Source organism: Helianthus annuus, chromosome 17 (genome assembly GCF_002127325.2).
Source record: "Helianthus annuus cultivar XRQ/B chromosome 17, HanXRQr2.0-SUNRISE, whole genome shotgun sequence".
Taxonomy (NCBI): Eukaryota; Viridiplantae; Streptophyta; class Magnoliopsida; order Asterales; family Asteraceae; genus Helianthus; species Helianthus annuus.
This window is the reverse complement of record NC_035449.2, coordinates 176516106-176588194: the sequence shown is the minus strand read 5'-3', so window position 1 is coordinate 176588194 and position 72089 is coordinate 176516106. Positions and strand designations below refer to the sequence as shown.

Here is a 72089-nt window from a genome sequence, read left to right as displayed (position 1 = left end):
AACAAACGACACATAATATCTAGTCTGTCCGCTTGCTTAATAGAAGTATTTCGAAGGTATCGGATAATCTCTGGCCACTTAGGATTACATGTCACCGTAATGAAAAAATCAGGATATCCAAACCATTTGCATATAGCCATAGCATCTAGATAGTTTTGCTGCATATACCGAGAACCACCAGTAAAAGATGATGGTAGTACTAACCGTACCCCAGTATTAGATAGATCCTCTTTTCCTTCATTCTTAAATTTCTGAAGATTTGTGTATGTTTCAGACCTAAGATGTTTCTGTTGAAAACGGATATAATTAAGTCTTTCACTCTCGATCATGGTATATGCATCAACCAAAAATTGCTGGAACAATCTGCGAGCATTTAATATTAGCGAAAATGAAGTTGATCGATCTTGGATTCTATAAGCAAAGAATTCTCTCATTGTACACTTGGGACGAATTTTCTTTAAAGTACTTATACCATCCCTATGAGGAATGTCTATTCTATATCCGTCATCACCATTGGGAAAAAGAATTGGATACCGAAGTGCAAGATATGATGGATGAAGTTCACTTATTCGTTGAAGAGCTTCAGTGTGAGACTCAACAACAATATCACGATGGTCAACTATTTCTTGGATACCACCAACAATCAATGCAGCAACTTCAGAAGATGAAGGCAAGTTGTAAGTACGACCATCAAGATCTCTTTTGTAAATGATACGAAGTTGAAGTTTTCATTAGGATTATCATTGAAGTGGTTTCTTGCTATTCTGTAACTTTTAACCAACTGATTATTATTATCCAGGAAGTCTTTTATAAACTTTATGAGATGAAGATCTATTTGCTTTAAATGCAAGTCGGACTTATTTGTGGAGTCACTGTGAATTAAGAAAAACGTGTTAAGTAAATATAGCACATAACATAACATCTATATATTGGTAAATTACAAAAACTAAAAAGAATAATAGTTGGTATGAAATACCTGAACAACTTATTTCGATTTGAAACTTCATTCTCAGTGTCATAAATATAAAGCTGGGAGAACTTTGGCTGTTTTCCAGGTCCAGGTACCAAACCACCTAATGAATGAAAATTCTGTCCACTTATACGAAATACATATGGTGCCCTACCACTATTGATGCTCGAATCTACTTTTCCACCCATGGATGTGAAGGCGAACATAGAATTATATCGACGGATATTCTTTAGAAAATACTTGCTGTTTTCATTAGAATTTGCAAATGGATCCTTGTATATTGAAGAAGGCTCTTTCAAATCCGGAAGCTCCACTTTTCCATAACCACAACATAAGCTATAGGTTAACTTACCCAATGTAATTCTCCCTTTACCACCTTCGTCAGTCCATAGCAATGAATCACACATCTCACATTTAAGGCTTTGATTACCATGATCCAAATAATCTGACAAAAAACAAATTGATCACTCAATAATGAATAAATTAAGGAATACAGTTTATTTAACTAATAAATAAAGTACTAATAATCAGAATTATTATAACCTGTCGAGACACCCTTAGAAGGGTCTTGAATGGGAACAAAGTCTACATTCTCATCATCAGAAGTAAGATCTAACATTGGAATAGGATCAATACGGCGTTTCTTAGGTAAAAGCTTTTGTTTACCTGAATTGAGCTTTGTTAACGTTGAGGAAGATTGACCAATGGAGTTACTGTTTTGTGTAACAATGTTTGAAACAATAGAAAACCGAGAACTTGTAGAAGGGTTCAATTGGTTATTCAAAGTAAGACCACCTATTCAAGAAACACATAATAGCTAGTGAGATATATTTAACATTAAATTGACTATAAAAATATATAGACTATAATAAGAAATAAAAATTGATGAGATAACGTACCGGTCGTTATGGTACTTGATGATGCTGTAGTGGTTACATATTTCAAGTTCCGCACTGTGTGAAAATTATTAGATGATGAAGGAATATTTGGATTATAATTCTCTTTGTCAATGACCTGAGATCGATTAACGACTTTTGAGCATCCTCTACTAAATGGACCAGTACTTTGTTTCTTTGAATTCGATCGTTTGCTATCTAGATAAAGCTTGCGCATTTTTCTTCTTTCTTTAGCAAGTAATCCTGAAATATTCAATTTCATAATATTATATATATTAGACCCTATTCGTATAACAAACTAATATAACTACGTAAGAAGTGTATTCAATGAGATAACACATATTAAGTTACATTAAGATAGGACATACCATTTGAGTTGTAAGTTAATGAAACTGTATCATTTGTACCTAAGAAATTATGTATATAAAAAATCTATAAGCACAACATACGATATGCAATCATTAAATAACTTAAAATAATGAAATATAAAAGATACCAATAACTGTTTGAGGTGTAGGAGTGAATGATATACCTAGATTAGTGGTTCAAAAAAATAAACAAATTAGAAATATATTTATATTGTACAATAAATAAATATAAATTGATCCAATAATAAATAAATACTTGTAATATGTCAAATTTACCATTGGAAATATTGGACAACGGTGTTCTCGGAAGCGTACCTATACAAACATTTTGTAACGTATGAGTATATATAGATATTAATATCATATGGCATACATGTAATTGTAATTGTTAACAAAATCAATTGTATTAAAATAACTTACTGTTAGATGATTCCCCAACTAAAGTATTATCAATCAACTAAAGTATTATCAATCAACGGTGTATTTTTAAATCTTCTCTTACTTGCCATTTGCTGTATTCTTAAGTCAAAATAGACACAATATGTTAAATTCATAATAAAAAGATATAAAGAAATAGCGTATGTTAAACATTATGAAATACAAGCACCGCCTTTTACATTATAATACTATTAACCATATGGTAACGATAATATAGTCGTTGTTTAAGAATCACCACAATATGTTCACATAAAACAATATCAATAATCATTACCATCTATTTATTGAAAGTAATTAGTAGATACATAATGTCTATAATGATGTTAATGCAGGTGGTACCTTTTCTATTTGTTACGCAAAAAAGCTTCATTCATTGAAGATAAAAAATTTGGATGGGAAAATGATGGTTAACAAAATCAAAATATAAAAAAAATGTTAAATAGGTCGGTTACGCAATTGTTAAAAGGGCTAAATTTATGTCTACAAATCGTCTGAAGTATGATTACATTCTTTACTTCACGTTTGTTACTTGAAAACAGTAGTTGAGTTAAGAAATGTGGATCGAACCTAATAAAACTGAGAAGAAGAAGGTAATAGGTGAGTCAATTGGTTTAGTGTCATGCAGTAAGGTTATGGTTATTCCGTGATATGCATAAATTTGCATATGAACATGTTAGTAGTACTTACGTAACTGTGTGTTTTGCTAATATGGAATGATTGGATGATGTAAGGTGATGATCAGGAATCTGTATTGCATTCAACTAAAAAGAACAATATTACGCGCATCGGATATCATAATTTAACATTGTTTAAAACATGAACATATAACATAATAAGAGTTTTGCAGATACCTGAGAAATGAGGTTATGTAGAATCTTTGGTATGACAACGAATAAAAGAGAAAGGATAGCTAAACACGTAAGAAAGATAGTGTTCGATGCTTTGACAAGGAAGTGAATATAATAAGTGATTATTACTTTTATTAACAATATGAATTTATTTATAGAAAGTAGGTAGCATAACTAATAATTAGAATACATTAGTATATAAGGAAGTAAATTAAAAGAATTAAAAATCATATAAGTTACGTAATTAAATATAGGTGATGATTCGTTAAAATTTTGTACTGTACATAAAGTATTAAATACTTGTATTTACAATTACTATAAAATAATAGATGTCAATTTTTAAATTAAATAAGGTTTTCCATTCTTTCCATACAGTGTGCCAATTATCTATATATAACTCATAGGGTAGTTTGACCAAGTACCGAAAACATCAACATATTTATCTTTCATATTATAAAATTATAAAATACGTAATATATACATAATCCATACTAATAGTCTTTCCATACACATAACGTCAAACGTATATTCTGTTAATCTGTTAATGGTAGTACGGAATAATGCAATAAAATTTAACAAATATTTTAGAAAAATAAAAGTCGATTGAAAATCTATTTATAGAGTGATTTTATATATTTTTAATAAAATAATGCAAAAATTATGTAAAATTTATAGTGCATCAAGTTTACAAAATTAAGTTTACATAATGGGTAAATTAATTTGGTTGGTGAATTTGTTTATTTTTTTTTCTATTGGATCAAATGGGTCTATTTACATACGTTGGGCTATGATTGATTATTTATAAATGTTATAAAGGCAAAAATAGTGTTTTCATAATGGCTCAACTTCCTTTTGACCCACACAAAAATTGATATGCATTATTTATTACTTTCTGATAAAAAATTTAGAACATATCTGAAAAAAAATTCCGATATAAGAAATTCATGACATTGTATTAAGATAATGAAAACATAAAACACCGAACATTGTGCAAACTTAAACGAAAGAAATAAGTACGATATTATCCATAAATATAAAAAACAGATATTTATTCAAAAACCCCAGAACACAATTCCATACAAATTACGGCCCCCTCATATTATCAGATGAGATACGGATCAGGATGAATGCCTTGTTCAAGAAGTTCTTCCTGTTACAAATATCGAAAATAGTGTGACAATTACTATAAGCAGTGTTAAATATAAATATGAATTTAAATTCATTCGATTTATTATATGACAAAAATATATTACCAATCTATTGTTAACGCGGGTGCAATGCTTCATCAGAAATTCAAAACTTCTTAGTGCTTCATACCAATCTTTACATACAGTTCTGAACCGACCAACTGATTTGAGAGGGAGCCTAAAAAAAATTTCCATGAGCACCAAATCGAATGGGATATTCTCCATGATACAAGCAAACCTAGAAAAAATATACACATATAATAACCAAACTAAATTACTTCTTTATCATACATCAAAAGAGAGTAGGTATTAAAAAAGATATTTCGATAATACCTTATTGAAGAAACACAAAAACAGTAAAGAACTTGATATGTATTGAAGGGAAATATTGTTGTTAATTTATATGAAAAAAGAATTATAAAAGGAATGATATATATATCATTGATTACACGATATTAACAAATATGTAGGCGATATAATTGGGATAGATATATGATAGGCATATGTGAGATGAGACCTTAATTATTATGTTTATTATAAATCTTTAATAAGTTAAGAATATGTTTGGAAATTATTGAAAAATATGTTTGGAAGTTGTCATAATTGTTGACAAATTGATTAGCTTGATCATAATTATTTTCCATCAATAACAAAACTAATTTACCGAAATTTAAAACTTTTCAAAAATGAGCACAATAACTTTTAAATTATAATTAAATTTGGCAGTTATTGAGCATAAATTTAATTTTGGAAAATAAGGAAAAATCTATATTATAAAATTAAACTTTGTAATGATATTTACAATAAAATCGTAAATATAGTGAGCTCAAAATATTAAACTTTAAAAATATATATTAAATGTATATTAACATTAATTTTAAATGTATACCTTGAATTCGTCATTTAATTAAATGTATATTAACATTAATTTTAAAAAAAGGCCATAAAAAATATAGCAAGCTAAATTTACTCGGAAATCATTGTAGACTTTAGAAAAGATTGGATGTCTTATAAGTTTAAAACATTAGTTGTTGATATTCTCCATAATTAATTAGAATATTACAATATTTACAATATGATACTAAGTTTAACAACCTAGCAATTATAAAACAGTTATCATTCATACGATCATGATTGAAACATTCCAAATTAGTAACGTTAACAGATTTACAAAACATGATCGAGAAAGTTGGTAAGCGAAGATACTAAAACATGTACATAACATGCAAAAGTTACTAAGTTAACATGTCGTTACTGAATCTGAAGTAGCAGACCAACAAAAACAGCTATTGTACTAACCACTAAACGCAAAGATCATTATACTGTTTTTAACCACCAACACATCCGATCTACCTTCACCACGTCAACGGTAAATCAACATACCTTTACTTTTGACATAAACCATATGAAACTCGGAACCTCTGACCAACTGTTTGTCTCGAACAAAATCCTTCATACCAGTCACGTTATAGCGCGGATATCCTTCAGAGTGCTCGACACCAATGGACACGTCCCAAGTCAAACCAGCGGAGTCCTTAATAATCAAATCCCTCTTACGATCCAAACCGTGCAATTGTGCCCACTTCTTTTTTAGTCGCTACGAATACCAATAAAATAATTAAATATTTAAAGTGGTTATTATGGGGTCATCGAATTATAATGAATACAAAACAACACATGCATTAGCAGTATGAATATGTAAATTTCAAAAACTTACATAATGATTGTCCACGCGAAATACAACCGGTACTTCATCATCCGTATTTTCTTCGACACCAACTACCGGAATGGGATTAGGCAAATCATCATCAGAAACATCAATCACCTCATTTGTAGGTTCTTTTTTGATAGCACAAAGTTCTGGTGGTAGAGTTAATAGGGTAGGTTTGCAACAGAAAACACTCATCTCATAGGTCCTCAAATCAACCATTTCAAAAACGACCAAATGATGATCAGTAATACACATCTTCTTCTTGATTCGACTCCAACCAGTTGTAATATAGATGTCATTGTCAAAAATATCCATACGGACGAACCATTTACGATTACCAGACGAACGTACCACAACAGGATATAACGGACAAGTATCAAGCATCTTGTGATGAACAAACAACCTACTCACATACTACACGTGATATGCAAACATATATAAGTTCAGATGTTCAAAATAAATAGTCAATTCAAAATTTTAAACAGATAGAAGTTAAAATGGGATAAGTACCATGCAATTATCACGGTCCCAAGGATTTCCAGGTTGGTAGTAGAAATACTCAGACGGCGCAAGAGATATGTCTTGATAAAAGTAGATGAGACGAAATGAAGATAAAGCTTCTTCAAATTGGAAAACCACCCATGCATATGATGGTAACTTCAAAGAAGTGACCATATCAAGCCACCCGTTATAAAGAAAGTAGTCGCCTGCAATCTTAATAATTTTTACTTTAAAAATCCTCCCATCGACAGTGCGGATGACAACATTCTTATCCGGGTAGTTGAATGTTTTAATCCAGTCGCCATATAATGCCGGAAGTTTCTATAAAGAAACACAGTATGTAATGTTAATGTTAATTATAAGATGAATAATCAACGACCATTTATTAAAAAATAAATTATTCTGGTCCAAAATTTTATAAGATTAAAACTAACCAACGATTTTCTGTCGTTGTTATGGACACGAGCAGCAAATCCATAAACCATTTCAGCTTCCTACGTATGCCTGGAACATGACACCATTAGATTTATATTTAAACAATCAAAACATAATAGTAAAATTTTAATATTTCAAACAGGATCTTCAAAGAATATAAAAAAAAAACATTAATAAAATAAAAAATATGTAGATAAAATCACCAAATCTAAACATTAACAGTAAACCTAATCAAAACAAAATCCATTAATAAAAACATCAAATCTTAAAATTAGTTTATGTCAAACCCAATAGTTTCGACCACTGTATAATAACAATATAAACAAAATATCCTTGTACAAGATTGAAGACATAGATTATTACACTAAAGAACAAACAATATCGAGTATTGTTTCGGTTTCCGGTTTAATCAGAGATAAAACATCAAGAAAAACATAATATCCAAGTATAAGATTGAAGATATAGAAACAAAATCCTTGTATAAGATTGAAGACATAGATTAGTACCCTAAAGAACAAATAATTTCGAGTATGGTTTCTGTTTCCGGTTAAACCAGAAATAATAGATCAAGACAAACATAAGATCCTGGTATACGATTGAATATATAGATACAGAATCGGAGATGGAATCAAACATTTAAAGTAAATAACATGAAAAAAATACACCAAAAACATATTAGCTATGAAAAAGTATGAGATTACCGAAGAAGATTTTGATGTAGGTTGATGAACTTGTTGAAGATCAAAGGATTCCTTGGTTTTCGTGTTGAAGAAAGAGAAATAAGTGAGATTTTGTGTTTATTGTGAATAAAATATCTATTATATATGGTCCGGTCACTTGAATGGGCGGGTCGGGTTTCTTGCCATTCTCGTGGATGAGATAAAAAGGTGTAAGTTTTTGTAGGGATAACCAATATCAAGAACCCTATGGTGATGCCATCTCATTATCCAAGGCCTCATAACATGACACATCAGACCTTATATATAACTCTATCAAGTTGGGAGACGGGGTCAGTTTCTAGTAAGATTTATCGATTTGTTTTTAAAAATTAGTTTATCAGAATTATATTGAAGGCAAAAATAGTGTTCTCATAATGGCGCAACTTCCTTGTGACCCACACGAAATTGGTTATGCATTATTTCTTACTTTATGATAATTATGTATTAGTGAAATAACTTTAGACAACAAATACAAACATAAAAAAATTCGTTTAAACAAACACTATACTTTTATGAATATGTGAAATGGTATTCAAGTAGTGATTCTTAAAAAGTCTCAGTGAATCAACAAAAATTTAACTGATTGAGGTTACTTAATGTTAATCAACACGAAAATATGAATATAAGGTGATATTCAAAACACCTCTGATACTACATTTTTTAACGAACAGATGTAAATGATGAACCATATAATATTAACTTCACATAAAAAGAAAGTTATGGTATATGAAATAATACACAAATCAATACTAATAAGACAGTTAAAAGGTATGACTGATACATAAGAATAATAACCAAAGATACAAAAAATATAAGAGAAATCACATTATAAAAACCGTCAAGAAACATAAATATTCATTATAATGCCAAACAAAATCCTCAATAGCATACTTATGTTTTATTAGGTATGTTGTTTAGTTTTAAAGTTAATTTAGGAACTGATACAATATGAGTGAATATATTTTGGACTGGCGATGATAAATAATAGTCTAAAATGTTTGACTAATAAAAACACTTTTTAATACAAGATTCAGCACAAGGAAAACCAAATGCCAATATAAAAAACCTTAGTTAATTCCAAAAATATTCAAAATCAATTCCAAAGAATGATCAATAGCATATAATGCCTTATTCCAACACATAAGTCTTAAAAATATGTAAAAGGGAAATTCATATCGAGACCATGGGCAGATTCCTTCATTTCTCTAACTTTGGGGTGATGAGGTCAAACTTGATAACATCTTTTATTTCAACATTCCCAGGAATGTTCGGACGTTTAGTAGAAGAGCTGTCAACAGCATCAACATCATAAACTTCTTGAAGGTTACGTTTGATGTTTTCCAACTTTGACTGACCATGATCGGTAACATCAACATGTTCTGGTGTAACATTGTCACCAATTACAGAATGTGATTCCTGCAAAGAAATAAAAGAATAACTCTCAAATTTATTTTGGATGGTTATTGTTGTATTAAGTAAAGTTACACTGTGCAAAATTTAAATGTTACCTTTGATATGAATTTGACATTACCGACCGAATCAGACAATGATTGAACATTTGACTCAGACTGATCAAACTACACCAAAAAAAATATATAAACAAAGTTGTATATTATGGATAAGGGTGATGGGGGCACCCGCAGGGAGGGTGATCGGTGTTATAATAAGATGTTTACATTAGAGATATTTTTTGGGTACTACTAAATTACCTCATTAATTTTCCATTTATTCTCTAGCGCTGAGAGTATGTCGTCATCAGAAGATAACATAGAAATTCCATAGTTTTCCGACTGGTTAGCAATGTTATAACTGGAAACTTTGATTTGAAAAGCAAACTTTCTGTTGATCAGCGTATCAAACTCAGTTGGAAGTGTTTGAAAGGCTCCTTCTGTGGAACTGTCAACCTATTTAAAACAATGAATTTTGTATCAGATATATGAACTGAATACATTATAATTACAAACCTAATAAAATTGAGGATAATTAGTTAAAAGGTGTACCTTTGTATAAACATCCAGGAGTTGTTTGGCGGTTTTCTTAAAAAGCTTAATAGCTTCATAATCAAACAACGTACAAGACACAGTCCCTGTCGAATCCTAAACCCTTAGCGGTATCTTGTATCTATTAGGTAGCAATAAATATATAGCCAAACATGCAATTAGATTATATGTTATGGCTGAATACAATAACAATTAAATAAAAAATATATATTATACCGATGAATAGGGGTAATGTCAACAGCCTCGCAATCACCGTTTGTACACTCAATGATATTCTGATCTAAAACGTGAAAGCTGCCGTCCTCTTTTTCAACCAGCTGAGATCTCTCTTCAATTTGTTTCTTACAATGATTGCATGCTAAATAGTACCAAGGCTATGATTTGATATTGCAATAACAGTACCAACAATGACAATCTTCTTCTCCTATTATTATAAATTATTAGAATATAAGTGATAATTAACAAAAAAATATTATATGTAAGAAATGTACCTTATCAATGGAAGAAATGAAAGCATTGAACACAAAGTCACCAGCATTAAGAAACTGATCTTCAACATTGGATATCACTTGAGAACATGATTGTTTACTGGAAGACGATTGAGAAAACTCCTTCTCCACATACCTATAAGAGGAGTAATATTTAAAAAAAAAAATCAGTTTAACTTTAATTGGAGAATTACACAGAAATACCTGTCTTTGAACTCTCTTATCTCATCAATATCAGAATTAATGAATAGACGACTTGCTTCAAACATATTGGTAAGGCCAATTTTTTCTGTATAATGTTATACAATTTGCAAAAACATACATAGCAGATTTATTAAATCTATATATATATAAGAAAATAAAATAGCTGAATAATATTATGTTTATTCATTAAATATATTTGAAATGAGTACCTTGATAGATGTTTACCGTGCCAAAATGCACAAGAAGAACCACATGATCTTCGCGGTTCTTACCATTCATGTAATCGGACATCTCGATTGCATAGTTTTCCCATAATGTAAGACTAATCTTGGTATCACTGTACAATAAATATTTTAAATTTATAAATCCAAACTTATACAATATGAAATCTATATATATCTATATATATATAATGTATTTAAAGTGACTACTGGAGATCTTTGAGAGTTAGGTTCATTTGTTTGGCTTTAGTGCCATCCTTTTTATCCACATCCTCAATAGGATAAGACACAACCACGTAACCAACAAAATCTACAAAACATAACAATGTATTAGTGTAATAGACGTTTCACCTATTTAAAAAGTATTAACATATTTTCGATAAAGATAGAAAACAGTTATATAAAACTGGTGAATAATCCATACCTATAGGAGTATTAGCTGGAACTTTTTTGGTCAACACAGATTTAAAATCAGTGAAACGAAAATAGTAGCGAGGCCCAGACCAATTCTCTATTTTCAGAACAGAACTGAATGGATACAAAGATAGCTTCTGATATTTTCCCGTAACCTTTATCTTTGTAGTATCTTTTGCAAGTGATGGTTTGTGAATCAATAAACAGTCATCAACAACCAAATGCTTGAGGAACCGTTTGAAAAGTTTGTTCAAACAGCTACATTGAATAAATGAACCCTGAAATCAATAATACATAATGTATTTAAGTTCATCAACATGCATAACCAATAATGTATAAGAAATTATTAGGAAGTTTCATTAAAAAACCAAAAAATGTAACCTCCTCATCCATCAACAACATATCAACTCGATATATTTGCTTATCATCACCATTCATTTTTTTATGCCACAATGATATGATCTTGGCCTTGATGGTGTAGTTAGTTAAGTGAGCATCGAGTGACCGGAACATAGTAATCTTATTGTTCTCCATTGAAGTGGTATAAAATTATAAGTGTTAAATCCGTAAACTAATTTATATACTACATAACGTACATGTTTTGGAATGATTGTTAACTAATTTTGGAAGTTTCAAAAAGACCATCAATCAAGTTTATTTACAGAAATGATTGTCGGTTACATTTTAAATTTGGAAGATTCAATTTCCTTGTTTTTTACGTTTGGAAATTTTTAAATAAGAATGCCATTAATATGAGATTTACAATCTATATTATAATTACATAGCAACTTACATTACATCTATTATAAATCAAAATTTAGTATCATTTAGAATCTAATACATTAAAAAGTGTATCAAACTTTTATAATACCAGGAATTGGGAACACATAAAAATTATAATTACATAGCAAATTACATTACATCTATTATAAATCAAAATTTAGTATCATTTAGAATCTAATACATTAAAAAGTGTATCAAACTTTGATAATACCAGGAATTGGGAACACATAAAAAGTAACAGCGGACTGCAAAAATTGAAAATAACAAATTGTAGAATTGCATTTGGGTACTGTCTTATTAGTATTCAAAAACACCTCTGATACTATCTAGGGTTTAACGAACAGATGTAAATGATGAACCATATAATTTACCTTCACATAAAAAGAAAGTTATGGTATACGAAGTAATACACAAATCTATACTAATAAGACAGTTAACAGGTTTGACTGATACAACACCATACCTGGGGGATAAACAACACCATACTTTGTGATTTTTAAATAAATAAAACATAGGCTTCAACAAAATCCAAAAAACATCAGACTCAATCAACGGATGTAAAACCTAAATACATTAAAAAGAACAATGAGTGGTGAATATCTGGTTTAGGATATGTGAAATAAGAATAGGAGAAATCATAAGTGAATGCAAATACAAAACATACAAACCTTGAATCAGTTACGATTATCAAGAATCAACGGATGTAAACCCTAGATACATTAAACATAACAATGGAAGCTGAATACCTGATATAGGATATGTGAAATAAAAATAGGAGAAATCATAAGTGAATGCAAATATAAAGAATACAAACCTTGAATCATATAGGATGATCATGAATCAACGAATAGAAGATAAGATTGTGTGAGATCGAGTAGAAAATACTGAAAGCTGTCGATCTAGATTGGAGAATTGATAGGTTTCATTGAGTTAGGGTTTTTGTTTCATTCTTTATATACTCGGGTCATCAAACATAATACGGATACCCAACACGGGATCCGAATGCGAAAATGTAATACTTCCCTATTGTTTCCCGCCCAAACATCCAATTGGTTGCACGATGTAAGGACACGTGTCCCACATCTAATTTATTTATTATATATATAGATATATAAAGGGGTTCATTCCCCACCCCCTAGGTTCATCCCTTTCAAGCCGAGCCTACGTGGCGGCTCATCCCCTCCAAGCCCATCCTCTCCATACCCTTTAGTCTTAGAAGATAGTTGATTTTGTATGTTTATATTATTATGGATTTGGTTCTTACTTGTGAGAAATTAATGATTTGTTACCAAAAGTTTGTTACATTATAATGTGTTTGGTAGTCGGTGTTGAAAACAGTATCATGTTGATGTGATAATGATAGTTTACCTTTTTTAGTAAAAAAAAACTACCCACACCTTCTACCGTCGCCTATGCGTGGAGCACTACTAAAATATTTAGGAGTAAGCAGGGGCGGACTTATGTACAAAGTACGGGTTCCCGGGAACCCAGTCGGTTTTTAATTTTTAGTGTAAATATATATAAGAAACTGAAAAGGAACCCATAAGTAAATTATAAAGGGAACCCATAAACAAAAGAAGCCTTGGTTCGGTTATGTCCGCGCTTTTCTTCCTAACTCACCCGAGTTCGAATCCCGTATCAACTCGTTTTTGTTCCGTTTTTTTTTATTTCTCTTTTTTTTCTTTAATGACCCATTTAGGGTTATATCACAAAACATACGCCGTTCAAGCCACAAAACAAGTAACGAACAGTCGAACAGAGTGAAACAAGTCGGACAACATCAGCAGCTCCACCTCTCCGCCGACTCGCCGATTGCTGCCGTCTGCCGTCGCGACGTCCATCCTCTTCGCTTCTCGGCTGCTCCGCCTCCGCCGATTACTTCCGACACTTTGTTTTTCTTATACGAATCAGGCGATTAAGGTTAGAATTTTGATTACATCAGTGATTTATGATTACAGTTTGTTATACACTTATACATCTGCTTGTTTTAAGTTAATATTGGTGCTGAAAGTTTCAGTTTGTTATACATCTGAATTGTCAATTTGGTAGTTAATTTTGGTAGTTAAACTTGAATTGGGGTTTTTAAACTTGAATTGGGGTTTTTAAACCTGAATTTGTCAGTTTGTTATACACTTATACATCTGTTTGTTTTATTTAAGTTAATATTGCTGCTGAAATTGGGTTTTTGAGTTGAGAATAAACAGGTTTTGATGTATGTTTTAAACTTGAATTTGTATTTTATTTGTAAAGACTATCGTATTTTATATTATGTGTTTTTAAATTTCTAATGACGATTTTCTTTTCATCATTGTATCTTACTTTTATTATGTGGTGAACCTTACCCGATCCGAACTATCGAACCGACCCAAAATTCTTTATGTTCAGTCACATGAAATTGGATTATCTAAAAAAGTGAACCCAGAGAAAAATATTCCTGGATCCGCCACTGGGAGTAAGTGTAGATCGACTATAGATTCTCCAACAATGTCAAGTGTACAAAGGAAGATCTGTCAAAGCGACTGCATCAAGTTTCTCTTTATGCGTTGGTTTAGTTGCAGGTGGATATAGACGATGAAGAGGTATGGTCCCAATTCCCGGCCTACATGGCAGGGACCACACCACTTTTCGAGCATACATGGCGCCTACATCAGCAAAGCAATCCAGAAGCTTCTAGAAACTTCTGGAAGACGCCAAGGTGGCACCAAAGATGCTCCATCCGACAAAAAGGACAACACGTGTCACCAGTGGCAGAACGACACATAGGCCTGCGACAAATCAGGGGGTTGAGCCGACAACGCCAGTACAAGGTTTCCAGCATGGACAAACGTAAGCGCGCCACGTGTACCACTACACCGGCTACGGCAGAGCAGACCAAGAGGATATTCCCCTTGGTCGGACAGCTGGCGCGCAACCACAGCTGGCACAGCTGCTCCTCCCTCCTTCACCCTCCGGCTATAAATAGGACCCTTCATCATTCAGGTTGATCATCTTGGCTCTCTATATTCACACACTCAACACGAACTGATTATTCTCTCTCAGAACAGTACTTATTCTCACGCCGGAGCCTGGTTAAGAGAGAAACCCTCGTATTCCCCTCTTAACGAGACTAACGGTGTTGCTGTTTTGCAGGATCCAGGTCATTTCTACGAGTAAGATAAGAGATTCAACCCACGGAAGGAATAACCCCACAGATTAACCTTAGTGTTAGCCTGTGTTTCATCATTGGCGCCATCCGCTTTTTGCAAAACCAATCTCATCTCTTTTCTTTTTGAAAAACACTCATAAAAAGTGGCCGAACAAAACCCTTCACACCAAGTGGACGGAGAAGTTTCTTCCTTTGAACTCGTTTCGGACACAGCACACGTCCAAAGGAGCCAAAGGAACGAAATCATCCAAGAAGGGCAGACAAACAATGATTTTCCTAGTATCTTTGGAAGTGCATCCAGGGTTGTTAGCCAAACCACAACTGGACCCATTTTCCAGTGCAAACACCAAGCCATGGAGCTGGCCCCTCAGCTCCATCGGAACAAGCACAGCTGAATTTCTCTGCACTTTTAGGGCTATCCGAAGGAAAAACTCTGGCTTCCTGGTATGCCGAGCAGATGGCATCTATAAACCTTGTTTATACCCAACTTAGCGCACAACAAGCTATGCTCCAAGCACAAGCTAACCAGTCGGCATTCGTTACCCCACCGCAACGGTCTCTGAGTACACACATGACTCAGCAGATCAACGCGTGGAATTTACGCCCGGAGAAAGGACCTGTGCCAAACATCAGAAAGCCAAGCGCGCACGACACGCGCGACACTTATGGCGAAACAGAAAGCAACTACGTTCATAATCCACAAAGAAAGCCAATTCAAAGCCGTTTGAGCCCGCGCAACATGAACACCGAATGGGATGACGAAGAAGACGACCCAACATAAAAAGGGGAGAGCACAGTGTTCAGCAGAGTACACCCAGAACATGAATCGTACAAACCAACCAAGCGCGCAAGGTACAACCCAAAAGCAGAGCATGACTACACTCTGAGCTATCGTCCAGACGACATGGCTGAAAATTCAAAATTCATTAAGGAAATCGCCACGGCCGCTATAGACAAAACAAAATTGCCGCACAATGTAGGCAAGTACAACGGTTTGACAGACCCCGATGATCACCTTCAGGTCTTTAATGGCGCAGGAGCAACAGGTGGGTGGAATTTACCAACCTAGTGTCATCTTTTCACGCAAACATTCGTCGGCGCAGCGCGTATTTGGTTTGACAGCCTACCAGCAGGAAGGATTAAAACATGGGTCGATTTTCGGGAGAAATTCCTTGCACACTTCTCCCAGCAGCGAAGACACGCCAGAGATCCTGCTGATTGTTTAAACATATGGCGCAAAGACCACGAAAGTGTGGAAGACTTTATCACGAGGTATAACAAGGAGTGTTTAGAAATTGGAGACGTGGGCGAGAAGATGATGTGCGCGCATTTCATGAGGGCAGTCAAATGCGATGATCTAATCAAGAGAGTAAAAGGAAGGGACGGAGGACCCAAAGATTGGGAAACATTCATTGAAGCAGCGAAAACCATTGCGCAAACAGATAAACAGTTGACCAGTGACGATCACCGTCAGCGAGGATACAGCTCTAATGACCGGCATGGCAGAAAAGGCAGAGGCCAACCATGGAAACCTTCCGGTCACAGAGAGAGAAGCCCACCAAGAGAGGACGCGCGCCACACAATCAACCAGATAGCCCACCGGAAAGAGGTAAAAAGAGAAAACAGGGAAAAACAGTGGACTCCACTAACAAAAACCCCTTCCGAGGTCTTAGCCACTAAGAACCACCAGTTCAAACCACCTCTACAGATGCGAAACAAGAGGGGTCAAGATCCCAACCTTTTCTGTGAATTTCACAAAGACACGGGTCATCTAACTGACGACTGCTTCAGTTTAAAACAAGAAATAGAAAGGGCCCTGAGAGACGGAAAGCTTACTCATCTGGTAAAAGGCGGGAAGCGTGAATACCGCCAAATTCAACGAAGAGAAGAAGGACCGGACAATAAAAAGCTCTGGAAGTTAGAAACGCACATGGTTCAAGGGGGTCTGCGAAGGCCAAGAAAGAATTACAATAAGCGTGCACAAGACGACTCATGGCGCGAGAGGCAAGTAGTTTTCCCATTTGTAAAAGGGGGCCCGAGAGAAAAAAGACCCATCATCATTTCCGGGGTCATTGGTCACTATCAGACTGATTACATCTTCATCGACCCAGGGAGCACCGCGGATATCATATACGAGCAATGTTTCAACCAGTTCGACTAAGAAGATAAAGCACGTTTGGAACCAGTTAATTATCCACTAACTGGTTTCTGCAACGAAGCCGTTTTCCCTCTTGGCCAAATATCATTCCCGGTGCTACTCTCAGACGAAAGAAATTCAAGAACAGAAGATGTCACGCTTATGGTGTTACCCGCGCATTCAAGACACGACATTCTCTTAGGAAGGGAATCCCAAGGAGACTTCAGTATGATATGCTCTGTGCCACACTCAGCTGTTGGATTCCCAACAGAAACAGGCATAGCATTAATACACGCAAGCAAAGAGGTCTTAGCAACGGATGAGGTCAGACCTGCAAAGACAAGTAAACCAACACCGCGCGCAGAAGCAGAAAAATGGGTACTGAACAGTGCGTACCCAGAACAGACAGTTACCTTAGGACCTGCGATGTCCGATTTAACGCGCGCGGCGCTCAAAAAGTTGTTACACGAAAATATGGACGTGTTCGCCTGGACACAAACCGATATGGTGGGTGTTCCACGGCACATAGCGGAACACCGGTTAAATGTCTCAGAGGAAGCGAAACCAGTGGTACATGCCAAACGCCACTTGGGCGATATAAATCACGATGCCATGAAAGAGCAGGTAATGGAGCTGTTGAATGCGGGCATAATTAGAGAAGTCAGATACCAAACATGGGTGGCAAGCCCAGTGATGGTGAAAAAACCAAACGGTAGCTGGAGAATGTGCGTAGATTACAAGGATCTAAACAAGGCATGTCCACGTGACTGTTACGCCTTACCAGATATCGATGAAAAGATCGACTCTCTAGCAACATTCAGGTGGAAGTGCTTCCTTGACTGCTACAAGGGGTACCACCAGGTCCAAATGGCCGTTCAAGATGAGAACAAAACCGCATTCCGCATGCCGGCAGGGCTATACTGTTACACCAAGATGCCTTTTGGCCTAAAGAATGCAGGAGCGACTTATCAGAGATTGATGAACGAAACGTTCAACGATGCCATCGGCAAGTACATCGAAGTGTATATGGACGATTTGGTGATTATGAGCAAGGAAGAAAGCATGATGCTGGTGAACATCCAAAAGACTTTCAACACGCTGCGCAACGTAAGCATTAAGCTAAATCCAGCAAAATGCTCTTTTGGCATGGAAGAAGGGAAATTCTTGGGTTTCATGGTCACAAAAGATGGCTTCAAAGTAAACCCATAAAAAGTTCAAGCGATCGAAAGAATGCCTTCCCCATCAAACATCAAAGAGATGCAAAAATTAGCAGGACGGTTAGCAGCACTCAATCGTTTCCTAGCTAATCACGCCGCAAAGTCCTTTCCGTTCATCAAGACATTGCGCAACTGTATGAAGAAAAGCCAGTTTCAGTGGACTCCGGAAGCGGAAAGCGCGTTCCGAGAGATGAAAGACTGCCTCATCAAGCTGCCAACATTAACCGCACCAATCAAAGGAGAACCCTTGGTACTATATTTGTCAGCTTCTGATAGAGCAGTTGGAGCAGTGCTACTCGTCGATCGTCAAGGTATCCAAACACCAGTCTACTATGTGTCACGAACCTTGACCGACCCAGAAACTCGGTACGCCATCATGGAGAAACTAGTCCTCGCATTGATCCATGCATCAAGACGGCTGCAAAGGTATTTCGCTAACCATGTCCTACATGTGTTAACAAACTACAACATCGGCAACATCCTGGCAAGGCCAGAAATCTTAGGAAGGCTAGCTAAATGGGCAATAGAACTTGGCGGCCACAACGTGGTTTTCAGACCAAGACCAGCCATCAAGGGCCAAGTGTTAGCAGATTTCATGACAGAGGTACCTGACGATAAGGATCGAGAATGTAAAGCAATGGAAAAGGCCGAAAAGCAAAAAGTAGAAGAACCATGGCTGCTTTACACATATGGCGCGTCTAACGAAGACGGCGCAGGCGCAGGGATTCGGCCGGTGAGCCCTGACAAACATGAATTCACGTACGCCATACGTCTGGATTTCAAGAGCACGAACAATGAAGCAGAGTATGAAGCCTTTCTTGCTGGTTTAAGATTGGCAATCAAAATGGGAGTCAAACACATCGAAGCGCATGTAGATTCCATGTTAGTGGCCGGACAAATTAACGGCCAATACAAAGCCAAAGGAGATGTAATGGCGCTCTATCTGAGTCAAGAAAAGACGTTGCTACAAACCTTCTATTCCTACAAGGTGCATCACATAAACAGAAGCGAGAACAAATCAGCAGACACGCTGAGTAAACTCGCATCTACGAGCTTTCAACACCTTGCAAAGGATGTGCGCATAGAAGTTTTAAGCAACCCATCTGTTCCACTTCGGGAGGTAAGCGTCATCCAGACAGGGACAACGTCTTGGATGACTCCAATAATCATGTACCTTCAATCCGGGATACTCCCCGAGAACAAAGCCGAGGCGAGGAAATTCCAGTACAAGGCCGAGCATTATCAGATGGCCGATGGAATTTTATACCGGAAGTCATACCTTGGCCCATTGTTGAGATGCGTCGACGCTGAAGACGCAAACTATTTGATCAGAGAGGTCCATGAAGGAATCTGTGGTATACATGCCGGGCCAAAAATGGTGGTGGCAAAAGTGATGAACGTCGGGTACTACTGGCCCGGGATGCATTTAGACGCGGTAAAAGAGTTGAGGAAGCGTAGTGGATGCCAAAGACATGCGCCCAAGACGATGCGCCCCAAAAATGAATTGGTACCAGTCACAACTGCATGACCCTTCCAGCAGTGGGGAATAGACATGGTCGGCCCTTTCCCAGAGGCCCCAGGAGTGGTCAAATTCATAATAGTCGCGGTCGACTATTTTACGAAATGGGTAGAGGCGAAGGCACTTGCATCAACTACGTCAACCGTCGTCAAGAGATTCATATGGGAACAAATCATATGCCGTTTCGGCCTACCGCTTAGAATCATCACTGACAATGGAACGAACTTCGCTGCTGATGTGTGTAAAATGCAACATATAAAACACATCAATTAAGGCATAAAACTAACCCTTTTTAAGTACTAATGTTGGAAAAAGAGTGTTTTTGTCTTCCTTTTGTATTTTCAGGATGAAATGAGCTCAAAATCACAAAAGAAGCAAAAAGACCACTAATTCTACCATAAATACAAGAAAAGGAACAAAAGTAGACTGCCCGGACCCTCAACGGCACCTCCCAAAGCAAAAAGAAAGAAACAGAGTCTGAACACGCCCCGTGTCCAGCGAACACGGGGGCGTGCCCAGGAAGCAGCAGAAAAGACAAACCAGTAGAAGCTTCCATTGCCCACCACGGGGCCGTGTCCAGCGAGCACGGGGGCGTGGTGAAAGTACAGCAGGCGCATTAATTGTAATTCGCAATTACAATTAATGAGGAGAGAGAGTGTCAGGCGGGCACGGGGCCGTGTCCAGCGGACACGGGGCCGTGTCCAGCCTTCTGTTCAGCCTATAAATAGAGGAGCTTGGCTTCATTCTCTCTCATCCCTTGGCACACCACCTCTCTCACACCTCATCCACCACCCACCACCACCATAACACCATCATCCACCACCATCATCCATTGTCCATCGTAGAGTGTGTGAGTCGTCTCGGGATCCAAGATTGATCGTAAGAGTTCTTGACAATCAAGGCCATGTTTGCCTAAGTCTCTTACATCACTTGGTGAAGACAAGTGTTTAGTATAATACTTTTTATTTTTAATCTTTTGCACTTTTTATTTGGTTTTGTATTAATGACTTTAATAACTAGTTACTTATGTTGAAGGTGATCTTTCCTTATCGTTTGTCCGTGGTGTCTTGGCATTATTTTACTGTCTATATAAAATAAAAGATTTTCACCATTCATATCTCCACGGTCTATATGGAGGTATGTTGGCTACCTGGTCGGGGGTTAAGGGAACGGTTTGGTAAGGGTCTTGCCCTTGTTCAGCGTTTAGAGGTCCTGCTTGGGACCTGGGTCAAATTTAGTAGGATCTCCTTCAATGCCCATAGGTATTGGATGGCGGGGATCCAAACTCTTTGACCCCCTCATAAGTTAACTACTATTAATACTATAACCCGGCTATTTAGGACTGTATCCCTGCTGACTCAGACTACTTAGCCGAGGGTAACGTCACCGCCAGAAGCGGGGCCTACCACAATTTGCATTAATAACTTAATTCATTATCTTTCAATAATCCGACCCTTTAGGATTGTATCCTTGCTGACTCAAACTACTGGGTTGAGGGTAACGTCGCCTTCAAAAGAGGGGCCTACTACAATAACTAAGATAATCTCTTAAACAAGTGCAAAAGTGCGAAAATAATCAAAGGTTATACTAATACACGTGTCGGATCCAAGTGATTCATCTTGTCTATCTGTTTTTATTTTATTTTTATTTTCAGCATTTAGTTAGTTTTTATTTTTTTAGTTTAAAATATTTTTCTAACCTTTTGATTTGATTAGACGTTGAGGATAAACCGGTATTAAAAGCTCTTGTGTCCTTGGACGACCTCGGTATCTTACCAACACTATACTACGTCCACGATGGGTGCACTTGCCCATATGTGTGTTTAGTGTTAGTGAGTATCGTGTTTTATAAATTTAAAACTTGGCTAAAAGTGTAAAAAGGGCTTAAATATACATCTAAAATATACTACACTTCACGCACATCAAGTTTTTGGCGCCGCTGCCGGGGACACAAGGATTTTAAGAAAGTTAGGAATCAACGGCCTAATCATATTTTTATTTTTCTTTAATTTTTAGGATTTTTTTCTTAGATTTTTAGCTTCTGCAGAGCTCAACACGGGGCCGTGCCTGCTGAACACGCCCCGTGCTCAATCATTGGAACTGGCAATCCTGTTTTAAGTCAGACAGTAGGCTGAACACGGGGCCGTGTCCACTCAACACGCCCCCGTGCCCAAGGTTCAGTTACTGAAAACAGAACCGTTAGATCCCAGCGGTTAGTAATTTTTGACACAAACATGAGTGATAGTAATTCTTTTTACTTTCGGCACTCTTATGGTTTGTGGTGTCGAATATGTGGAGGCGAACATGAGGAATTAAAATTTTTTTTCCTCACTTATAGGCCCCACTATATAGACCCACCGATTCCTTGTAATCTTAAGAGAGGCGAAAGTAAAAATAAGCACTATTTCTCCCTCGAATGCGCCCAGCCAGATATTCTAGGAGAAATGCTCCTTGACGAGCTATTTCAACTAGAAGAACTACTTCTCAATTGGTCAAAAGAACTTAGGAAGGATTTTTTAGATCCATCTCAAGATGATGACCATGAGGAAATGTTGGAACCGCATTCCGACAACCTCGTTGCTCCCGAAAATACCTTCTTACCTAGAAAAGACGCGGACGATAGTCGTCCCTGTGTCGATTGTGCCGTGAAGGACTCCCCATCGACTTCGTTCGATGCATACATAGACCTGAGCGATTCGGCATACACCTTCTTTAACGAGAGCCCGGGAAAGGGTTGGACTTGTCCACCTAGAATGAAAATAGGAATTACCCTCACCGACAACCTCTTGCGTTCTCGCCTTAGTATAGGACAATTAAGGTATCTTAGGCACTATGGGGTTGTTCCAACAAGTCAAGAGCCACCCGATATATATTAGCTCCTTAGTAAAGACAAAACTTCACAAGACAGCTTTCCGACACGGGGCCGTGCCCGGCCAACACGCCCCCGTGTCCATCAAAAGATTCCCCTCTGATCAGAACGTCAGAATACGGACAAACTGTGTCAGAATTTCATCTGCACACGAGGCCGTGTCCAGCGGACACGGGGCCGTGTCCAGCAGGCTGTCATTTTCTATAAATGCAGCCAAAAATCCTGCACATTTGGACCAACTTGGGGACAGAGATTTGAAGGAATCTTCTCTCAAACAATCCTAGGTAACTCTAAAAGAAGTTTCCAACAACCCATCTTGTCCTTTCCTCTTCTAGACATTTCCTTCTTCTTCATCTTTCTTCAAGAACTACCATGAAAAGTTTGAATTTTCAATCTTTGTGGTAGGGAACAATGAGTTTTGATCATAGAATCTTGGTAAAAACATGTTATGTAACACTGTTTAAAGTTATTTACTGTCAAAAGGCTTGCATAAACTCAGAAAATAACTTAAAAACCCAAGATTCCTTGCTCCAAAATTCTGCAGAAAGATGAACACGGGGCCGTGCTCAATGAGCACGGGGCCGTGTCCAGAAACTGTTTTGTCATATAAACTGCTTTTGGTTTATTTTTCGTAGAATGGCGAGTGAAAACAGCGAAACATCATCCATTCATTCCTCAAACAGCCGAAGGGGAAGGAGGCCTTCCGTTGAAGCTACACTTGTACACTACGTGATAGCGCTAAGGGAAGCTCTCGACGAAATGACGTCAGTGGAGGAGGTCCTTATTGACCGTATTAACGATCTTACAATGGGACTTGAAAGCAGCTTCCAAGAAATTAACCTTTTGCACCAAAGGTTAAACATTTTGGTAGCACCCCCTATGGAACCAGTCCTCCCACAACAAGACTGGAACTTAGCACTCGGTGTTAACAACCCTACCGGGTGGGGAGACTTTCCCGCAGAACCTCCTATGGAAAACCCACAAGAAGTTCCAGCGGAAGTTGAAACTCCTCAAACCAATGCAAGCGAACCCTCTTTTCTCCTTCCAAGGGAGGTAGAGGAGTGGCTTGCCGACATATGAGGAGAACCGCACTCGAAAGGAGGAATTCTACAAAGCCTTATCTAACCAAGACTAGTATCTTCTTGGAAATTTTGCTAAATTAAAATAAAACGTAGGGCTAGAACTCCATAAGTTTAATATCTATATAACTTTTATCTTTAGTGTAATGTCTCTCTATGATTTGCAATGTTATGATGGTTTTTATGATTGATGGTTGTTTTGAGAATAAAACACACTCATGGTGGTAATGGATGAAAAAGGGAACGAGAAAAAATGGAACCATGCACGAAGAACAGAGCAACCCGACAAAAATCTCCATCACAGAAGGCTCAACACGGGTCGTGCCCAACCAACACGGCCCCGTGCTGAGCCCCTGCAAAAAATATCACCCAGTTCAGGTAACTGGACACGGGCCGTGTTCAGCGGACACGCCCCCGTGTCCAGGCTTCTGTTTCAATTCTATAATTTTTGTTACTGGCACTTGACCACGGGGCCGTGCCCGGTGAACACGGGGCCGTGTCCAGGATGCCAGTAACAAAAAAATCTTTGCTTTTTAACACACTTTTATACATTCTAATCAACCAAAAACTTTATTTTTTGACACATTGAGGACAATGTGTAACTTAAGTGTGGGGGGATGCTAAAACCTTGAAATTTTGCAAAATCCTAAACACAAGCCTTACACAAAACTCTATTGGAACCGCTAAACACCCCAAATTTTTTTCAAAAATTTTTTCAATTTTTTTATTTACTTGTCTTAGTTTAAGTTGGGAATAACAAGTTCTAAAAAGGTTATATTTTTACAAGTTTACAACCGATAGCGTCGTGATAAAAAAAGGAACCAACATAAGAAAATTATGAAACGGCATAACAAGTCTAGTTTAAAATTCAATTATATATGCTTGGTCACATTAAAAACCCATTCCCACAAAAGTGAGTTTTGAGCCTTTATTGAGCATAAAAATACACATATTTAGATTAAATGCTCATTTTTCGTTTCTTGTGTGAATAGCCACTCGGTCCTTACAAATCTAGAACTTGCCACGACGATACATTCCCGGTCCTTACCAACTTAAACTCAAGTAAGTAAATGATGGAGGCATTAGGACTAACCATTTTTCTTTCAAAACCATTATTTTTCATTTTTTTTACCTACCCAAAATCCCCCTAGAAAACCCTTTTGAGCCTAAACCTTTCATATCATTACCCCAAAACCCTTTTTACCCACCAAAAACCTTTTTATTTATTTTTTTTAGTAACAAGTTCGCTTTTTCGTAAACTCACCTTTTTATGTGACGAAAAAAAAAATATGATGATGAAGTCAAAAACAAACAAAAGCTATAAAAAGCTTGTTTGAGAAATACTTCAAAAATAATAAGTCACTAAAAACAAGGTATTTTACGAAAACCGACACTTGCTACGATTTTCGCCCTTTTTACTAACCACTAACCAACCACCCACCTTTAAACCCAAGCCTTCACCCAAAAAGTCCTCTTGATATTTACAAAGGTAAAAAGTTAAAAAGGAGGAGGATTGATTGTTTGGCAAGCCTATGGAAAAACGTAAGTTCCGTGCCGCTCTCGAGTGATTCACTAAAATATACACCTTCGGCCGAGTGTTGAGTGATCTCCCGTGAGGTATGTGAACTTGTATATAAATGGAATTTTAATAAGGCATGCTATGCCCAAATAAGTAATTTATCTTATGGAAAGTTCAAAATAAATCATAACGAATAGGGTTGTAAATAAATAAAAATAAAGCCTATAAAAACCTTGGATTCCCGACACTCTAGGACAAGCTAAAAAAACTTCTCTTCTACCTATTCCATTTGGGAGTGTAAGCCACATATAAAGAGTTTTGCTTGAGGACAAGCAAAAGTTCAAGTGTGGGGGTATTTGATGTGTGTAAAATGCAACATATAAAACACATCAATTAAGGCATAAAACTAACCCTTTTTAAGTACTAATGTTGGAAAAAGAGTGTTTTTGTCTTCCTTTTGTATTTTCAGGATGAAATGAGCTCAAAATCACAAAAGAAGCAAAAAGACCACTAATTCTACCATAAATACAAGAAAAGGAACAAAAGTAGACTGCCCGGACCCTCAACGGCACCTCCCAAAGCAAAAAGAAAGAAACAGAGTCTGAACACGCCCCGTGTCCAGCGAACACGGGGGCGTGCCCAGGAAGCAGCAGAAAAGACAAACCAGTAGAAGCTTCCATTGCCCACCACGGGGCCGTGTCCAGCGAGCACGGGGGCGTGGTGAAAGTACAGCAGGCGCATTAATTGTAATTCGCAATTACAATTAATGAGGAGAGAGAGTGTCAGGCGGGCACGGGGCCGTGTCCAGCGGACACGGGGCCGTGTCCAGCCTTCTGTTCAGCCTATAAATAGAGGAGCTTGGCTTCATTCTCTCTCATCCCTTGGCACACCACCTCTCTCACACCTCATCCACCACCCACCACCACCATAACACCATCATCCACCACCATCATCCATTGTCCATCGTAGAGTGTGTGAGTCGTCTCGGGATCCAAGATTGATCGTAAGAGTTCTTGACAATCAAGGCCATGTTTGCCTAAGTCTCTTACATCACTTGGTGAAGACAAGTGTTTAGTATAATACTTTTTATTTTTAATCTTTTGCACTTTTTATTTGGTTTTGTATTAATGACTTTAATAACTAGTTACTTATGTTGAAGGTGATCTTTCCTTATCGTTTGTCCGTGGTGTCTTGGCATTATTTTACTGTCTATATAAAATAAAAAATTTTCACCATTCATATCTCCACGGTCTATATGGAGGTATGTTGGCTACCTGGTCGGGGGTTAAGGGAACGGTTTGGTAAGGGTCTTGCCTTTGTTCAGCGTTTAGAGGTCCTGCTTGGGACCTGGGTCAAATTTAGTAGGATCTCCTTCAATGCCCATAGGTATTGGATGGCGGGGATCCAAACTCTTTGACCCCCTCATAAGTTAACTACTATTAATACTATAACCCGGCTATTTAGGACTGTATCCCTGCTGACTCAGACTACTTAGCCGAGGGTAACGTCACCGCCAGAAGCGGGGCCTACCACAATTTGCATTAATAACTTAATTCATTATCTTTCAATAATCCGACCCTTTAGGATTGTATCCTTGCTGACTCAAACTACTGGGTTGAGGGTAACGTCGCCTTCAAAAGAGGGGCCTACTACAATAACTAAGATAATCTGTTAAACAAGTGCAAAAGTGCGAAAATAATCAAAGGTTATACTAATACACGTGTCGGATCCAAGTGATTCATCTTGTCTATCTGTTTTTATTTTATTTTTATTTTCAGCATTTAGTTAGTTTTTATTTTTTTTAGTTTAAAATATTTTTCTAACCTTTTGATTTGATTAGACGTTGAGGATAAACCGGTATTAAAAGCTCTTGTGTCCTTGGACGACCTCGGTATCTTACCAACACTATACTACGTCCACGATGGGTGCACTTGCCCATATGTGTGTTTAGTGTTAGTGAGTATCGTGTTTTATAAATTTAAAACTTGGCTAAAAGTGTAAAAAGGGCTTAAATATACATCTAAAATATACTACACTTCACGCACATCAGCTGCAGACGATCTTGAACGATGGTTCAAAGAATTGTACATCGAACACACCTTCTCTTCGGTTGCGCACCCGCAGGGGAATGGTCAAGTAGAAGCAGTTAACAAAAGCATTGTCAATGCTATCAAGGCGGGGCTAGGCGAGAAAAGAAGGGGCTGGGTTGACGAGCTGCCCAGCATACTGTGGGCCCACAGAACAATGCCAAAAACAAGCAACGGTGAGACACCGTTCAGTCTAGTTTATAGGTCTGAAGCAGTAATACCAGCAGAGATAGGACTGCCATCCCCACGAATGCTCTCCATGAACTTAATCGACAACGAAAAGGAAAGGAGGATCGACCTGGACCTCCTGGAAGAAAGAAGAGAGATGGCGGCAATCAACGAAGCGAAATACAAAACGAAGCTAGAAAAATATTACAACTCCAAAGTCCGGGTATGCACTTTTAACCCAGGAGATTACGTCCTGAGAGACAACGAGGCTTCCAATGAAGAAAAGCCTGGGAAACTGGCTCCCAAGTGGGAAGGTCCATATGTAATAGAGGCAGTACTCGGCAAGGGAGCTTACAAACTGCGCACCATCGAAGACAAGGAGGTTCCGCGAACTTGGAACGCCTAACAGCTGAGAAAATGTTATATGTAAAACCGTTATGTAACCGCAATGGCTGAATTGCCAACACATTTATCGTAATACAAGAAGTGTTTGGCTATCTTTATTTCATGCTAATTTCCTGTCACAACTGCATATATTACTTTGGGCGTACACGAAAACATCAATGGCTCGACCATAGGAAACGTTGTAGACCTCCAAGGCTCGTCACAACCAAGTGCACAGCCAGGTCAGAAACACAACCAAAGCCTACAAAACGCCAGAACAAAACTTTGTGCCCACACAACCACGAAAACATCGACAGCAAGGTAAATAAACATTGTAAGGCTCCCAAAGCTGAACACAGCTGAGCTCACACAATAACCTGCAACTCGATCACTTCGTAGTCACGAATCAACTCGTGCGCAAATACGACAGAATAAACGTTGTCATTAACACAGCACAAACCTGTCAGCACCATCATTCATTCGTGACACCTAATCAAAGTAATTTTACATGCACATATTATGACGATAACAAAATTTGCATAAAAACAAAGCAAATATTAACATATTAAAGGTCAAGCATGATCAGTTGTTCACAAACATAACAGGTAAACCAAAAATAAAAATTGTTCACAAGTCACCAAAAATTACAGGGCCGTCTAAAGGCCATACGCGGCACACAGGCCGGAATCCTTCACTTAGGATGGCTGGTACCTGCACTTCCCGCCGCACCTGCTTCATCCCCAAGAGCCTTTTTCAACAAAGCAACACCATCAACTTTCCTAGCTAGCTTCTCAGCAGCTTTAACAACGGCAAATTCCAAGGAGGAAAACTCCTTACGTTTTGCAGCATACCTACCATCACAACGCGTAAAGCTCGAAGTGGTGGTCCTTTTCCTTATTGATAACCGCAGCTTTACCTTCAGAATAGCCATACTTTCGACCACTATTGTACCCCGCCTGACCCAACTCAAACATATACGTGGCAAGTTCAGGAGAGTTCACAATACGGTCAGCAAGCTGCAAACAAGCAAACACAAACATAAGAGGAATCGTCAAAGCATGCCAAAAAAGAAAAGAATATAAGCGACGGAAGTTACCGAAGGCACCGCGCGCGACAACAACCATCTGCAATCAGCAGATACCTCCTCAACAAGGCCATCAGAAGCTGCACATTCAGAAGTTTTCTCCTCCAGAAGCTTTCCAGTGGCCACACACTCGGAAACCTTTTGTTTAACAAGGAGCTCCAGCTTGTCGATACGAGCGACATATTCTTTTTCTCTCTTCTCAAATGCAATACGCGCCTGATGGGCTTCATCAGCAAGCTCCTTCTTCTCACCAGATAACCGAACAATCGCTTCACCCTGAGATTGCATCTCAGCGTTAGTACGTTCACACGCAGCTTCCCAATCCTTTTGTTTCTGAACGTTAACCTGTTTCTCTTGCTCAAGTTTTCGTTCAGCATCCGAAACCCTCCATTGTAAACCTTTCCTCTCCGCATTAAACTTCTCCTTCTCTTCAGCAAACGCCTTCCGGGCATCCTCAAACTCAACTGTCTCCTCCCCCATCGACCTCCATTCGCGGACAATTTCTTGAGAAGTAGCAAAGAAATTAACCCTAGCGCGCACATGATCATCCAATAACTCAAAACGATTGCGCCGCTTCTGGAACATCCTTTCAGCAGGAGGAAGAGACATAGAGAAGAAATCATGACAGTTGCCCAAATCATTCATCCGGGAACCTTGAGTCAGATTCCACCGAGGGCGTGGGGCAAGTCATCGCAAGCAGGGTTGTGAGTATCCCAGGAATCAGCATGAACATTCTCAAACTGCGGGCTACGCACAACACCAGAAGTAGCACCACCACCACCTGGGGGGTGTTTGGTATAAATAATCTGGCGCGGGGTGGCCTCACTGGATTCCACCTCGGTCTCCACACCCTTACCGCCACCACCGGAACCAGCACCACCTGCAACATCGCCACCACCTTCACCTACATTCTCCGCAACCACTTCATCTTCTTTCTTCTTCTCCCCAAGATCATCACGAGGAGGGGTTAAGCCAATCGTCCTCGACGGAGGAGACTGCGGAGGAGTGATCTGTGAAATATCCAACCTACGAGGCCCTTTGCCAGACTTGACTCCTGTCATAAAGCAACCACAACAATAAAAAATAACTCGAAGAAACATGCAAGAAATATGCAACTACAAAACCATTACCAGTAGGGGCAGGAGCAGCAAATATCTCCTCCAAGAGATTCCCGCAGCCTCCACTAAAAATACCCATATCTATTTCAGACTCAGAAGGCGCAGGAGGGGCTTCCTTATGGAGTTTAGCCTTTTTTCGAAGCAAGAAGAGTAGCGGCCTGCTCGTCAAGTTTGCGTTTCTTATCTTCGAGGGCTTTTTTCCTCATATGCTCCGTCAAGGTAGCGCGGTCATCTGGATCAGACCCGCGTGGTTTCTCTCTAGCTCCTAAACCAGACAACGTATCAGATACGACTACATAATCTAGAAAAGGAAGAGTAGAGGGTCGTTCACGAAAAGTACCAGTTGTTTTGTCCTCTACCCTCTTCTCCCCTTTCTCAGGCTTATCAGCTTTTGTCTTCTTCCTTGTCTCCACTTGAGCAGCCGGAGCAATAGGAATCTCTGCATCATCACCAACAACCTCATGAACAGGCTCGTTAGCAGCAGCCTGCGCGGTACCTGCACGCGCGCAACGCGAAGTTAGACCTTCAGGAGATCTATCGGAACTTCCACTCGAGAGAACAACAACTTCCTCTCGAATAGGATCAATAGGGTCATCTTCATCATCTTCACCTAAGGGAACATTAGCATATCTGGGTGCAAAAAACGGCCTCGAATTTGGCTTAACCAAGTCGGTTTTCCATCTTCTTCGATCGCCTCAACCATGGCACCCGCAGCCTTCGGGTCCAGAACATTTATCAGACTATATCCAACTGCAAAAAACAAAAGAATAAGGAAGAACACACAAAAAACAAGATAATTCAAACATACTTTGAAGAAATCACATACATTTGCCTTGGTAACCATAAACAGGTACACCCAAGGGGTTCTTCGGCACCCACAGCAAACTCATCCCAGCACCAACCAGAGCCATCTCCTCCAACTGAGAAATGGCAGTTGCCTTCTCTGTTAGTTTCTTGTACCAACCTTGTTCAGCAAAACCCACCAAAGTGTCCACCTTCGGGATCCCTTCACCAACCGACCGGTAATGCATATCCACCGGAATAACACCGCGACGAATGTAGAAAAACTTTTGCTTCCAATCGTGCAAGCTCTTCAAAGGAACGGAGCAAACGGGAGCAACACCTGTCCGGGCGTTGAAAGAATAGAAGCCATTGATGTACGTAACACTATAGAAGACGTTGAACATCTCAAATGTCAGATCAATACGGTGGGCTCTACAAACGAACTCAAAGTGAGTAATACGCGGAAGCCCAATCGCGTTAATCTGAGAAATATGAAGCCCATAGTTCCTCAACACCGAGGCAGTAAACTTGGTAAGGGGAAGCCTGAAATTACCCTCCCGGAAGAATGCAGCATACAAGGTCAAGTAACCCGGAGGTGCATCCATGGCAGTAGAACCAGGAGTCGGATATTGGGCTCCCCATTCGGGACGAAAACCCATCTCCCTCACCAGATTCTGGAACTCCTCTTCCTTCCATCCTATAACTGCCTGGTCAGGGCCAGCGGGAGCTTTCCCTTTATTCTTCCTTCTCCTCTGAGAAGGATTCGCACCAGACATAATGAAGATGATGAGAGGTTAAACGCAAATGTTCAAACAAAGAAAGAAGAAAAGTTGAAGGAGATGGAGAGAACCAAACTTCAAAAATTTGAAAAGTAAGGAAAGAAGAAGGAACCGCCTCCTATTTATACCCATCGCATTTAATGCGATGGGTAGTGGGTCGTCAGAGTCCAGGAAAAGCAACCAATGGGGGAGAGACACGTCAGAAGAGAGAGAAGACGCCACCACTTTTTTCAGGAGCATGGGTAACAGGGCCTGACAACGTGACAGAAAAGTAACTGACGCAAACTGAAAAGGCGCATGTTCACCTCTGATAAGACAGGGACACCGAACAGTCACATCAACATTTCTCCCAAGACAGCAAAACTTCCCTTAGAAGGAAACAACAAAGTGCCATACGCCGTGCGCTATGCGTCCATTTGGCTCAACCTTTTTAAGTTGCCAAAACCCATGCGCCATGCGTCCATTTGACTCAACTTTTCCAAGTTGCCAAAAACCATGCGCCATGCGTCCATTTGGCTCAACTTTTTTAAATTGCCAAAACCCATGCGCCATGCGTCCATTTGGCTCAACTTTTCCAAGTTGCCAAAAACCATGCGCCATGCGTCCATTTGGCTCAACTTTTTTAAGTTGCCAAAACACATGCGCCATGCGTCCATTTGGCTCAACTTTTTTAAGTTCCCAAATTCCACGCGCCATACAAACCGCCATAAAAACCACTACCCTTATAAGTCCAGAATCCCTCCTAGACGATCAACTCAACTAGAAGGCACACTGGACTAAGGGGACTTGAAGAGGTATGGTCCCAATTCCCTGCCTACATGGCAGGGACCACACCACTTTTCGAGCATACATGGCGCCTACATCAGCAAAGCAATCCAGAAGCTTCTAGAAACTTCTGGAAGATGCCAAGGTGGTACCAAAGATGCTCCATCCGACAAAAAGGACAACACGTGTCACCAGTGGCAGAACGACACATAGGTCTGCGACAAATCAGGGGGCAGAGCCGACAACACCAGTACAAGGTTTCCAGCATGGACAAACATAAGCGCGCCACGTGTACCACTACACCGGCTATGGCAGAGCAGACCAAGAGGATATTCCCCTTGGTCGGACAGCTGGCGCGCAACCACAGCTGGCACAGCTGCTCCTCCCTCCTTCACCCTCCGGCTATAAATAGGACCCTTCATCATTCAGGTTGATCATCTTGGCTCTCTCTATTCACACACTCAACACACACTGATTATTCTCCCTCAGAACAGTACTTATTCTCACGTCGGAGCCTGGTTAAGAGAGAAACCCTCGTATTCCCCTCTTAACGAGACTAACGGTGTTGCTGTTTTGCAGGATCCAGGTCATTTCTACGAGTAAGATAAGAGATTGAACCCACGAAAGAAATAACCCCACAGATTAACCTTAGTGTTAGCCTGTGTTCATCAGACGACGAAACCAATTAAGGTTGTTTATCAGTCAAATCGAGGTTGTTTATCCGTCAAATTCCTCTATATTAGAAGGACAACGAAAATGATAATAACATGACGATATAAAGGACAATGAAGGTGGTTTTGGGATTGTCATTTCTAAATCATTTACTTATTATGAAAAATGTATAAATGTAAGACGTCAAATGGTTTCTTTCTCTCATTAACTAATTTTCATCCCCTCTCTTAGGGGTGGGGTGGTGATCACTCATCACTCACAACATCCAATCAAGTTCCGCCATATCATCAACCATTATTCAATCACTCACAACCTTTTTTTAGTGGAAATGTCCATCACTCACAACACCTAACAATAAACCCTCACATTCCCACACAATCTTCATTCTTCACGCCGTGATAATTTCCACGCGTTATAACTTTCACGCGTAATAAAGTATGGTGGCGGTGGTGTTTGGTATTGTTTCACTCGTCATAAGTTTCCATCACGTACAAAAGTTGTTCCACCCCGTCTGCCCTTATATCTCGGTTTATAATGTCAAAGACATCAATTAATCAAGCAAAGACAAGAATATCATTGATGCTTATTGCTTAGCCTAGGGTGTAGTCACTCCTAAACTACTTTTAGTATTAGTTAAATCACTAAAACCTTAAATTAAACCAAACTTAATTAGGTTCATCATACTAAGCATTTGATAAGCAAAACTTTTACCCATATTCAAAATTCAAAATCCTGGCTTCAAATTTAAAATTCAAATTATATATAAATCTGGCTCCCTATAAATAACATATCTGAATCTGGCTCTACATTCAAATTTCAATTCATCTCTCTCACTCATATTTGCGATCATTTCTCTCTCTCGAAAATCCATAACTCTCATGATTCAGCCGGTTAATCTCCGATTACAGTTCTTTGTTCGAACATTGGTTGTTCCAATAACTCTCTTTTAAGTGATACACGCCGATCTCAAGCTTAGTTGGGCTCAGACTCTAACATGTTTACACCTCTTTGTTACGTACTAAATAATAGAGGGGCTCTAAGAGGTTGTAATTGTAGATCGTTTTAGCAAACGGATGAACAGGATGATGGCATTGATGATTCGAGTAAAAACCTCCTCTCTTGTTTCTTTCTATATTGATCGTAACACTCTTGGATCAGCCAAGCAAAATAAATTAATAATGTTATATACACCATGTTTTAGGGAAATTAAACGCTTGTAATTGTTAAAAAAAGAATATTTTAAATATGCTTGTACCAAATTAATCTCCATTAGGTTGTAAGTTGAAGTATATTTGTACTAAGTTGAGGGAGAAGAAGCATTAACCACAAAGCACAACCAAAACAATACTAATAATGAGAAAAAAGGTTAGCTCAGCTTCACTCCCACCTTCTGATTTCTTCTACACATACAGTCAGACCCACCCATGACCCATTCCCCTTTTGTTTCTTCATCTTCTCAACCCGACAGGGCCACCCGGCCCGCCACAACCCATAGGTACAATCAAACTAAAAAACAAAGGTGATAATAATAACAATTGCTCATTGTTTCGCTATTGGGCGGGTCGGGATAATCCCCCTCGTGCTACATTCCTGCATACATCAAGACAAATGTTGGGTATATTATATCAGTTAAAATAAACTTGGTGTAAATAAACCTAGCTAGCAGGGTATAGGTGCGTCCTGTGAGTATGACGGTTATTAAAAGAGAGATTAATATACCTGGCTGGAAGTGGGTGGGAAGGAGCCCTCGAGTTCCGTCTGGCCCGATTATCTTGTTCATTATCCACCCGCATAGCGGCGACCTCTTTTTCCATAACAGCTACCTCGCGTCTCATCTTTTTCGCCTCGACCTCCATTGCCTTTTGTAAAGTATCTACTTTCTTTGCCAACATCTGAAACCATATTAATATTACATCAATATAATCACTTAAAAGAGAGAATATAAATAAAAACGAAAAAAAGTAATATGTCATTTTCGTCCCTGAGGTTTGGCCAGTGTTGCGACTTTTGTCCAAAGGTTTGTTTTTCGGCATCTGAATCCAAAAGGTTTGAAATCTTGCCATTTTCATCCGGCTCGTTAACTCCATCCCTTTTTCTCCGTTAAGTCAGAGGCGTTTCCATCTTTTTTGCTAACTTATAGGGCAATTTGGTCTTTTTCACTTTATGTAAAAAGACCAAATTGCCCTTTAAGTTAACAAAACCGACGGAAACGCCCCTGACTTGGCCGAGAAAAACGGATGGAGTTAACGAGCCGGATGAAAATGGCAAGATTTCAAAACTTTTGGATCCAAATGCGGAAAAACTAACCTTTGAACGAAAGTCGCAAAACTGGCCAAACCTCAGGGTCGAAAATGGCATTTTACTCAAACGAAAATAAAGAAAAAGATATGAACCTCAATGGCGTCATCCTTATCTTTAAGGCTCTGATCTTTTTCATGGCAAGATCTCCTCAAAGAAATCACTTCCTTTTGCAGTAAATCATACAACAACCCCGGGACAGTGTCCTCTGTTTCGCGTTTTTCATCCGGATTATCTTTCCATGAACCATCACGTGTCTCACCGTCTTTAGTTCCATCACAAGATTTCTCGATATTAAAAGTGGGACTATTACCACCACTGGATATAAGTTTACCCCTTTCAAGTGATCGGGTCCCACCATCAAACGACTTTGATGTACCTTTCGCATGCCTCAAAATCGAACTTGAACCAGATTGAAATGTTGACCTAATCTGAAAAGACGGTGATCTTTTAGGTAAAAATCCACTGGAAGCTCCACCTAATGATTGACGACGTGAAGGACAAGCAGTGTTTGGTGATCTTAACGTATCTTCTAGTACCCTGAGCCTTAGTTGATATTTTTCCTATATTTTGATAAATTAATTGAAAAAATTATACGTCATGAGAAAACAATCCAAATATAGACAATCTTCGTAAAATAACAAAAAGAATATTACTTTCAATTGTGCTTCGGATTTTGCAGCGCGTTCGGTTATAGCTAACTTGTCCCGTAATTGTTGCATCTCACTCTGTTAACAAAAATATGAACTGGCAAGTCAATATCTAGATAATAGAGAAATAAACAATAGAGTAAAGTACACGGATAGTCCCTGTGGTTTACCAAAATTTTGGATTTGGTCCCTAGCTTTTCAAAAGTACACGGATGGTCCTTGTGGTTTGCACTTTGTAACGCATTTAGTCCCCAGCCAAGAAATCTAAAGGTTTTAGCAAGTCCAAGTTAGGGACCAAATGCGTTACAAAGTGTAAATCACAGGACCATCCATGTACTTTTGGAAAAAGTCAGGGACTAAATACGTTACAAAGTTCAAACCACAGGGACCGTCTGTGTACTTTTGAAAAGCTAGGGACCAAATCCAAAATTTTGATAAATCACAGGGAAAAATTTGTATACCTTACTCTAAACAATATGTTTATGGAATTATAGAAGACTATACCTGCAAGAACCGTCTTTCTTCGAGCCATTGTTTAACTGGCATCACCTTGTCATTAGAATCTTTCCATTCGTTAGCTACAACCGTCGCCACTCTATTGGCTGTAACTTTTGCACGCGCTAGCTCTCTGTCTAGAGTCTTTTTTTCCTCCTATTGATAACAGACAACAAATCGGTTAGTTATACCGTTTGACCAAAGCATATCCCACTCGACCCATTTATAAGTAAACGGGTCAAATTTTCCACCAGCAGGAACATGAATAAACTTTAATCAACTAAAGAATAGAAGTATCTGTTTTACATTCATTTCTTGAACTTTCCGTTGATAGTCCCGAACAGCGTTTGCAGCTGCACCACCAGCAAGAACAGCCTCTTCAAGCTCGCGTACGGTTTGTGTAAGCTTTTCCACCTCAGCAACTTTTTGACGATGCATTTTATCCAATATTTTATTTTCCTCCTGAGAGAAAACATGGGTTTACATTTCGAAAAAAAAAATATGAATCATCAAGTGAAGTCATTCATAAATTATTGCTGACCTGGCAAATTTCTATCTGCTTCATCAACTCCTGATTCTTATTCTGGAGATCATCCACCATGGATGCCTTGGCCAATGCAATCTGCACGGTCCTCTCGGCTTCAAGTAAAGCAGCCTCTTTTGACTTGGTCAAACGGTCTAACGCTTTGTTGTCATCCTGCAGCTTTGCAATCTGAAATCCAAAATCACATGAGAAAAATGTTGAAGTTATTTACAACTGTCTGCATGCACAAGTCAAAAGATAGAAGTCAAAACTCAAAAGTGTCAGACGGTCAGACCTCTTGTCTGGCTAGCTTGAGTTCGGCTTCCAAAGGTGCAAGGATGGCTTCGATTGGGGGCATGTCGTCGTCTTTTTGAGCTGCGTGGACTCTTCGTAAAGTAGCTTCTGCTGCAAATTGAGCTGCCATTGATGCTTTCTTCTCATCGTTGATTTTCTTGATTTCAAGATTCTAGATAACCAGAAAGTTACTTAATCATATCTGATGCTATAATGAAAGAGTAGAAGTTAGAGGATAGATGTGGTTCAGTCAATACCTTGCTGTCGAGAAGAGATTCGGTCAACTTCAGCTTTTCATCCACTTTTGACAGCTCTTCAGTTAGCTAAGGTATATAGGAGAGAGCAAGAACAAATTCATATCAGTGTTAACTCGAAATAAAACATCAATAAACCACATAACGGATTCAAATGGGCAATGGAAAAGACACAAAAGAATGTAAATAAACATTTCAATCCCTTTAAAGCGCAATTTTTAAGAAATCCTGACAGATTAAGCAGTGTTGAGGGGTATTAAGCATCAACAACTTATTTTACTCATCTGTCTTGTACTTACAGATATCAATTGTTCAATGTTATACTAAAGGGCAGCATTTTAAGTGACACACAATGCCATTTGAGTATAAAACACTTTATCAATTTACTAACAAATATTTTCTAGCCACCATAAAACACATCTAAAAAGTAAACACGATACCTATAATAAACTAACATTTCTAGCCACGGAAAAACACACCAAAATGTAAATTGTTCAAATTCAAAAGGATATAAATCGGCATCTTGAACAACTATGAACAAGAAAAAGGTAATCACAAATAGATATAGCGCTTGCAACGATATACATACTTCTATCTAAACACAACTACACAAGAACCACCACATACGAACATGAAAACAGCCTAAATACCAAACAGAGAGTACCTAACACAATGACAATGCACACAAATGAACACAATATCAATGTCAAAACTCAAAACACCATACACCTCACTAAAAAATATCATTTGCTACATTCTATACGGTCGATTTGAAAATTGCAATTCGTAGCAAACGAAAAAAAAAATCCAGCTTACAACAATCTTTCAGATAAACAAAGAAACAAAACACATTAACATCATCCTATCCAAAGAAACTGCAAATTTAAGTGGCCAAATTTGAAAACATAACATCAATACCAGATATGCATTCAATCAAAACTGCACTATAAATATATAATAACACAAATCAAAACATCTAGTTAACAATAATAATAATAATAATAATACCTCCTCAACAGCTTTTTCTCTCAACCGTTCAGACAACCGCAATGCTTTAATCTCAGCCTGTGCTTCACTCAACTCTCGATCCTTATCTACAAGTCAACAAAAGTCAACCAAAACCCTAACTCACCAAACACTCAAATCACAACAAACAACATCAACATTCAAACAATATCAACAACTCAGTCAATAACAAATCACCTCTAACTTCATTCTCCAACCGATTAAGCTCAACCTTCACCGGATCCGAACCGTGAAGCAAATTAATAAGATCATCCGCATCTAAGCTCGGCCTCACCGTACCTCTCCTACGACTACTCGTACCTGATCCCTTACCTGTTCCACCGTCCTTATACGATCCTGTAACCGTCAACGGCGTCGTTTCACCGGCCGGAGGCCACACATTGCCGCCGGCGGTGTAGTCTCCGGCACGGTATGTTTCCGGCAAGTCTGTTATTCCGATCACGTCGGTTACGGTGGATGAGTTGTCCATTGGCTGGATCTGAGGCTAAATATGCATTAATTGGTTGAGGATTAGTAAGGTTATAGGTTAGGGTTTGTGGAATTTGAGATGTGAGTGAGCTATGAGGTTGTAGATAGAGGAGTGTGTGTGTGGCGATGAGAGAGAAAGTTCATCGTCTCTATCACTGATTTTTCAAGTGTTTTTCTCTCACTGAATTGTGTGCGTGTGTTTTAGCTGTGTGTGTGTGTGTTGATGTGATTTAGTGTAACCAAAAATATCATGATTATTATTAATATTTTATTAATGCTAAGATTAAAACGAGTTTTTTCTCAAACTAGTATAGGTGAAAAAAGCATTTACTATTTTGGTGTTTCTTTAAAACTATTTACTAAAATGATGTTTCATTTTCTCTTTGCCTTTTCTTTTAATTAACATAAAAAAAACTTAATAGTTTTTTTTTCTATTCAATCAGAGTAAACTGCTAAAATCATCCCTGAGGTTTGACTCAAATTGTTAGATTAGTCCAAAATCAACTTTTTTTGCTAAAACAGTCCCTGAGCCTAGTTTCTGTTGCTATTTTAGTCCAATAAATTAACGCCGTTAGAACCTCCGTTAATGAATGGGTAAAACTGCTAAATTCGTCCCTGAGGTTTGATTCAAGTTGCTAGATCAGTCCAAAATTAAGTTTTTTGAATTTGTTAATTATAAACTTATTTAGGTATATAATTTTGCTAGACTTGCATTAATATTTTGAATTTGTTAATTATAAACTTATTTAGATTATAAACTTATTTAGGTATATAATTTTTCTAGACTTGCATTAATTTTTTGAATTTGTTAATTATAAACTTATGTAGATTATAAACTTATTTAGGTATATAAATCATTAATATCACAAGATTATAAACTTATTTACGGCGGGTCCAGTTATATTTATGTTCGTTGAATAAATCATTAATATCACAAGAGAAAAAAAATGGTAAATGACATGTTCTTAATGCATCAATACTTGTACCAAAGCATTATATATTTTCTCAAATGTCTTAAAATTTAAGATAAATTACAAGTCTACCCTGAATATATAATTTAAATTTGTGTTTAGTTATAAAAATATAAACAGAATGTAGCTCTTTTGGAGAGCGCAATTTTATTTGACATGTCTTAAACACTGGTTTGACCCAAACCCGTTTTGACTCAAACCAAAATAATCCTTTTTATGAGACTTGTTCTGGCACGACATGTTGTCCGACCTCACCTGAATGATAAGTATTATTAAATAAGAAACCACTTAATTAAGTAGAAAAAATGAATAAAAGAACTTTATAATACAAATATTAAATTAAAATAATTGATAAATATTAAACATTAAATATTACGATTTAAATAAAAACAAATAAAAATTATGTTAATTTCTTAATATTTAAATTTACATATAATGTTTGTATTTTTCATAACTAAATATTGTTTAAATTAACTGTTGTCTTATTTAAATCCTTAAATAAATACTAAATATTTACATGGTAACAACAACAACAACAACATCAAAATAAAATCAGTATTGAAGGCTGGGCCGGTTAAATTACGCTCTTCAAAAAAGCTACATTTATATTTTTAAAACTAATTTTATTTAAATTAAATTAAGTATTATTTTATTTAAATACTTAAGTATATAATTAGTAAACATTTAATGATAATAATAATAATAATAATAATAATCAAAATAACTAACAAATAATTTTTCAAAATAACTAACAAAAGGATTTTTTTTCTCTTGTGATATTAATGATTTATATACCTAAATAAGTTTATAATCTAAATAAGTTTATAATTAACAAATTCAAAAAATTATTGCAAGTCTAGAAAAATTATATACCTAAATAAGTTTATAATCTAAATAAGTTTTTAATTAACAAATTCAAAAAATTAATGCAAGTCTAGCAAAATTATATACCTAAATAAGTTTATAATTAACAAATTCAAAAAACTTGATTTTGGACTGATCTAGCAACTTGAATCAAACCTCAGGGACGAATTTAGCAGTTTTACACATTCATTAACGGAGGTTCTAACGGTGTTAATTTATTGGACTGAAATAGCAACAGAAACTAGGCTCAGGGACTGTTTTAGCAAAAAAAGTTGATTTTGGACTGATCTAGCAATTTGAGTCAAACCACAGGGATGATTTTAGCAGTTTACTCATTCAATCAATATGCAAAAGAATAAGATTGTTTCTTTCTTTTCCTTGTCAACTCTATTTGTTTACATGAATAAAATTATTTCTTTCTTTTTCCCTTGTCGACTCTATCTCTGTTTATTTACATATTAATATCACCTTTTAAAAACTTAAACATCTACAAAACAATAATTCTTTATTTTCCAGAGTATATTCCTCATCTAGTGAATATAAATAATATTGTAATTACATTAGTAAGTCAAGAAAACAATGAAAAGATATGATAAAACTATTAAGTCTCATTACAGTAAAGCCATCAAGTAATCATTTTTTTATCATATCACTAAGTTAATATTAAAGAATAAATTCATTGTTCAAAACATTAGTTTCAATTCAAGGTTTTCTTGACTTCCTAAAAGTAATACAATTTGTAGTATAAATTGATTGTCTTGCTATCTCAACCTAAGAATGTTAGTATAAGTTTTACTTCGGTTATTGTTTGATTAGTTTTTTTGTACGTTTCTTATTTGATTGTTTAAACTTACGATATATGATCTTATTAGTTTGTCTTTTACATGAGTTGGTTGATTAAAAATTTATAACGAGGTGGAATAAGGTTATAATATCGATTTAATAGAAAAAAAATATAAGTTTTTTATGTTGATTAAAAGAGAAGGTAAATACAAAATAAATAAAACATTAATAGGTTGATTGAAAAAAAAAACATATTTGGTTGGTTGAAAATAAAAGATATAATTACAAAATAAAAATAACGGATATTGGATTGATTGAACAGAAAATTAATAAGCTTATTATGTTGGTTAAAAGAAAAGCAAATACAAGATACATGAAAACACCATTTTGGCAAATAGTTTTAAAGGAACATCAAAATGGTAAATACTTTTTCCACCAATATTATTTTGGGAAAAAACTTAGATTAAAACATTAATCGTAGTAAGGGGGTAGGGGTGGTCATCACTTGTACAAATTTCATCACTCACAACATCCAATCAAGTTCCGCCATGTCATCAACCATTATTCCGTCACTCACATCCTTTTTAGTGGAAATGGTGATCACTCACCACCACACCCAACAATTTCCCCCCAACCAACAATTTCCCTAACATTAATCAAAACATAAAGCGTCAAAAATATAACGCGAATTAACTTTCACGCGTTGAATTAGAAGGGTGGCGGTGGTGTTTGGCAATTGTTCACTCGTGAACAACTTTCATCACACACAAAATTGATACCTCCCCGAGTGGCTTAAGTGTTGTAAAATCCGTACTGGTCAACGATTAACATATGTTAATCAATCAATTATCGCTAGTCAGATTTAATCGACCCTAGTCGGACCTATTTGTCCCTAGTCGGACCTAATCGGCCCTAGTCGCCCAGCAAAAAATCGACGATTCCCGCCAGTTTCAGGCCAAAAACTTGTAAATAACCATGTGGATTCCGGCGATTAATTTTGTATACTTCAAAAAATGAGTTGAAGAAAGATTAAAACCGATCTACTTAAAATATTTACCTGTAAAAATATGTGTATGTATACATAAAACTGAAAATTACATATAAAAATCCCAAACCGATTAATCTTGAATAATCTAGTCGGTGCCTCAGCGGCCAACTAAACTAGCGTCTAACACTTTTTACAAACTTGATCATAATAATTCTATTGTAAAATGTTAACTGTTTTTAACGGGTAACTCACACACTTAGAGGCTGTTTGTTTACCTCTTAATGGTTCAGACCTCTTAATGGTTCAACAATTAATGGTTCAGACTGTTTGTTTCACTAGCAGATGTCTGAATGGTTAACACATTTGCCTCTGAATGGTTAAGCATTATACTAAGTCTGAATGGTTAAGACCTCTAATCTGAATTGGTCAGATATTTGCCTCTGAACAGTTAAACAATATACGGGCTCTTAATGGTTCAGAACCCTTAGTGATTCAGCACTTAATGGTTCAGAACTCTTAGTGATTCAACACTTAATGGTTCAGACCTCTTAATGGTTCAACAATTAACGGTTCAGACTGTTTGTTTCACTAGCAGATGTCTGAATGGTTAACACATTTGCCTTTGAATGGTTAAGCATTATAATGAGTCTGAATGGTTAAGACCTCTAATCTGAATTGGTCAGATATTTGCCTCTAAACAGCTAAACAGTATACTGGCTCTTAATGGTTCAGAACTCTTAGTGATTCAGCACTTAATGGTTCAGACCTCTTACCAGTTCAGCACTTAACCATTCAGAAGCTGCCAAACAGCCCCTTAGTAAAGCTAAATTCTACATAAACACTAATGTCACTATGAGACTTAGACCATGCGTAGTGATACACATGAATAATGCTCCCCCTTAGGGTGTTTGTGCCATGTGGTAGTCCAGTCAGCAATAAGGCGTTTTTCATAAACGGTTTTAGTGGGGATGTGGGGCATTATGCTAAAAGGGGTTTAATAATAGAATTAAAAAAAATATATCAATAGATGTTATTGGACAAAAAACCATAAAAAAGTGATTGGTCAACACAAAAGGGGCCATGGCGTTGTGTATAAAATGCCTTATAAAATTTTCGAACAAAAACGCCCAGGGGGCAGACGTCTGGTCGTGGTTGGGCGTGGTTGGGCGAGTTTGGGCAAAAAAAAAACACCCACTTTTTTTACGACTACGCTTGGTCTTAGCCCTCAACGACTCATAGTGTAAGAAATTAGCCTTTTGGTACGTACGATATTAACTATGATGATTATTAAATATAACTAGAATTAAGCACCCCCGCGTTGTGACGGGGGCCTAAAACTATGCCAAATAAAATCAATCACACACTGTTGGTAGCAACCACCAACACTGAAGTTGCAACGTGTTAATGCGAAGAAATAAGACTGAAACATATAACATGTAAAAAATAACTATGTCGATTTACAGGGCGGGAAGGACCGCCGGCCAGGGCCCGATATTTCGAAGGGCACGTTATTTTATGAAAAAAAAACAGATATGTATATGTTAAATATTTTTTAATAGGGTATACCCGTAGAAACACCAATATAGGCCCACTTAAAAAACTATTCTTATGGTTTAGATTAGTTGTTAGCACATTGACGTTAGATTTAGACTTTTAGTGAGCTCAATACTCAATTTCGTTAAGGCATAAGGGCATGTTTTTTCGAGCTCGAACAGGGTACACGAATTCTCAGGGCCGGCTCTGTCGATTTAGGACCAGTGTGGCGACAAACTTGTTAAATGGAAAAATTAGACGTAAAAATGTTGAACCACACACGAACGTTGCGTCGTGTTAACTCGCAAAATAACGTAGAAAGAATAAATAAGTCGATGTAGGATCCGCCCGTTGCGGCGAACTTGTCACATGGGAAAAATAGACACATTGCGACATACCTGTCAAATGTGAAAAATAGACCAAAAACGCTGAACCACACACGCATGTTGCGATGTATTAACTCGCCAATTTTAGAACGAAACGTAAAACGAAAAACTTGCGAAAGAGGAAAAGTACGGAGGATCAAAGGTGTAAACAAAAAAGTTTTGGGTTAAATTACAAAAGATGAAAAGTTTTGGGTTAAAAGTAAACAAATTATGAGGGTTAAAATACAAATGAAGAAAACCTTTGGGTTAAAATTAAAAAATCACAATTTTTTTTTTAAAAACACCCCATGCTTAGGGTACAACAAAACAATACAACAATGTGTTGCTAATTTATATTATGGAAATGTGTTTGCCAATTTATTTCATTGTAAAATAATTATTTTGTAGAATTGGTGTCGATTCTTTTGTTTATTGTTTTATTATGTTTTTGTATTGTATTTTTTTTTAGGTTTTTGCTAATTTTTTATTATATTAAGGTGGTTTTAAAAGAAAATTAAAGGTATTATTTTATTTGTTTTGTTGGATATACCTTAGTATTCAATGTAATAAGCTCACAAGTTAACTATTAAGTGGGGCATAACTATTAGTATTGTTTTTCGTGGTCCGAGTATGACCTTGATTGTGGTGCGTACCCTAGCTGTAATTACTCAACGTTATTTGTGTCAAAGTTGGATAATAGAGGAGATGCGCTCTTGCAAATATGTCATCAACGGTGGTAGATTCAGAATTTTGTTTACTGGTGCCATCTTTCGAAAATGTTGAATTAATGGATGTCATTTGAGTTTTAGATACATATATTATACATAAATAAATTTACTAATGTTACCTCAATTACCGGCTACGTATACCCGTTTGATAAGTAGACCATTAAATTAGTTAAAGGACTACCTTATGTAAATCTTAGATAGTGATAGACCAAAGGTCAATCGGAAATATTTGAAGACAATAAAATTCGATATTGTACACACACGTGAACACCTTTTGAAGAGTTGTCTAGCTTTGAATGCCCCATTTACCATCATGAGGCTACAACCATATCCCCTTTCATTCTCTCTTTGTTTGGATGTATAGAAGAAGATTATCATCACCCATAATGAAGTAGGATATTATCTATTTGTTTCTCCATTTACTTAGTTTATTGTGTGTTATTTTATAATAAGATTTTCTGTTCTTATTTATATGCGTAACTAAAGAACCGTAGAGATAACTTTTACTAAAAGTATTTAAATAAAATATCATTGATTATTTTCTACAGAATCTATATACACACACAAAATAATAACAATTAAATAATGACTACCTAATCATCAACCAAGCCCCCACCATTACATCTATTTTGGGCATATATGGGTGAGAAAAAAAGTGTGTTTACGTGTTGGCCACGTGACAACACTTTTTTCTCAACTAAGCTTCAATCAAAACCCATAACACATAGCCTTACATATTGTTTACATTGGGGCGTTTGTCGTTATAAGGTCGGAGGGTGTGAGAGCGCCACCCTCGTCACCTCACACTCTATAGCGCCCCCCAACGCTATACACCCACACCCACCATTTTAAGAAGGGGCGCCATTGATGGGGCTCCATCATGGTAACGAGCTCGAAGGGCTTTATCAGGTGGGGCCCATGTCATTTCACCCAATGAATTTTTTTTAATTTTTTTTAATTGGGGGCTCCATTCACACCATACAAGTTAAAGAGGGGTGTGATAAAGCCCCAAAAGTGACATGACACTGACGTGAAGCTTAAGTGGACTGATAAAGCCCCTTGGGGGCTCCAACCACACCATCAATGGTAACTTCATGCTAAAATTACATCTTGTAAATAAGTATATGCTAAAACATGGATATTGCAATTGGTTCCAAAGCTACGAGACATCCGTTTATTATCGTTTGCTGTATCATTGATGTGAGCATTGCATCTTGTGACATCGGGTAAACAAAATTTGTATGACATATTTGTAGTTGACATTTGAGACGATTACATGATAAGTCACAGGAAACAAAAAGTTTGGGTATTTTAAAGTTGTTTTATGTTTGTACTATAAGCTAAAGCTAGCTTGCGAGCTCAAAGAAGCCTTCTCTTAATATAATTTTTGTTATATACATTAATCGGCTGAGTTTCGACTACAAAGTCCAAATTTACTAAAAAATGTAAAAAAGTCATAAAACACTATAATTTCAGCCATAACACAACTAAATCTACAAGTAACAGAGTGAAAACTACTAAAACACCATATTCAAACCATAATAGTCCATAAAAACTTCAAACACACAACCGTAGAACTATAAACATAAAACACTACATGCTAATCAATATAAAACACAATAATGTTTGGTCTTTGATAATCGGAGCCTCATCATCCAAAACACAAAACACAACCCACACATATAATGTTTAGTAATATTTATTTTGTTATTTGTGGGTTTTAGGTGTGTTTTATGGTTGACATTTTGATGTTTTAAGACTTTTTACACTTTTTAGAAAATTTAGACTTTATAACCAACTCCTAGCCTACATCAAATATATATTTATAAATTTATAAAAAATGTATATCATGATATATTAAGTGTTTATATATATGTATAAAAAATAATTAATACATAACAAACGAGCCGAGCTAGAGCTTGAAAAACTACTAACAAGCCGACCTCAAGCATTAGAAATAGATCTTGTAACTAGCTTAGCTCGAACTTGTGTTCATGTAAGTTAAACAAGCCGAGCTCAAGGTTGGCTCGATGGGGGTTCACCAGTAGAGAATTATTACGTCGAGTGCAAATACGGTATGATTTTAATAGATACTCAAGTACTTTTTCTAGCACATAGATGTACAAATAAAAATAGAGACGTTATGGTCTAATCACAGCACCACAGATGGTGTCAAGCAATCAATGCTGCAATGACAATCAGAGGTGTTCATGGTCTGATTCTGACGCTTTTTAGGTTAAATTGTGAGCTAATCGTCATTAACGAACTAAAAAATAAACATATATCTTCAACTGAACATAAAAGAACTAACAAAGAACTAAATATGAAATATTCTGAACAAAGTGACCTGCTCTATTACGTTTGTTCCCAAATCCATCAAGCTCAAGCCATCTTGGCAACTGGACGGTTGAGTATTGAAGAATGCAAAGCCCACATAGTTTGTAGAGCCCACTTGATACATCCAGGCCCAAATAAAAACTAAAAATTTATACAGCTTATATAAAAGCTAAAGAAAATCATACAACCTATATAAAAGCTAATTAAATATTGACCGGAAGTCGCACGGTCCGGTCCAGTTTTCCGACCATTTTCAAGTGTAAACCGTAAACCAAACCGTTCAATATGATTTCAGACTTCCTAAACTAACTGAACTTCTTTTAAATAATTGACTGCAAAACCAAACCGATGAATGGTTTAGGCGATTTCATGAATTTAAACCAAACCTTGAACACCCCTAATGAGAAGCATATGACAACCCCATAAAAATGTGCTCAGGTATCAGACTTCAGGTTTCGAATAAGAAAATACGGTTAAGAACAATTTTAAATGTCAAATAAACTACTTAGTCAATTAAGCTTAATTGATGATCATGTATTTGATGAAAAAGTACAAAACAAATAATAGCAAATAAACTAATTTCTAACAAAAAAACTAATTAAACAAGTTTAATAATTGATCACACAAATAATCATACACAAATGTTACGAACATGCCAAATCCCAAATATCATGAAATCCTCCAATATGATTCGTTGTGCTACAAATTAAATTATAAATATAATTTGGTCGGGTAGTTTGATTAATTTTTAGCATGGTTCCTTATTTATATTTGATATTTAATTATGGTCTCAAATAAACTTCAGTTATAGTTTTATCCCAACTAGTGGGTTACAGCTGTGTTTCGCGGCGGGACGACCCGATTTTTTATCCGATATAGCAGTCGAAAGAGAAAACTTATAAAATAAAGTCGTGGTAAGTACAAAAGTATGTCGACACGTGTTTTACATCGACCGGAAAACTCGATTACAAAAGTACTTACAAAGTTAAAGGGTTGTCAGTGTCAATGCTAAAAGTTGAGAAAATATAAAAAAAATTATGTCGAAATGTAAGTCAACTTAAGTTTACATCGACACGTAAAAAAAATAAAGATGGAAAAGTCGATTAAAAAGGTTAAAAGTAAAAAAAAAAAGAAAAAAAAGCAAAAAGACAAAAAAAAAAAGAAAAAAAAGTCACCGACTACAAAAATATTTAGAAAGTTAAAGGGTTGAGAAAAAAAAAATATGTCGAAACGTAAATCAACTTAAGTTTATATCGACACGTAAATAAAAATAAAGACGTAAAACTCTGTTAAAAAGTATTTAGAAAGTTAAGGGGTTGTAAGAGTTAATACTGAAAGTTAAAGGTTAATAGTAAAACAAAAACAAAAAGACAAAGTCAAAGATCAAGAAAAAAAAAGAAAAGAAAAAAAAGAAAAATTTCTGCACTATTCATCCATATGTTTCTAATTAATACATATATATAAATTTCGTATTAAGATTTTACTATTTCACTTTATTCAAATTTGTGGTGACAAAAGTAGTATACACTAATTTTAACATTATTTTACTAATTTTGTGAAAAAAATGTTAAAAACGGCGGATGGTTAATCATGCATCATATGGTGGCGTTGATAGCCGAAAGACAAGCGGTATATGCACTAATCGACCGTTGTCCCGATTGTTGCTGAGTGTTATGTGCCATATGTCCAAGGCTTGATACAAAACTGCTATCGAGTAGGGGTCTCACTGGAAGCAGTCTCTCTATTCATATGAGGTAGGGGATACGGCTGTCTACATCTTACCATCCCCAGACCCTATATTTGCTTTGCTATTGGTGGGATTTACTGAGTATGGTGATGATGACTTTATTAAAATTCTTAACGGTTGTTATATCAACTATGTTTATTATATTGATATGAAATTTTCAATAACCAGTCACAACAACACAAACTGAAGAGTTAAACCGTGAATGTAAGAATTACGTACCTATTTCGTATACAAACAATAGATAGTCCCCTCGATTTGTTACCTCAATCCACAAATACAACGCGATTAGAAACAATGTGGGAACAATGGTGGTGCGACTTTTTGATCGTCGTGTAAAAAGAGTGTGACATAGAGAGACGAGTGACTGTAGAGGTTCGTTAGCGTGATATAGAGATTTTGGAATTATGACCCATGATTGAAATATTGAATCTCAATAATAATTTGTTGGTTATAAGGTTAACGAAATGGTGACTCAACACCAGCGATATTCAAATTTCAAAGGCAATAAAATGGGTGTCGGTTTCAGTCACAAGAACGGTCGAAGATGGGTGGTGGAGGAAAGTAATGTTTGCCCACTTGCATATAGATAAAATGCAATTTCCGTTGTATTCATTTAGAGTTTCATATATAGCCACTTTAGTATTAAGAATGTGCTTATTATAATTTATATTGATTAGAGTTGAATCTTATAAAACCTTAGATCAACTAAACTTCTAATATAGGATAATCAACCTTGAATCGAGTGGTTGATGGGATAGAATGAAAAAATGGAACTTTGAATGACAACAAGAATCGGCATAGAAGGGAAAAAGTGAACCTTGAGTGGATATTGGGTAGGGCTGCTAAACGGGTCGTGTTTGCGGGTTGACGGGTTCAACCTGACCCTAATCCGAAAATTTTATACGAACCCGAACTGAACCCGAAAATTGTGTCATACCAATGAACCCGAACCCGACCCGAATATTCATAGGTTGACCCGAACACGACCCGTTCAACCCGAAAACTTTTAGTTTTTAATTTTTTTACACAAATTAATGTATTAAATTTAAAGTTTACTTAAAACACAAATATATATAATACAATTCCATTTAAATTATAAAATCTTATATGAATTTCTTTTTCTTTGTTATAATTATAGCATAAAATACATACCCAATTTAATTTATAACATAAAACATATTGTAAAAAAATATTATATAATATAAAAGGGTTAAACGGGTCAACCTGCCAACCCGACCAGGTTGACCCGAACCTGACCCGTTTAGCTAAACGGGTTCGTGGGTTTAACCTGAAACTGACCCGAACCAGTTTAGACTAAACCTAAACCCACGAATTTCGTGTTAGGTTCGTGTCGTGTTTTCGAGTCGTGTCAGAAATTCACACCCCTAATATTGGGTTATCATTGCTTTGTTGAATAGTTTGGTTATTTTTTACAAGATAATTACTGGTTAAAACTTAAGAGAATAATATGTTAATAAAAAATTAAGAAATTAAGAAAAACATTCATTTTTTTTTTTGGAAAAAAAAGCTCTAATTAATGTTTGTTATATACTAGATTAGAAACTTGTATATAAGAGAATCGGGCAAAATGATTTTGTTCTCAAAGAATCGTACCCGGCTCAATATCCATCGTGCATATTCGCGGGTATGCCGGATGGATATAAAAAACAGCTCGGTATCACATAATCCCATATCCATGAAAGTTATTAAATCTAATCTCATATCCGGTCTCATACCCATAGGGCTTTGGGTATACACATCCAAGATGTTTAGGGTTTTAAGTATTTCTGCCAAACTCGTGTTTTTTTCTTTTTGGCTATCTTTAGTTTATACTTTAGACTTATTATTGGCTCTCTCTAGTTTATACTTTTAGACAAACGTAGTTTAAAAAATATTATTAATTTTTTGCTACCTCTAGTTTATACTTTAGACAAACATAGTTTAAAAAATATTATTATTTGAAAGTTCCGAATCAGACGGGTTTAGACGAAAGTTTGGATAGGATAGAATTAATCCGGTAGAAATCTCGTTGTAATAGCCATAAGTCGAATGATTCCATTCATATCGAAAGAGTTTACATCGTTTACAAGCTGGAGAATTTTTTTTTCTAGCATTTCCCCTCTGGGATCTCCAAAACTTATCAAACTATGAACACATGACACTATTTATACATGAGGATTTGGGACGGACGAGCACCACGAATGAGTTACATCCGTACGAACCTCTCTCGTCCTCTCCAAAGTCATGTGTTCGTATCTCATCTATACAATATTCAACACACGCTCTATCTAGCCTATTCGCACAATGGCAGACATAAAGAATATGCACTAACAATTTCCCCCTTGTACGTTACTGTCGAATCTTGATCTTTAAACATGAGAGCCGTATTTGAATATTCTGCAAATTCCCCCTTAACTGATGATTCGGGTTTGCATTATCTTCAATAAATCCCCCTGAAATAAATATTCAGGTCTTTGTTTGCACGGTTCCCGACCTCCTCTGATTTGCTTAATTGCAATCTTCACGAATAATCACCTTAGAGAAAACAAAAGCAAACATTGATATTTTTAGAGATTAAAATCCAAACCTCTATTATGTATTGTGTGTATAAAAAAAAATAATAATAAAATAAATATTTGTGAGTAAAATAAAGGTAGGGATAGAGAATGGCATGGGTGAGGTTTTTAAAACTAAACAAATTTTTAAGAAAAATATATTTTTTACTTAAAAGTATATAGATAAAGAAAGAGCCCAGTCTCCTCCCTCACCCCACTAAGTTTTCTAGTAAATACAAATTTAGTTTTATATTTATAATATTTAATTTATATTCTTGTATAATCTCCTAATGATATATCAATTTTTATTATATATATATATAGGGAGTGGCTCATGCGAGAACCACCCTTATTGTGAGAACCTTGAGAACCAATGTGAACACAACCTAAAATAGCTAAAAAACCTAACCCCCACCCCCCCCTCCAAAAAAAAAAAACCTAACCCCCCCCCCCCCCAAAAAAAAACCTAACCCCACCCCCTCCCCCCAAAAACCTAAACCCCCCCTCCCCCACCCAAGCTAAAATGCTAAAAACTAAACCCCTAAAAAACCTAAAAAAATCTAAAAAAAATTAAAAAAAATGTATTTTTTTTTTGAATTTCTTAATATTTTTTATGTTAAAATCGCTACTTTTAGAAGCCAATTTTTTTTTTAAAAAATTTAAATTTTTTTGGCTTCGTAAAGTAGCGATTTTTTTTATAAAAAATATTAAAATATTCAAAAAAAATTTTTTGTGTGATTTTTAGCTATTTTTAGACATTTTTGGTGTTTTCACATTGGTTCTCGCGGTTCTCACTATAAGAGGTGGTTCTCGCATGATCTTCTCCCTATATATATATATATATATATATATGTATATATAGGGGATGGATCATGAGAAAACTAGTTTAAATGAGAAAACCAAAAAACTAACTAAAAAAACCTAAAAAAATACCAAAATTTTTTTTTTACAATTTTTTAAAGAAAAATCGCTACTTTTTATGTATGAAAAAAATTTTTCAAAAAAAAAAAAAAACTTTTTTGTTGTACTGCACATGTGCACTAATACGGAAAGCCTAAACCACTTAACCCACCCCCACCTACACCCCCAAAAACCTAAACCCCCCCTACCCCAGCACCCCCCAAAAACCTAAACCCCCCACCCCCACCCGCCAAAAACCTAAAACTAAACCCTAAATATAAACCCGAAAAAAACCTAAACCCCCACCCCCCCCAAAAAAAAAACCTAAACCCCCCTCCCCCATCCCCCAAAAACCTAAACCCCCCACCCCACCCCCAAAAACCTAAAACTAAACCTTAAACATAAACCCGAAAAAAACCTAAACCCCCCCTCCCCCCACACCCAAAAACCTAGTCCTAATCCTAAACCTCCAAAAAAACTAACCCTAAAAGCTAAACAGACTCAAAAAGCTAATTTTAAGCATGTAATGCAATTGTAGTACATGTTATATTGCACATGTGCACTACTATTATAATAGTGTTGAAAACAAGACGACACCATAAATCTTTTTTTATGTCATAAAATATATGCTCGAATATACTTGAATGAAAGATAAGAAAATTTGTGATCTTATGGTGCCATTTTTGTTTTAAAATGATAACGTATGGAGAAATGGGAAATGTTTGAAAAGTTATATATTTTTTGTTCCAATTTTACCCCTCATTCATTAAAAGTCCCCCCCTCCTTCATTAAAAGTCTCACTCCCCCTCCTTTTTAGGGGATTTTAGTTAGTTTTCTAGTTTTCTCATTTATATATATATATATATATACATATATATATATATATATATAAATATATATATATATATACACACAGGATAAGAATCATTAAAGAACACTAATTATTATGAGAACAAAAGAACAATTCTATATCACTAAGTTTTGCAATTTAATGTTTATATTTTTTCAATTTTATGTTTTTTACATTTATATGTGTGTTATATATACATAAAAATATATATTTTTAGGGTAAATTACACTTTTCGTCCTTTGTGTTTGTACCAGATTGCAATGGATGACCTTTAACTTTAATAATTACAGGCATTGTCCTTTTTTTGTAAAACTCGTTACACGTTACATCCTTTAGCCCTAACCTGATTAAAAATTTCAGTTAAGTTTATTTTCTTAAGGGTATTTTGGTCAATTCATATTTTTATCTAAATGTTTAATAAATAAAACCAAAAAAATTACATATACACTTCATCTTCCCTAATTTCCTAACCCTAAAACCTTAACCACCACATCTTACCACCACCACCACCTCATCCAGCCACCACCACTCCGGCCACACCCACCACGCCTAACCCTTTGCAGATCTGCAAACCAGCTATTTCTCAAATACAAAACATAAACCATTTTGTTAAACCAAAGTGAAAGTCAACTACACACAATGCTTAACAAATATGCATAAGATTCACATCCATCAACTTCAAATCTGCTTCTAATATTTAGAAAATGAAAATTGAGATTCTAGGAAATGATAAACGACCCCACTTACTTTCATATTGGATCTGATATCTAAGAGATCAGATTCACATCCATCAACTTCAAATAATCAGAAAAGAAATGGGTTCAGATTAAAAAAATCAAACGCACAAACCAGATCAAAATCCTCGAAGAAACCAATATTTTCATGGAAACCACCCCCAATCTTGCGTCTCATAACAGAACGTCGACTAAGACTTCAAATACAAAACAAAACAAAACCAAAATGAAAGTCAAACTTTCTTCTAATATTTACCAACTGAAATTTGGGATTTTGAGAAACGATAAACCCCACATACTTTCAGAGGATATGAAGAAGGGTGTCGACAGTCCGGCTCCTAAGACACCCTCTCAAAAACAGTTCGGACCTCTGCAAACACCGGTGACATCCAGTTCAAACTGGCTTAAGAGTATTCAGATCTACGTTTCAAGAACGATGCCGGCGACCCAGGTCTTTTAGTGACGGTGGTTAGGGTTCATTCTGAAATTCGATGATGGCAACGTGTGCTTTTAGATATGTTTCAGGCCGGCGGAAATCAGGGTGGTGACCCGCTTTAAGAGAGAGAGATGGAGAAGAGGAAGGCAAAGAGAGATTGAGAAGAGAGAGAGAGAGAGTCTGGGTGTTTTTTTTATTAGGAAGGTGTTTATTTATTAATGGATATTTTAATTAAAATATGAAATGACTAGAATACCCTTAGGTGGATAGACATAACTGAAAATTTTAACTTGGTTAGTGTTAAAGGACGAAAGGTGTAATGCGTTGTTCAAATAAAGGACTGTGACTGTAATTATTGAAGTTAAAGGTTATCCACTGCAACCCGCTACAAACATAAAGGACGAAAAATGTAATTTACCCATATTTTTACCTACATATATGTAGCTAATTTAACCTACACATAACATACATATGCGTAGGTTATATAAAAGCTGAAAATTTTCCATATTTTGTTTTGAATTATAATGCGAGAAACAATAAATCTTACATTTGAAAATTTTTCATTTACTTTTTAGGTTTTTAGGATTGATAAAATGGATGATTCATTTTATTATGCGTGTTCTCACAATATTTAGTGTTCTGCATAGAATCTCCCCCCCCACACATATATATATATATATATATATATATATATATATATATATATTAAATCATGTTTTATTCTTACAATAACTTTTGATGTCACTACATTTATGTGCACACCTATGTTTACTTATACTGCTACCCATGGAGCATCCACCACAATAACACCAGTTAAGCTTATCTGTCTATGGATCACAATGTGGAGAACAATTTTTTGACTGTGGAACACAAAATGCTCGTATATGAAGATGCTCATTTATTTCATTGGTATATCCAAAGATGATAATATTAATTAGGATATTAATCTGAAAAAAGTTAGGGTATAAAATGGTTATACGTTGAGAACTTACACCGATAACACACAAAGAGCAATAAAAAGCCTATGTTAAAGACCGCCATATGTGATTCATGAACCTCATTGTAACACCTCGAAAATTTGTGTCCAAAAATAAATGACACGTGTCGCATACGACAAAAGTATTGTAAACCCGGATTTAATTAAAGATATATGGTAGGATTTTTGAACATGTCGACATGTTAATTTAAACCTCTGAGCGACTTCTTCATTATAAATCCCAAGACCCTAAGCAAAAATTTATAAGCATCTAATATATCCTAATCCGATAATTACCAATAATAATGGATGCCAAAGTTTGCTAATTTAGATCCTAAGAAAATAATGTACGTTACATGAATCCTATCATTTTTCAAATACAATTATGTTACATGATGGGGTAGACAACTGTGCAAGCATGGTCTAAAGGCATTCTACTGATAAATCATGACCGGAACATTATTATCAAGTTGTCTGTTAAAAAGCATGAAAGGTTATTTTTTTGCCTCTGACAAGCGCTTACGGACCGTAAGGATCCATCCTTACGGACCGTAAGGGGTGAAAGGTTAAAACAGTTTCCCCGCCAAAGGCATACGGACTGCAAGGGCCCTGCCTTATGGTCCGTAAGGGATGCCCATCGACAGTAAGTTGGCCGTTGGCTGTTATAACAGTTAAACCGACATAGTAAGATATTTTTGGAGACATGGGCGACCCCTAACCTTTCCTAGACACTAGGAAACACTTGTAAATGATCTGGATCACCTCTTAGACCTAGTTGTCATGATCTCAATGGATCAAACTCACTATAAAAGGGCAATGTAGTGCACACATTGTAACCACACCTCAAACCTGCTTTCTTGATCACTTCTGGAGCTCAAGAGCATTCTTCTAACACCTCTAGTCGTTCACTAAGCTTCTGTAAGTTTGCCTAACCCTTTGTGGTTTAGTTTTTACATAGTTTTAGCATAAAAGTCAAACCGTCGTAATTAACGATTGACTTAACGATTAATCACAAATGGTCCAGTGATTAACCAAATCAAAGGTAGTTACATCTTGGTAATCATGTGGGCATTAAACCCCTAAAAGGGCACCCTCTGATTCCCACTCTAACTAGTCCAAATGACGAGTCAAACTTGCTTAGAAAAAGTCAACATAATGCTATTTTTGCGATTTTATGCATAATCAGTAATGTAGATGGTGTGTAACCTGTTTAAACACTCATATAACATGATAATAAGTATATTAACTTGTCTAAACTTGTTTGATCCGACCATTTGCTATTTTGACCAGGTTCGGAACCGAAAGTCGCAAAACTTTGACTTTTGCTTTGACTTCAGTTCTTACCCGTTATGGTATGATTTAGATATGCCTTAGGACTCTCTTAGGACCAGGTTACATGATGGTATAACCCTCTGTGACCGGTTCGTTGTTTGTCCAAGTCGTTTACACATTTCCGTTATATGCTTAAAAGTTGACCGTAACACCCTTATGACTTTAGAACGAGAATTTGGGAAATGTGAGAGAGAAAAAATCTTTCTTACTGATTTCTAAACATATCCCTAAAATTTCATATCAATCCGAGGTCTAGAATAGGAGTTATGCTAAATAGCGCAAATTACGGAAACTTTAGTAATTAAACGGCGCATTTAGCATAAAGCCTATCTAAACCCAAATTCGACACCAAACCTTTTACACACTGATGTAAAATAATATTTTGGGAATTTTAAAGATTTTTAATTATTTTTAACCTGCTCATAACCTGCGGTTATGGCATCGGTTCGGTAAATACCGAATATACCCTTTTCGAGCATAACTTGAGTTCTACAAGGTATTTTGACCCGATTCCAGTTGCTACTGATTTTAAATAATAAATAGAGTATTTTGAACTTTATAAACTATTCGGAAAACTCAGATTTCCTGAAGAACTCAGAAACCTCTTTTATAAACTTTAAAATAACCAAAATACCCCTACGGGGCATATAATGGATTTAAACTCGTTATGGGCATTATGGAAGGTATTCTACTGATACCACAACCTCTTTAGAGTATATCAACTTAGAAAACTTGTGTAGGACTCTTACGGTTACCCGTTACGCCTTTTGCGCGCACGGTTCTGCTTATGTAACTAGTTTACATAAACTAGCCGAAACGGGTCAAACCTTATTGTTTTGACCTCAAAATCCAGAGTGTGATTATATTACCCATATAAAACAAGTCTTCAAACTTGTCGGGTCTGAGTCACATTCCATTCCCGGTTTTTCGCCTTTCACGCGATTAAACCATAAATATCCTTTGTAACTGACCGGTCTAAGCTAAGGCTAAATTAAGGACCCGTTAGGATTCTAATAGGTTGATTTAAACCTTCGTTCCAGAATAGGAGACCAGTAAAAGAAACTTGCATTTGTTTATTAAGGATGATTACTTGCTCAGGTAAATACTTTTAACTTGTTTTCCGTTATACGGGCTTGGGTTACGGTATTTAAAATACCGCTTGGTCGGGCAATTGACCCCAACTCATTTGTAGTTGGGTATTATCAATGTGACCCGTTTAAAAACTTGTTTTGTCGGCTTTACGCCTTTGGGAGCTTAATGACCATGTCCTGGATATCCTTGGCATCATTTTACGAAATGGCAACGACCCCGACACACGGGTGTAGGCGTACACCCGTATTGTGTCTATATTATTAAAGGTATAACCGTTGGTTTTCTCGCCACGGCTTTTATGCTTTGTGGCGTGTCTATTAACCTTTAACCCGGCACGACCCGGGCGGCCGAACGCATAGCAAACATGTAATTCTTTTACAAGATTTAATAATAAATTATCCCAAGTTATAAAGAGTTTGTGCCATGTGCATTCAAATCAATTTCATTAAACCTTTTACAAAAGTGTCAGTTGAATGTATTTACCAGTGTAAACTGACGTATTTTCCCAAAAAGATTAAATGCAGGTTCTAAGCGTAATTAGCTGGATATTTCTCCTTAGCATCAATAAAGAGTCTCGCAAGCTTAAGATGCCTACGTCTGTTGAACAATACTTATATTTTATTTTTGATTCCCTGTGGATTATATTCGACACTTAGTGATACTTTGATATTACACTCGAATGTTGAAATATATTTATCTTATTGCTTCCGTTGTGCATTTATATATTGTGTGGTTTGACTATATTGTTGCCAACTACGTCACGGTAATCCCCCACCGGGCCCACCGGTGATACACGTGGAAATCGGGGTGTGACACTCATGAATATGACACGACTCTATTTATAAGTATAATTAGATATCATCAAATATGTATGTTTACAACTTTATATATATATTGTTGATTATGTTAGTAGAACATGGGTAAAACATAAACCCTAATTAAATAAATTTAATCATGAATAATAAAAAAACATGTGTACCTAGTTAGCCAGTAACCGCATCAGAGAACGAAGTAGATGTAATGTTCGTCTGATTGGTCGAGTTCCCCCTTTAGGGTGTACAGTTCTGATGGGTTTAGGTGTCCTTGATGAACACGGTTATGAGAGAGAGGGCAGACGAATTGATAGTGATGATGTTATTATAATTGCCTTGCCATAAACCCTCTCTAGTAATCTCTATTTATGTACACCCAAGGGGAAATCCAATGTTTTTCTACCAAGGGTAAATACGTCCATCAAATATTTACCAATTAATGATATACGAGTAATTAGGTCAATGATCAATATTAGATAAATGATAAAAATGGCCACATAATACATTAAATATATAAATATATTCTTACATTCTCCCACTTTGCCGAATTATCATTTATTATGAGTACTAGATAAGTCTGATTAGGAGTTAATACTCATTTTAGCTTTAAACCAAAACCATAGCAGAGAAATACAGCCGTGAGTTAGTAATCAACTTAGGACCCCCATTAATCATACTATAGTCCCAATTTAAAACCTAAGCAGTTAGGATCAATTGACGAATGAGCCCTTAACGTTGATTTGTATAATAATTGTCTACATGTCATTTAGGCTAGCATGAACATATATTTAGAGACGAACAAATCTAAACGTCCAAGGAAAATTAATAATCAGTCATTCATAGTAAGATATGCAGTTGTACATGGTCATCAATAAAACCCGTCATTATTATAAACGCTTACATAATATTTATGGGTGATTGACCTTTTGTTATTGGATTCATATGCAGTTTATAGCGATTGATTACAAGTACAATTAATATGCATGTGTTTGCAATCAAACGAAAGTGATGAATTTCAATTGGCGTATATGACGTGCAAAGATATATAGTCATTAGATACAAAGAACATGTATGTATATTGTTTGTGATTGTATAGCAGAGTGTAGAGATAGAAAAACACGTGTGTGTTTATGTGTGTTTTTTTTAGAGATGAAGGAAAAAGGTTTTTCTTCTGACAGTGTTTCTGTTATTGTTTTTAAAATGTATATCATTATAGGAAACACTAAATTTAGGTTTCATTGTATCATTCTATTTATTTTTTGTCAAAGAGTTTTATGGTGGTTTTCAAAGGTTTCTATGGCGGTTTCACAAAGGAAGATTTGCGACAGTTCGAAGTAAGAAAGAAAGCAAAAGCATAGATTTATATTATATATTTTATTCGTGGTATTATTTCATTAATAAATTCAACAAGCAAAATGAACTACCAATTGAAAATTGAAGAAACATTAGGAAATGCAAGTTTCAGAAATGCCAATTTATTGGTACATAAAACGTTAATACATTTATTTCAGCATCTAGTTTTTCCCTTTGAATATTTACACCTCCCAAGGATTGAACATTGATTTCACCATAAAAGATAATTCCTTTTGATCAGTAGGCTATAACCTAAGTGGCATAAAACGTTAATACATATATTGGCCAAATATTTTAAAGATGTATACGCTTTAAATAAAAGTCAGTTTCGCCCTATTTCATTATAGTCCAAATTTTACATTACCCATATTCTAACCACATATTTTAATCCATAAATGTTTAATCGTTGCATCCAAAGTTATGTATACCATATTTACAAAACATACATTCTAACTTGAGGTATACAAAAAAACGCCCACCAACGCCTTTTACACACCTGTGGTAACCGTATAAAATTTAACAATTTTGGCATGCACGTATCAAAACTTCCCGTGCAACGCGCGAGTGGCATCAACTCGTTATATATACGTAAAAAAATAATATATTTTTACCTACACATAGCCTACATACATGTAGGTAATTTAACCTACAAATAACCTACATATATGTAGGTTATATAACAACTGAAAATTTTTCATATTTAATTTTGAATTTTAATATGAGAAACAATAAATGTTGTATAATATTTTTATATACTTTTTAAGTTTCTAGGATTATAAGCTTTGTAGTTAAGAAAAAGTTTGTTCAATACACCAATAACAAAGCATCTCATTTTTAAAAACCAGAACAATTGTGAATTAAATATGGAGAAAAAGTTGGTTCAATACACCAAAACCAAAGCAATGGTGTATCTATAAACTACCACAAAAACCCTTGTATATCAACTGAACCCAAGAAATTACCAACTTATTCATAATGTCAAATCGTTCCTATAGTTTTGAGCATGATTACCTAACCAGAATCATCAAAATAGTTCATCCGAAACCGATTCTGAGAACAAAAAACCAATCAAAATTAATAATAATACCCCCGTTACCTTATTGAGTCGTTTAGCCTTCAAATTAAACCACAATTATCTAGTGTCTGCGCCACCTAGTTGGTGACCTAGCAAACCAAAACCGCTTCAATCTAGTCTTGATTCTAACTGCTACCACAACTCCCTCATCACCGTTGCCACCAATGGTCTATGCAGAGTAAATCTGGTCATCAAAACCCTAGTTCGTTGTCATCTTCTCGTTCTCAAACCACCGTTATCATTGTCCCTATTGTCAGATTAAGGTGGGTCGGCTGGAGGCCATGGACGACTTCTCCTTCTCCAACGCCTCTCTCTCTTTCTTGTGTTGTTTCTTTGGGAAAGAAGAATAAGGGGAGATGTAAGGTATTTTAGATACAATGGGGGGGGGGTGTACATTATGTTTATGGACTTGTTAAACTCTGAAATTTAAGAGATTTGGGTTAAAGACAACTTTGCCCTTTCAATATGCTTTATAATATAGTGTGTGTGTATATATCAAACAAATATTACTCACACACACACATGTGTGTGTGTGTGTGTATATATATACGGGAGAGTTTAAATGAGAACGCTAAATATTGCGAGAATCGTGAGAGAATGAATGAAAAAACCATGAGAAATTGGTAAAAAACAATTCAAATTCAAAATTTCTTTTTATACTTATCATTATTATTCGAATATAATGTTAGAAATTAAATTTACACGTTTAAGTTTACATGAATTTGTAAATAAAGAAAATTTACACGTGTAAGTTTGCCATTTACACATGCGGAGATATGAACTATTTGACGTTGTAAATTCTTTTTTTGATGTTATATTTTAATTACAAGGAGGTTTGTATTAAAAATGGTTTTGATTGATTTTTCTATTTGTTATCACGGTTCTTGCAATATTTAGCGTTCTCAAGATAACCCTCCCCTATATATATATTCTTCTATTACATCTTTATTCCTTAACAATATCAATGTGCAGAATAAAGATATATATACACACACATCCACACACATATATATATATATATGTATATCAAATCATGTTTGTTTCTTACAACAACTTTTCATTGCACTACAATTATTTTCACACTTGTTTTTACTCATACTGCTACCCATGTTGATATCACCACAACACCACCAGTCAAGCTTATCTAGCGATGGATCACAATGTGGAGTACAATTTTTTGGCTGTGGAACACCAAATGCTCCTATATGGAGGTTCTCATTTTTTCACCTATATATATATATATATATATATCAAAAAATGATGATATTAATTAGGATATTAACCTGAAAAAAGTTAGGGTATACAATGGTTATACGTGGATAACTTACAATGATGACACAAAGAGCAATAAAAAGCCTATGCAAAAGGCCGTCATCTTTGATTCCATTAACCTCATGAATATACCAAGACTCTATTTATATATACAATTAGATATCATCTAATATGTGTGTTGACAAATATATATACGTGTGCGACTATATCAAGATGCATGTAGTGCTTGTATTAGTAGATGCAACGCAAACTAAATTGAAGTATCAAATTTAGGCTGTTTTAATTCAACCTCTCATATTTCACACATTTATACTAACTTACTTTTTATTTGTTGATTCTGATTTTTCTTTTTTTTATTTATATTAACATATAGTTTTGTGCTTTTGAAAAAAAAATCATAAATTTAATATTTACAACCATTATTAAAAATATGATAAAGATACTTCTGTAAATTAAGACGTGATTTTAAAATTGGGGATAACACTGTGGAAAGAATAAATTAATGTTTGATAAAAAGCATAACAAATTACTGAAATTGTTTTTTTTTTCAAACAACAATTTTTATTAAGAAACCCGCTAGCAAGGGCAAAACAATCACTTAACATCAAAAGATACCTGGCTAACCCAATCTATACAAAAATATTTTGAACGACTATTAATCCGTAAACTTTTTTTATGCTTTTTGGGCTAGAATCCCATTCCATATAATGAAAAAAATATTTTATAGATTCTATAAAATTAAATAATATTGATAATAATTTACAAATTATAATTTTTATTAAAAATGGTAAACTACAACATAGTTTTTTTTTTCTTTTTTACCACCAAAGTACACTTTTTTTGGCCATCAAAGTATACTTCTTCTTTTCCTTTTTGTGTTTTGCACATTATTTGTGTTTTTAATTTAATTTATGTGTAAATATATAATAATTAATCTATACTTACTATGTATAATGCATAATACAGGGGCATTTTAAGATACCCAAAAGTTAAGAATAATTTTTGTTTTAATGCTAAAGGTACAATCTAAAATGAGGGGTAGTCTTTCAAATTCTAATTACACTTTAATCCTCTCGTCATAGTTACACATTAATCCTTTTTATTTAACTAAAAAACTAACTACCCCCATGAATATATTAAATGATCATAACTTTTTGTACGTTAATATTAAAAAAATACACCATAAAACCAAGTATTTCTTTCTTTTTAATTTAAGTATAGTATTGATGTAGTTTTTTAATTAAAAAATGACATATTACGTGATTAACAATGTTTAAAGGTGAGGAATAACTGAATCATTAACCAAAATCGAGCTGAAATCAACCAAAAATTGAAAACCGATTAACCGAGACCGAATCAAGCAAAAGCGGTTATCGATTTTTTTTGTAACCCCATTTAACCAAAATTAGCCAAACCAACCCATTCATATTTTCATATATTTCTAGCTTTTATATATACAGATCATATATTTCGTATTTGTACCTCCATTTTGTGTATTTATACTTCCTTTTCGGGTATTTGTACCTCAATTTCATGTATTTTTTTAAGCGTAAGTTTAGTTCTGGCTATTAACCGAAATTAAACGAATTAACCAAAAAATCGTCAATCTAACCCAATAAACTAAACCGATTTATCGAAAACCGACTGGTTAATAAAATAGACTAAATAAGGACTTCGATTTTGGCTGAGGATAGTAACTGAAACAACCAAACAATGCACACTGGCAGTGTTTGTGTTCCCCGCTATTTTGGTAAAAAATTAACAAGATCAATTTAGTAACCAAACTATCAATATGAGGTAGTGCGCTTTTTGGAATAACAAATTATTGCCTGTGGATCCCTGAAATGAACTTAGGGATACCGGTTTGGAAAACAGATTTATGAGTGATGAGTGCTAGGTAATTGATCAAACTTGAATGAGAATGAACGAAAATAGTTGTTAGGATCTAAGTTTGATACTTGTGGTTTTTAAGAAAATATAAGAACAAACAATTTATAAACTGAAACACAAATGAATGCAAACACACAAGCAAGAATATATTATCAATAACTGTTTTTCATTGGAATCAAATGATTATCAATTACAGTGTTATGATTCTACAATCTCCCCTCATCCCGATCACACACAATCTGTTCGTACAAAAGAGAATGTGTGTGAAGTGATAAATAGATTTCTAACAAGTGAGATCTATTTATTCCAAGTACAAAGGTCAGTTCGTGATTGGCTAACATCACCCTGATAGTGATATCTAACATTCCTAACAGAAAAAATTCCACAGATGTTTGTGAGAATCTAACATCTGATCTAATATACTAAACATTTGTTACAAAGCAAAATACTGTTACATAGATGAAACCACTGTTGCCTCATATAAAACATCTGTTTAGCCTAAATAGATGTCTGGTCTTCTTGAACAGATCTTTGCTTCAACAGCACTTTGGTCTTGACCAATGCTTGGCTCTTCTTCAACAGTGGTTTCAAAGGCTTGAACAGATGTTTGCATGTCTTCAACAGGTGTTCTGATTAGAGTTCAAGATTCACTATCTTTGGGAGGAGAATGCTCCGTCTACTATTTATTTCTTGATCAGATAAATCATGTTTTGGCTTTTGAATATCATCTGTTCTTTTGTAGGTCCAACAATCTCCCCATAGAACAGATGATGCTAAAACAAATGTTTACTGTATCAACTTTTATTCCTCATCAACTTCTCTCTAATTTATCCCTTGCATTGTAATTCAAAGTCTAGAGAAACAATGTCTTTTGGATCCCTTTCCAGTGGAAGACTTATTAAGTCTTGCAGATCTTCAGTTCTTAGTCCTGAGACACTTTTCATTGAGATCTTTTGCACCTCCCCACTGTCCCTGAGTAGAGTCAATTCATGGCTAATCTTGTCTAATTTTCATTTTAGAATTTTGAGGCCAGGAGGGTTTGCTGGGACAGAGTTATTGCAGATGCGTTTGGGTAAACATGTCTTCCCATGAGTGTGTTAATTATATCTTCTTTTGCAAGTTCATCCTTCTTTTTTTTGTCATCTCAGCTTGTCTTTTGAAGTAGCTTCTTGCAGCTTCTGAGATGTTTCTTGCCGATGGAAGTTCAGAAGGTTCAACTAAGATCTTTATTGGGAAATCTAATTGATCATATTCTGGCGTTTTGGGTACTGAGGGATCCTTCTCTTTTATAATTTCAAGTCTCCTTTAGTTTTGAAGAGTTGTTGGCTCATCCCATTTTGCCATTAATTTAATGGTACCCATTTTAGTAGTATCCATTTCTTCCTTCATCCTTCTCGACTTTAGTACACTTTTATCATTGGGTTTTCTACTTGTCTTCTAATTGGGAGGAGTAGGATTGATATTAGGAAAAAACTTCAACTTTTTAATGCTTACAATTTCATCTAGTAGAGATTCGACTGGACATCCTGCTAATTGATCTTTATCTACATCATAGGGCTTCTTTAACATAATGTGATTTATATAATCTTCCCTCAATAGCTTCTTGAGATCTAGATATGTTATTTGATCATGGGAAAGATTTTTGCAAATCATTATAGCATAGTCTTCTAGGGCATCTACTCTCCTGTATTCTTCAGATAAGATTTGCTATAGTTGTTTGTCATCCTTCCCCTGGTTTCTTTCCAGAACCATTCTTTTAGCTTGCTTCTTTTTTAGCTCCATATATTCTTTTATACCGAATGACCTTAAAGGGTTTGCAAATGGAAGTGATGATGGTGTAGGTGAAGTGATGATGTAACTTTAATGGAAGGACTGATGGGTGAGGTTATTGCTTTTCTTTTTTGGGTATGTGGGATAGGTATGGTTATGGTAGATAATGTTGCAACATCTGTTGTCACTTTGAAATGCAAACAGATCTTTGGTGTGGATGATCAGTGGTTTGGGAGGGTTTGGCCTTTTTGGTTGCAGGTGAAGATTTTTGTGGAGGAATTTTTCTTAGGCTATCACCCCCCTTTCTTGGTATCATCTACGGGATGCCTGAGTTTCGGACTAGTGCCTGTTGTTTGAAGACTATGATCTTTGATGAGTTTGATCTCAGCTTGAGTACTCTATCATAGCTAGTCTGGACAACATTTCTTTGAGTTGATCAATTGATGATTCCAATTTAGTTACTCTATCCATCTAATCTTTATATCTTAACTCATCACCTAAATGAATAGGATCATCTGAATTCCCACATGTGGTGGTTGTAATTGGTTTTTAACCAAGTGCCCCTTTTTTTGGTACTGAGGACTTCCAACTCATTTTGAATGAACTATTGTTGATCCGCTAGTTTTTTCCTTCAAGGAGGTCTTAGTTATGTAACTACTATCCAACTGTGAGTCTGTTGTCTTAACAGTTGTAGTAGCTGCCTCACTTGAACAACTACCAAATGTCACTTTTGACACATAGGGTGTTGCCTCCTCTGTTTATAGGTTAGCAAAGACATGACTTGGCCCAATCACTTGTAGTGGAATGCTCCCTATGAGAGGTGAGTGGGAGGAACTGGTCAGTCCAAATCACTTTGTTTTATTGCATCAAACAATGGTTGGATAGTGGATATGACAAATTTTATGGGTGGTGGAGTGAGAAGAGAAGAAGCCCTGGGAGAAGGACTTGAGAAGAAATGTTTAAATGAATCAAATGTTTAAATGAATCATTTCCCTCTTGATTTGGTTCCCCTGTGCTTACAACACTATCCTTTTCTGAGGATATGTGAGGAGTTTGGATGGGTGGAGATGTTTACATTTGTTGTGAGGAAGTAACAACATATGTTTGCTGCTTTTGGGTTACAGCAGGTTCCTCCGGCATCTCATCCTCCAGAGTAACCGTTTTTGTGGCTTTTCTTTTGGATTTGGGCTTTTGGATAGATTTGGTCTTTGTGGAGATGGCTGGTGTGTGTTCCACAATGTTGGGTTGTGCACTTTGGTCACTAGAAGCATTGGCTCAGTAGCAGATGTTGTAACATCTATTGCTTGGTTTTCTAAAACATTTTCTTCATATATATTTTCTTAACTTTTGGTCATCATACGGGTGAATGTTTCATTAGAAAGACTATTAATCTGTAGAGCTTCACCCTATGCAAAAATGTTTTGTGCCAATACCCTTTGTAAAATGTAACTTAAAAGTCTATGTACAAGAGAAAAGCTATAGCTTTACCCTATTTCTTGGCTTTTACATTTGCAACCATGTCTAAAAATATGGTTTTGGATAGCTTATAATTCGTATATTTCAAAATAGCATATCCCAAATATTATATTTTTAATGGAATTTCATTTTATGATGTGGTTTTTGCAAACAGACATATGAGTAGTGTATGAAAGAAAAATTTCATTGCTAGTGGAAAATTTGGTTAAAAAATTGTTGCCCCCACCTATTGGTCATCATACCCCTCTCTATGAATTCATTTCGGAGCAAAGTTTTATAGAATGTCTTTGTGCCTATCTCATCATTTAGGGCGAAGGTTGTTGAGACTAACTTTGGTGTGATCTGAACATCAACGTTTTTCACTTTTGAAGTGATGATAAATGGTTTTTTGTCGTGAAGCAAAAACTCCGAATTTGCCCTATATTAATGAAGAATGTCCAGATGTATGGGTGAATTGGCGGTGAGAATGATATGGTATTATGATGATGTGAGAAGATCGATGATTGTATGTTGGCATCAGTTCTCACAAGATATGGAAGGCGGTTGTTGTCACACCCCAAAAACGTCGCAGCAGAAATACAAACGTGGCGGTGATGGAGGTTGGTACCCATAAGTATCTTAGTGGACGATGCAATATTTATTTTTGGACATGTAACTTAATTAAAACATAACATTTATAGTTTCAAACATAAAAACAACATAATTTAGTTGTTTGATCCATTATAGATCTTAAAACATACGGTCTCATATTGTTTTAAAAGTTGTCCAAAACATTATTTATTATAGCGTTACATCAACAACCACAAGACAAGCTAAAATCCCGAAGCCGAACTCATGTACTTGAAGAACACGTAAAAAGCAAGTGTCAACACAAATAGGTTGGTGAGTTCACTTATTCAAATTACAATCAATTTGTTTAATGATATGAATTTCATGTCTAAACATTCACATATTTTAAGAAAGTCAAATTAATTTCCTTATTAAAAATCCAAGGGTCAGTTCTCTGGTCACAAGCGTTTTCCCAAAACCTTCAACACAAATCATCTTCCCAAGGGTTTAAATGTATATTAAATTTCTAGCATCAAGTTTTCAGATTCATAGAGTTGCAAAGCCCATGAGCTATACATTAACAATAAGGTTATAATCAACGCTAGATAATAACAAGATATCAATTCGTCGTTTGACTTAACACGGAGCTACATGTCACGACAGGGTGGTCAACCCGATAGTTCTATCAATAATTCTACACATACCGGTAATAATGATTAAACGCTAATTTGCACAAAGTGCGTTAAATTGGGTCACTTATGGTGCCTGTGTCACACCCCAACCGATGGCGGAAACATCGGGATGAGACGAACAAATCGCTCCAAGCATCATAACACTAAATGTAACAATATAATTAAATCAAATTTCAAAAATGACTAAATTCGAATACATCGTTCCAACAAAGCAAATTGTAACATAACATGATAAATGTTTGTTATTCAAGCGAGTTTCTAAATCCATCCTAACTTGATTTCTTCACCATCTTGACTATCAACCTGCAACATGTATTAAAATAAAATCAACAAAAGTTGGCGAGTATACAAGTTTGATACATAGCATAAAGTAGAATAAAATGTTTAAAGTGCTCATATCCAACATGAAAAACATAATACAAGTTAGTAATATGCTGAAACGGTGGCACTATATGTTCAAACCATAGTTTACAACGCAAATTTGCCTTTCCCAAAGACTAGCGGAAGGTTAACATGTTTAACTTAACAATACCCCAAGACTAATGGGCGGTGCGTTAATTCTATAGCGCTATAATAGTTAAGGTAGGCTTGATCGAAGTTAATGAGCATATAGACATAAAATGTTTACATAGCACACGAGATTAACAAGTATCGAAATGTTTTCATGTTTAACGTGGATAGAGTGTGATTAAAATAAGTTTCAGGTGTTGCGTGTTTTGTATAGAATACATGTTGCACCCAAAGTGTTTAAAACTAAAATGGGATCGAGTAGAATACATGTTGATGATATAACAAATACAAGAATCATGAATCACCTCGTAGAGCTTTCTCTCTCTAGCTTCTCTCTCTAACTTCTTTAAATGAGCAAAACCTCTCAAAATCTAACATAACACTTCTATTTATAGGCAAGGCATTAAGGAAGTTCTCCTTAATTTGCCACTCCTCATTTACATTAGACTTTTCCCTAATTAAAACATTGTAAAACCTTGTCTTGATCTGTTTTCTGCTACGATCTGAGATTGACAGAAGTGATAGACATACTGCATTCACAGACTCCCCCTTGGATATTACTGCAGTCAATCTCGTAGCTTTCTGTCTTCTCTCTCTTTCTGAGTCTTCTAGAAGCTTTGACATCTTCAGTACCACAAACTCCCATTTTGCTTTAACCAGCTCCTCGTGACTCTACGTTTTGCTTCAGCTCCCCCTTTCGGTTGACTCTATCTCCAGGCTCCCCCTTTCGTTATGCTCCCGTGCTTTTCAGGATCGACACCTGGCTCTTCGATTACAAGCTCCTCCTTGCTTTGAGCTCGTCTTCAGACTCCCACTTAGTCTCAGCTACCGGGATCGTAATTTGGTTAAACAATTTCAAACAGCTTGTAAAAGTATTAGACAATTTAGATTCAAGATTGTGAACTTGGCTCTAATCACAAATATAACAATATGTAATTTCCAGGAACAACTTAGTTCTCTATCCCCCTATGAAACAAATAAATATTTGACAGTGAAAGCATCCAAAAACCTCTCAGTTAATCATCCAAGTCCAAATTAATGACCTTGGAGATTTTCACAACCTGTTTTTGAAATTTTCTTTTAAAAACTTCAAGTTTCAAATTAATGAACTTGTTTATTTTTAGAAACATGTTCAACATACTTAGACTTTGAAACTCAGCTTTCAGACATCAGTTTTCGAAAATAAAGTAGAAACAAAATCTTTTTGAATTTTTCAAAGTTTATGCTAAAACACTCCGAAAATCTTTTTGTACTTTTTCTATAACATAAAGCAGTAAACAAATATTTACAGACAATATTTTTGTTTGAGTTCGTGTCAGAGGATCATATCAGATTATGACAAATCACTAGCACCGTTGAGCTATAAACACTTTAAGTTCTAAACGATTCACTTAGATTGTCAGTATACTGATCCATTTAAATTTTCACACAAAGTTCAACTGATTCGAGATACGAGATTTAGTATTTTAAGAACTTAAACTTATTCGCGTGTCCCAACTCAGAATATACTCCCGTATCAAGATTCCCTTGATTTAGTCTTATAGTGAATATACTATATTGATATCTGTACTTTTGGTTAGTGCGAGACCTTGAGAGCTCAGGTATGAACTTGTGACAACCGTCAATTTTGCATGCATCCGTACAATTAATTTATCTTAATTATGTGCTTAATGACTGTGCTTGATTACAACTGACATCATAAACTGCTTACTGATTTGTGTTACATACATACATGTGCATCACTTTACATACAGTCACTCCATTTATTTCATACAGACTCTTAGTGACAGACCTGATGCACAAAGCACAGCTAGCACAGTGAGCGAGTCACTCAGACACATGCTGACAATGCCAGCACATAGACAGACACTATATTGAGGCCAGCATGAGCCAGGGATAAAGTACTACACCAGTATGGAGTGTAGGGAAGTGAGGACCATAAGACTGTGTCACTAGGTGATAGTTTGAATGCCGGAAAGTGCCT

The 72089-nt window shown here is 36.0% G+C and overlaps 4 protein-coding genes and 2 long non-coding RNA genes across 6 annotated transcripts in view; 1 reads left to right on the top strand and 5 right to left on the bottom strand.

Annotated features, from left to right (window-relative positions):
• Window positions 1–2743, bottom strand: part of LOC110925278 — a 5908-nt gene extending 3165 nt beyond the window's left edge. The window contains exons 1-6 of the mRNA XM_035986368.1: window positions 2737–2743; window positions 1870–2109; window positions 1514–1765; window positions 977–1415; window positions 816–872; window positions 1–699 (exon numbers count right to left, since the gene is read on the bottom strand). The exon at window positions 1–699 is cut by the window's left edge and continues 68 nt beyond it. Of these exons, the coding sequence (XP_035842261.1) occupies window positions 1–699; window positions 816–872; window positions 977–1415; window positions 1514–1765; window positions 1870–2109; window positions 2737–2743 (1694 nt within the window). The remainder of the gene's footprint in view (window positions 700–815; window positions 873–976; window positions 1416–1513; window positions 1766–1869; window positions 2110–2736) is intronic.
• Window positions 2744–9270: 6527 nt separating this feature from the next.
• LOC110925279 (replication protein A 70 kDa DNA-binding subunit C-like) lies at window positions 9271–11934 on the bottom strand. Its single transcript, XM_022169239.1, has 11 exons — window positions 11782–11934; window positions 11411–11678; window positions 11197–11296; window positions 10975–11102; window positions 10766–10850; window positions 10565–10697; window positions 10443–10497; window positions 10074–10126; window positions 9783–9977; window positions 9582–9650; window positions 9271–9489 (listed from the first exon to the last, which is right to left on the bottom strand). The coding sequence occupies exons 1-11, from the start codon at window positions 11932–11934 to the stop codon at window positions 9271–9273; spliced, it is 1458 nt and encodes a 485-aa protein (XP_022024931.1).
• Window positions 11935–18695: 6761 nt separating this feature from the next.
• Window positions 18696–28328, top strand: LOC110925280. Its single transcript, XM_022169240.1, has 2 exons — window positions 18696–20136; window positions 27718–28328. Exons 1-2 carry the CDS (start codon window positions 18696–18698, stop codon window positions 28326–28328), a joined length of 2052 nt encoding a protein of 683 aa, XP_022024932.1.
• A 6405-nt stretch (window positions 28329–34733) lies between these two features.
• Window positions 34734–39727, bottom strand: LOC110926225 (microtubule-associated protein 70-1). Its single transcript, XM_022169979.2, has 11 exons — window positions 39225–39727; window positions 39030–39115; window positions 38025–38090; window positions 37769–37939; window positions 37492–37662; window positions 37257–37412; window positions 36960–37106; window positions 36462–36533; window positions 35901–36368; window positions 35227–35399; window positions 34734–35097 (listed from the first exon to the last, which is right to left on the bottom strand). Exons 1-11 carry the CDS (start codon window positions 39514–39516, stop codon window positions 35058–35060), a joined length of 1842 nt encoding a protein of 613 aa, XP_022025671.1. The 5' UTR covers window positions 39517–39727; the 3' UTR covers window positions 34734–35057.
• Window positions 39728–48159: 8432 nt separating this feature from the next.
• LOC118489187 lies at window positions 48160–50374 on the bottom strand. Its single transcript, XR_004886642.1, has 2 exons — window positions 50051–50374; window positions 48160–48416 (listed from the first exon to the last, which is right to left on the bottom strand). It is a non-coding gene; the product is annotated as an uncharacterized LOC118489187 (long non-coding RNA).
• A 4405-nt stretch (window positions 50375–54779) lies between these two features.
• Window positions 54780–55484, bottom strand: LOC110921656. Its single transcript, XR_002582532.2, has 2 exons — window positions 55170–55484; window positions 54780–55067 (listed from the first exon to the last, which is right to left on the bottom strand). It is a non-coding gene; the product is annotated as an uncharacterized LOC110921656 (long non-coding RNA).
• Between the last annotated feature and the right edge of the window lie 16605 nt (window positions 55485–72089).

What these genes read in the sequence shown, in the direction of transcription:
- LOC110925279 (XM_022169239.1), bottom strand. Translation starts at nt 11,934, where the DNA reads ATGGAGAACAATAAGATTACTATGTTCCGGTCACTCGATGCTCACTTA. An exon ending in CTAACTCTCAAAGATCTCCA is followed by an intron (nt 11,103 to 11,196) that starts GTAGTCACTTTA and finishes TTTATTGTACAG; the next exon opens with TGATACCAAGATTAGTCTTA. An exon ending in TCCTGGATGTTTATACAAAG is followed by an intron (nt 9,978 to 10,073) that starts GTACACCTTTTA and finishes TGTTTTAAATAG; the next exon opens with GTTGACAGTTCCACAGAAGG.
- LOC110925280 (XM_022169240.1), top strand. Translation starts at nt 18,696, where the DNA reads ATGCCTTCCCCATCAAACATCAAAGAGATGCAAAAATTAGCAGGACGG. An exon ending in GGTAAAAGAGTTGAGGAAGC is followed by an intron (nt 20,137 to 27,717) that starts GTAGTGGATGCC and finishes CACGCACATCAG; the next exon opens with CTGCAGACGATCTTGAACGA.
- LOC110926225 (XM_022169979.2), bottom strand. Translation starts at nt 39,516, where the DNA reads ATGGACAACTCATCCACCGTAACCGACGTGATCGGAATAACAGACTTG. An exon ending in AGCAGATAGAAATTTGCCAG is followed by an intron (nt 37,413 to 37,491) that starts GTCAGCAATAAT and finishes GTTTTCTCTCAG; the next exon opens with GAGGAAAATAAAATATTGGA. An exon ending in ATAAGGATGACGCCATTGAG is followed by an intron (nt 35,400 to 35,900) that starts GTTCATATCTTT and finishes ATATGGTTTCAG; the next exon opens with ATGTTGGCAAAGAAAGTAGA.